Source organism: Nicotiana sylvestris, chromosome 9 (assembly GCF_000393655.2).
Source record: "Nicotiana sylvestris chromosome 9, ASM39365v2, whole genome shotgun sequence".
Lineage (NCBI taxonomy): Eukaryota > Viridiplantae > Streptophyta > Magnoliopsida > Solanales > Solanaceae > Nicotiana > Nicotiana sylvestris.
Window position 1 is genome coordinate 45,217,870 of NC_091065.1, and position 72,089 is coordinate 45,289,958.

At 39.3% G+C, this 72,089-nt stretch overlaps 1 long non-coding RNA gene across 9 annotated transcripts; it reads right to left on the reverse strand.

Moving 5' to 3' along the window:
• Nucleotides 1–19,476: 19,476 nt before the first annotated feature.
• LOC104242101 (uncharacterized) lies at nucleotides 19,477–60,219 on the reverse strand. Of its 9 annotated transcripts, none has more exons than XR_714899.2 (6): nucleotides 57,289–60,114; nucleotides 40,292–40,346; nucleotides 39,469–39,625; nucleotides 26,959–27,026; nucleotides 25,841–25,899; nucleotides 19,477–19,652 (listed from the first exon to the last, which is right to left on the reverse strand). It is a non-coding gene; the product is annotated as an uncharacterized lncRNA (long non-coding RNA). The 9 variants fall into 9 exon arrangements; XR_714896.2 differs by lacking the exon at nucleotides 19,477–19,652 and adding an exon at nucleotides 60,127–60,219 and having other exon boundaries at nucleotides 25,651–25,899; nucleotides 57,289–59,840; XR_011402262.1 differs by lacking the exon at nucleotides 19,477–19,652 and having other exon boundaries at nucleotides 25,651–25,899; nucleotides 57,289–57,391; nucleotides 59,757–60,114.
• Between the last annotated feature and the right edge of the window lie 11,870 nt (nucleotides 60,220–72,089).

The following is a 72,089-nucleotide window of genomic DNA, read 5'->3' on the forward strand; positions in this document are numbered from 1 at the left end:
TGTCTATCAGGACCTGCAACACGACATGCAGCGTCCACAAATAAAAGGACGTCAGTACGAATAAAGTACTGAGTATGTAAGGCAGGGAACAATAAAGACGATCAGTAATGTAAGCAAGGATAGAGAATATACAACCTGTAACATCTTAGTACCTCTGAGGGCTACTGACATGAAATGCATGATACATATGTATAAATACATAAACCTTTAAAACATTCGCCTCTGTGGGCATCATCATCATCATATCGTACCCGGCCATAATAGGCTCGGTAAAAAAACGTACCCGGCCATCATAAGGCTCGGTAGAATTGTACCCGGCTACGTGGAGCTCGGTAAAACCCAACTGATTAGTGGTTGCACAATATGTGTCGTACCCGGCCAACTATAGCGTGGCTCGGTAGAGTAAAATAGATACATATATATAATGCATGCTCGACTCATGGAATCACATTCTAAACCTTTCGGAGTGACGTAAGGTCGGTATCCTCTGTACACGTTATTAGGACTAACTCTTCACTATGAACCTTATAAGAATCAGGAAGTACCAACAACATTGATAACATAAGAATAAGAGAAGCAACATTAACATCAATCGTTCCATAAGAGGGAAAACAATGTAAGTACTGCTAGCTTCTAAGAGTAGAGTATCTTGGAAGCTCGTTCATTACATTATGTACAATCGGAGTCGTGCAAAAGAAGAAAAGGGATAGCCTCACATACCTTGTATATACTGCCCCAATCTCAAGCTATGCAATTGTCAAAACTCCTTAGTCTACAATAAGAGAAACGATACTATCGTTATCATTTAAGCGTCATAACTATTATGTATCGACCACAACCTATTTTACGATGAAACGGACAGCACCTCCCCTATATATATGACCTCACACCATTCAAAACAGTCACCAAACATCCCAAACAACATCAATAATAAACATATTGAGCCTCCCAAAATAGTCCACACACAGCCTAATCACTCCATACATACGACGACCACCGTAGTCGTGTCAAACAACCTGGAAATGTTACGAATAACTATCAGCCCATAACCCTACATATATATGGTGTTTCTCCACACCCTTCCTCCTCCAAAACTCCACAAGATAGTAGTAAAATACGCAGCCCAACAACAACGCAAAACAGTCCACAAAACAATAACATTACTACCAAGCCTTTCGATATATATCTCACAAGTTCTAGCTTCAATGGCTTAGCCGCAACTTGGATAATCTTAAATACATATAGAGTAAGAGGTTCCTTACCTTTATACAGAAATAACAACTCCAATTTGACCTTAAATTTCCATGAAATATCCCTCCAATGCTGCCACAACAACAAAAAAGCGAAACTAGCGATCAATTAGTGTTTTTCGGCACTAGAATCACTTTAGAAGGCTTGAAATCACCTAGGATTGATATTAAGAACATGAGGTAGTATTTACAGAACATAAACCCTTTAAAACAACCTCCCACACGAGCTGGAATGACACAAAAATGAGCAACAACAAGAAGAACAAGAGACTTACTAGCGCCACGGAATTCCCGACACTTGATTTGTGTTGTTTGCCCTTTTTTGGGTCTTGAATCTTGAGAGAACCTTGAGAGGATGTTACTAGGGTTCTAAGGTCTGAAAATAGTGAGAAGCAATGACTTTAAACTGGTTGGAGGCATCCTATATAGGTCCAAATATCTTAAACCGCCTTAGTGGGCCCCATAGAGAGGTGCTTGGCGCAGTCTCGCGAAAACACGAATATCTCTCTACTACGAGATCGTATCGATGAACGGTTTAATTAGTTGGAAACTAGACTCATAGATATTTAATTTGGTTGGTATATCACCCCGTAATTCCTTGTAAATTAGGAGAAAAGATTAGAAACATTTGACCTAATGTTTAAGTAAAATTATGAACCTAAGTTGCGACAACTTTTGTCGACTTTTGTTTCATAACTCGTTTGACTTCAAGACTTATGATACGGATATTATATGGTTAAAATACCTTAATAAATGAACTCTTGAGTGTATTAAGCACCGCTAGATTACCTAAAAATATGAGTTACAACATCCTTGATTCATTTAACTTCTAATACTTGTTAATCACCCTTATACACTCTTGTATCACTTAAGACCAATATGATTGACTTCTTATCATCTCAAAGATAATTATTTCTTGGATTTATGTTAACTAATATATGGCATGAACTAACACATGTGGATATGGGTTGTAACATTCGTCCTCGAATGTAAGGGTTTATGGGGAGTTTAAATCATCGTGGATTCCAATGGAAATTTCCGATCAATTTTCCCCTATAAAATGGTCACTAGCAAAACTTGCAAGTAATTAAGCCCAACATATGGCTTCACAAGGCTACACAAAGCATTATGCGTATTTACATTATCTACATATCACCATTTTGTATTAAGGAGGAGTATTCTCAAATTATTGCTTACCTCATAGAGCCGTTTCACCTTCCAATGTATCCTGTCTTCCACCAGCATCCTTGTTATCTTCATTCTGGAATAAGTAAGGGTATTTAGACTTCATCTCCTCTTCTGCTTCCCATGTCATTTCTTCCATATTTTTGTTCCTCCACAATACTTTGACGGAAGCTACATCTTTTGTTCTCAGCTTGCGGACTTGCCGATCTAATATCGCCACTGGCACTTCTTCATATGATAGGTCCTCTGTAACTTGTACATCTTTGATAGGGATGACTCGAGAAGGGTCTCCAATACATTTTCTCAACATAGATACATGGAATACCGGGTGGACAAATTCCAATTCGGATGGCAATTCTAACTCATAAGCAACCTGTCCAATTCGTCGAAGAATTTTATACGGCCCGATATACCTTGGACTCAGCTTACCTTTCTTCCCAAAACGCATAATACCCTTCATTGGTGAGATCCTCAGGAAAACCCAATCACCAACCTCAAACTCTAGATCACGACGTCGGACATCAGAATAAGATTTTTGCCTGCTTTGTGCCGTCCTCAATCGCTCCTGTATCACTTTCACCTTCTCAATAGCTTGGTGAATCAAATCTGGCCCATATAATTCTGTTTCACCGACTTCGAACCATCCAACTGGTGATCTACATCTCCTCCCGTATAGTGCCTCATATGGGGCCATTTTAATACTGGAATGGTAGCTATTGTTATAGGCGAATTCTATGAGTGGAAGATGATCATCCCAATTCCCCTTAAAATCTAGAACACATGCTCGTAGCATATCTTCCAGTGTCTGAATGGTACGTTCAGCCTGTCCGTCAGTCTGCGGATGAAATGCAGTGCTGAGATTTACTTGTGTGCCTAAACCCTTCTGGAAAGACCTCCAAAAGTTAGCCGTAAATTGAGCTCCTCGGTCTGATATAATAGATATGGGCACACCATGAAGCCTAACAATCTCCTTGATATACAACTTCGCATAATCTTCAGCCGTGTAAGTTGTCTTCACTGGCAGAAAATGGGCACATTTTGTAAGTCGATCAATTATCACCCAGATGGAGTCAAACTTATGATAAGAGCGAGGTAATCCAATAATGAAGTCCATATTAATCACCTCCCACTTCCAGGTCGGAATCTCTATATTTTGAAGCAATCCACCGGGTTTCTGATGTTCTATCTTTACTTGTTGACAATTGGGACACTGGGCTACAAATTCTGCAATAGACTTCTTCATATTATCCCACCAATATTGCTCCTTGACATCATGATACATCTTTGTCGAGCCGGGATGGATGGAATATCGGGATTGATGAATCTCATTCATAATCTTCTCTCGCAACCCTGCCACATTAGGCACACACAATCGGCTCTGGTATCTCAGTGCCCCGTCTTTTCCGATCCCAAAAGCCATACTTTTACACTGTTGAATGCTTTCTCTTAATCGTACTAAGATAGGATCTTCATATTGTCGTGCTTTTACCTCGGCTACCAAAGATGATTCTGATGTATTCTGTACAGTAACACCTCCGTCATCAGAGTCTAACAATCTGATTCTCATATTGGCTAGCTGATGAAGCTCTTTAATCAACCCCCATCTACCTGCCTCAATATGTACTAAGCTTCCCATTGATTTACGGCTGAGAGCGTCTGCCACAACATTGGCTTTACCGGGATGATACAATATCTCGACGTCGTAGTCTTTCAATAATTCAAGCCACCTACGCTGCCTCAAATTCAACTCTTTCTGCTTGAAGATGTATTGTAAACTCTTGTGATCTGTGTAGATGTCAACATGGACGCCGTATAAGTAGTGCCGCCATATCTTCAAAGCATATATTACTGCAGCCAATTCCAAATCATGGGTTGGATAATTCTTTTCATGCTTCTTCAATTGTCTTGATGCATAAGCAATCACATTCCCACGCTGCATCAATACGCACCCCAAACCTATACCTGAGGCATCACAATATACCACATAACCTTCTGTTCCTTCAGGAAGAGTGAGCACTGGTGCAGATGTCAATCGATTCTTCAACTCCTGAAAACTACGTTCACAAGTGTCAGACCACTGGAATTTGGTAGCTTTTTGTGTTAACTTAGTCAATGGTGATGATATAGAGGAAAATCCTTCTACAAACCGCCTATAATATCCTGCTAGCCCTAGGAAGCTGCGGACTTCTGATGGTGTTGTAGGTCTCGGCCAATTCTTTACTGCATCGATCTTCTGAGTGTCGACACTAATACCCTCATCAGATATCACATGGCCAAGGAATGCTACTGAGTTCAGCCAGAATTCACATTTGGAGAGCTTAGCATATAACTTACGATCCTGAAGCGTCTGTAATACTATCCGCAAGTGGCCCGCATGTTCCGCCTCCGAACGAGAATACACTAGAATGTCATCAATGAATACAATCACGAACACATCAAGATAGGGCCTGAATATAGTATTCATGAGATCCATAAAAGCTGTTGGGGCATTTGTTAGCCCGAACGACATCACCAAGAACTCAAAGTGCCCATATCTTGTCCGGAAGGCCGTCTTTGGAATATCCTTCTCCCTAACCCTCACCTGATGATACCCTGAACGTAAATCAATCTTGGAGAAATACTTGGCACCCTGGAGTTGGTCAAACAGGTCATCAATTCTTGGAAGTGGATACTTGTTCTTTATAGTAGACTTATTCAACTGTCGATAGTCGATACACATCCGTAACGACCCGTCTTTCTTCCGCACGAATAGGACTGGTGCACCCCAAGGTGAAGTGCTAGGCCTAATAAAGCCCTTATCCAGCAAGTCCTTCAACTGCACCTTCAACTCTCGCAACTCTGCCGGGGCCATTCTGTATGGAGGAATAGAGATCGGTTGAGTGTCAGGCAACACATCAATGCTAAACTCAATCTCCCTTTCAGGAGGAAGGCCTGGGAGTTCATCTGGGAAAACATCTGGGAATTCGTTGACCACAGGGATTGATTGTAAAGTAGGCGGTTTCGCCTCCGCATCCCTAACGCGAACGAGATGATAAATGTAACCTTTTGAGATCATTTTCCTTGCCTTAAGATAGGAAATAAACCTACCTTTCGGTGTAGCAATGTTCCCTTTCCATTCAATGACGGGTTCACCCGGAAATTGGAACCTAACCATCTTCGTACGACAGTCAACATTTGCATAGCATGAGGCCAACCAGTCCATTCCCATTATCACATCAAAATCAACCATTTCTAACTCAAATAAATTTGCCGAGGTTTGACGACTACAAATCATCACAGTGCAACCTCTATATACCCTTCTAGCAATCACAGAATCTCCTATCGGAGTAGATACCGCAAGGGGTTTACTTATCAATTCAGGTTCAATGCCAAACTTATTAGCCACAAAGGGTGTAACATATGATAATGTAGATCCCGGATCAATCAGCGCATATACATCATAAGAAAACACAGATATAATACCTGTAACAACATCTGGAGACGACTCGAGATCCTGTCGACCTACTAGAGCATAGGTTCGATTTTGAGCACCACTCGAACTCGGCACTGCACCTCTACCCCTACCACGACCTGTCGACTGCTGAAAACCCCGTGCTGGAGGTCGAACTGATGAGGAAGAACCAGACACAGATCCAGTCGGCTGAGCCATACCATCACCTCCTCTATTAGGACAATCCCGCATCATATGGCCAGGCTGCCCGCACGAATAGCATGCATCAGAACCTCGACGACACAGTCCAAAGTGGGCCTTGCCGCACTGATCACAATGTGGTGTTGGGGGTCTCATCTGACTAGTATCCCTGTGATGTTGCGAGCCAGATGCCCGCGAACTCTGACCTGGACCAGAATAGGATCGATCATATCGAGGCCTCTGAAACTGTGGAGGAGCACTAGCTACAGGTGGCGCCGAACTCCTCGAAAACTGTGGCCTGATGCGGCCTCTGAAGTCATCAGAATACCCTGCAAATCTCGCCCTCTTATGCTGGCCCCTATCCTGCTCCCTAACTGCCCTCTGCTGGCGCTTACGATCCTCTAGGGTCTGGGCATAAGCTTGAATACGGGAAATATCCATGCCCTCCACCAAGGAGGCTGTCGTACACTCATTTATCAGATGTGGTCCCAACCCATTCACGAACATATGCACCCTATCACTCATCTCGGCCACCATATGGGGAGCATACCTTGCCAAAGAATCAAACTGCATATTGTACTCTCGCACACTCATATTACCTTGTCTAAGGTTCAAGAACTTATCAGCTCTAGCTCGTCGTATCTCAACTGGCAAGTAGTGACGAAGAAAGGCCTCAGAAAATTCCTTCCACACAGCTGGAGGAGGGTTCGGACCCCTGGATCTCTCCCAACTATCATACCAGAGAACCGCTAAATCCCGTAGCCGATAAGAAGCCAACTCTACTGCCTCTGTATCACTAACATGCATAACCCGAAGTGTACGATGAACTTGGTCAATAAAAGTCTGTGGGTCCTCCTTGGGGTCTGATCCGGTAAACACTGGAGGGTCTAAATTAATAAAATCACGAACTCTTGTACTAACTGGTTTCTCAGCAGCACCTGTATTCTGCCTCTGAGCCTGAGCAGCTACCAAGCTAGTCAATAACTGCAAAGCACTCCGCATATCCTGGTCTGGAGTGCCAGACGGAGGAACTGGAGGCGCTGGGTGCCTTCTAATATCCTCTGGAGGAGATGGAGTAGATGAGGTATGAGAGGGCATCTCACTCTGAGCCTCACTTTGTCCTGCTCTGACTTGGGGCACCTGACTGGTACCCTCTCCCGCTGCTGTATCAAGCCGTCTACTAATCGTTTGCTTCCTAGTCGAAGGCATCACTGAAAAAAACAAGGTGAATATTAGAGACAAACACTTACGACTCAACTCTACGCACGATCTAGATTCAGGAAGAAGGTAACAACCCTAGATGTCATGTAGCCTCCTGATTATAAATGTGGCGCGCTACACATCCATAATCAAGAATCTACTAGACACGGCTCATAGACAACCCCTAGGACAGACTTGCTCTGATACCAAGTTTGTCACGACCCAAACTGGAGGGCCATGACTAGCACCCGACCACACTTGCCGAGCACCAACGTACATTTCATCTAACCTTCATTATTATCTTTTAGGGCTGACGAGATCAATATAAATGGTAGACCTGGATCATGGACAACCAGCAATAAAATATGACGTCATGAACATACATAGCAGGGGATGACCAGACAATCAAGAAACTACATATAAGGTATGAGCTACCACGCTACTATGAAAGACTATACAACAAAAACTAGCCGATAAGGCATACCAAACTATACATGAGTCGACACCTGTCTATGAGCCTCTAAAGGAACATAAGTGCTGCAACATAGCCGGAACAGGGCCCCGACATACCCATAATGTCTATAACAAAAATGCATACCAAGACCAAGGCAAGTCCGGAGAAGGGATCTCGCCAATCACCGCTGAACTGGACAGCCTACTGTGGTGGGGGAGCTGCACCTGCCTGTCTATCAGGACCTGCAGCACGACATGCAGCGTCCACAAATAAAAGGACGTCAGTACGAATAAAGTACTGAGTATGTAAGGCAGGGAACCATAAATACGATCAGTAATGTAAGCAAGGATAGAGAATATACAACCTGTAACATCTTAGTACCTCTGAGGGCTACTGACATGAAATGCATGATACATATGTATAAATACATAAACCTTTAAAACATTCGCCTCTGTGGGCATCATCATCATCATATCGTACCCGGCCATAATAGGCCCGGTAAAAAAATGTACCCAGCCATCATAAGGCTCGGTAGAATCGTACCCGGCCACGTGGAGCTCGGTAAAACCCAACTGATCAATGGTTGCACAATAGGTGTCGTACCCGGCCAACTATAGCGTGGCTCGGTAGAGTAAAATAGATACATATATATAATGCATGCTCGACTCATGGAATCACATTCTAAACCTTTCGGAGTGACGTAAGGTCGGTATCCTCTGTACACGTTATTAGGACTAACTCTTCACTATGAACCTTATAAGAATCAGGAAGTACCAACAACATTGATAACATAAGAATAAGAGAAGCAACATTAACATCAATCGTTCCATAAGAGGGAAAACAATGTAAGTACTGCTAGCTTCTAAGAGTAGAGTATCTTGGAAGCTCGTTCATTACATTATGTACAATCAGAGTCGTGCAAAAGAAGGAAAGGGATAGCCTCACATACCTTGTATATACTGCCCCAATCTCAAGCTATGCAATTGTCAAAACTCCTTAGTCTACAATAAGAGAAACGATACTATCGTTATCATTTAAGCGTCATAACTATTATGTATCGACCACAACCTATTTTACGATGAAACGGACAACACCTCCCCTATATATATGACCTCACACCATTCAAAACAGTCACCAAACAGCCCAAACAACATCAATAATAAACATATTGAGCCTCCCAAAATAGTCCACACACAGCCTAATCACTCCATACATACGACGACCACCGTAGTCGTGTCAAACAACCTGGAAATGTTACGAATAACTATCAGCCCATAACCCTACATATATATGGTGTTTCTCCACACCCTTCCTCCTCCAAAACTCCACAAGATAGTAGTAAAATACGCAGCCCAACAGCAACACAAAACAGTCCACAAAACAATAACATTACTACCAAGCCTTTCGATATATATTTCACAAGTTCTAGCTTCAATGGCTTAGCCGCAACTTGGATAATCTTAAATACATATAGAGTAAGAGGTTCCTTACCTTTATACAGAAATAACAACTCCAATTTGACCTTAAATTTCCATGAAATATCCCTCCAATGCTGCCACAACAACAAAAAAGCGAAACTAGCGATCAATTAGTGTTTTTCGGCACTAGAATCACTTTAGAAGGCTTGAAATCACCTAGGATTGATATTAAGAACATGAGGTAGTATTTAACAGAACATAAACCCTTTAAAACAACCTCCCACATGAGCTGGAACGACACAAAAATGAGCAACAACAAGAAGAACAAGAGACTTACTAGCGCCACGGAATTCCCGACACTTGATTTGTGTTGTTTGCCCTTTTTTGGGTCTTGAATCTTGAGAGAACCTTGAGAGGATGTTACTAGGGTTATAAGGTCTGAAAATAGTGAGAAGAAATGACTTAAAACTGGTTGGAGGCATCCTATATAGGTCCAAATATCTTAAACCGCCTTAGTGGGCCCCATAGAGAGGTGCTTGGCGCAGTCTCGTAAAAACGTGAATATCTCTCTACTACGAGATTGTATCGATGAACTGTTTAATGAGTTGGAAACTAGACTCATAGATCTTTAATTTGGTTGGTAGATCACCCCGTAATTCCTTGTGAATTAGGATAAAAGATTAGAAACATTTGACCTAATGTTTAAGTAAAATTATGAACCTAAGTTGCGACAACTTTTGTCGACTTTTGTTTCATAACTCGTTTGACTTCAAGACTTATGATACGGATATTATATGGTTAAAATACCTTAATAAATGAACTCTGGAGTGTATTAAGCACCGCTAGATTACCTGAAAATACGAGTTACAACATCCTTGATTCATTTAACTTCTAATACTTATTAATCACCCTTATACACTCTTGTATCACTTAAGACCTGTAGGATTGACTTCTTATCATCTCAAAGATAATTCCTTCTTGGATTTATGTTAACTAATATATGGCATGAACTAACACATGTGGATATGGGTTGTAACAGTAAGCTTCGCATTCGTGAGGGTCCAGGCCGCGTTCGCGAAGGCTTGTGAGGGGATTGCACTGCGTTCGCGAGTGAGTATACGCGATCGCGAAGGAGGTTTTGGGTCTGATGGGTCCGAGGTCAGTTATTAATCGCGTTTGCGAAGGTCAAGGCGGAGGAAGCATCGTGTTCACGTAAGGTAAAAGTTGGTCAACGTAAATTTGTGCTACGCGAACGTGAGAGGTTGACCACATTCGCGAAGAAGGAAAGTCAGGCCTGAGCAGAATGTTTTAAGTCGTCTTGTCCGTGCTTTTGGGTCTATTTTCACCCATAGCTGCTCGTTTTGAAGATTTTTGAAGGATATTAACGAGCGATACAGGGGAAATCGATTGGAGGTAAGAATTTCGAACATAAAACTCGATTATATTGTGAAACCCACTTAGAAAATCATGGAATTTAAGCTAAAAATGGAAGAACTAGGGCTTGGAATTTTGGAATTCTAATTGGGGATTTGGAAGACCATTTGGGGTCGGATTTGAGAACTTTTGGTATGTATGAACTCGTGGGGAGATAAGGAACCCGTTGATGTAAAATTTTCTGAGTTTCGAGAAGTGGGCCCTGGGATCGGGTTTTGCTAATTTCGAGATTTTTGGTATTTTTCGATTGTTTTCGCTTGGGCTTCGTTCCCTTGGCATATTGTGACGTATTCGTTCTGATTTTGGATAGATTCAACGCGCGTGGAGGCTGATTTGAGGGGAAAAGGCATCGCAAGCTAGAGATTTAGCCGGTTCGAGGTAAGTAATGATTGTAAATGCTGTTCTGAGGGTTTGAAATCCCAGATTACACATCGTTATGTTACTTTGAGGTGACTTACACGCTAGATGCCGAGCATGGGGTAGAGCACCGCTGGGGATTGTGACCTAGTCCATCCCAAACGACTATTTTAATGCCTATTTGATAGTTAACTGTTTGATGTTATTATACTTTAGGCTGTATGCCATGTTTGGGGCCTTGTGCCGACTTGTTGAGACCCTTAGGGGTATTTTCACTATTTTCCTCACTCTATTTATTTTGAAAGCATATCCTCAGTCATGTTTTACCTATTTGTTGTGTAAATCTGGTTTATCACTTTATTTCTTAAAAATATAAAAACTGTTTGGGCTGAGTTCTCTGTGTTACTGATGGTCCAAGTGATTGTGAGGTTAATGACTAAGAGAGGCCGAGGGCCTGGTTGTGAGGATTATATATTTATGGATCGGGCTACATGCCGCAACAATATATATATATATATATATATATATATATATATATGTACATGGACCGGGCTGCACGCCACAGCGATACTTATATGGATCGGGTTACACGCCGCAGCGATATATATATTGGATCGGGCTGCGCGCCGCAGCGATATAGTGCTTGGGCTGTAGGAGCCCCCCGGAGTCTGCACACCCCCAATGAGCGCCGTTGACGAGATATATGGATCGGGCTGCACGCCGCAGTGATATATAGATCGGGCTGCACGTCGCAGCGGTTACTATATGGTACCCTATTGAGTGTGAGTGCTGACTGGTAAGAGTTGAGTCACGAGTGACTGAGAGGCTAGCCTAAGGGGCGATAGATATATACATGCACATGAGTGATACTTGCCTGAAGGGCCTGTTTATGAACTTATTGATTTTTCACTCCTCTTAAGAAGGAGTTTCTATCGAATATGTTGATTTATTGACTGTTTTCACTCATCTTTATATTAAGCCTCCGTCGAAGTGTTGAACAAATGTTTTAAAAACAACTTTCATTTAAGCTGGGGTTTATGAGATGTTCAGAATTTGATCACTAATTTGACATCGGTTATTTCCACTAAAATTTTCAAGTTATGAGGTGTTTATGATTACTGTTTTGCCCGAGGGGCTATTTTACGAACTATGTGTTGCCCGAGAGGCCGATTATGGTTTTCATCTCTTTTATTATAAACAGTATTGAACCCCTACTGAAACTGTCGGAAAGTATTTCCAAATGGTTTTTACCAAAAGGCTGGATTTAAATGAGACGATCGACTCGTATTTTGATTTGGAAGCCCGTTATGCTTATTGAGTTTATCATAAATTTGGATTCATTGTTTCATACTGCTCAGTCTTTATTTACTCTTATTACTTACTGGGTTGGAGTACTCACATTACTCCCTGCACCTCGTGTGCAAATTCAGGTATTTCGGAACCCGATAACGGGTGTTGATTGCTCAAATGCGGAGTCATCGAAGTTAGCAAGGTGGCTGCAGGACGTTCGCAGCACTGCTTTCTTCCTCTCATTTTCATTATTGTACTTAGTACACTTTTGACTATTTTTGTTGTATTCAGACATTGGTAGATGCTCATGACTAGGGACACCCTGATGTCGGGCTTGTATGTTATTTCCACACTATTCATTCAAACTTATGTTATGTGATATTATTTAATTAAAGGCTTAAAAATGACTCATAATGATTAAAGGGTTAATATGGGTATTGTGTCAACCGGCCTTGTCTACACGAGAGGCGTCATCACGACCAGGCCGGTTGGGGTCGTGACATCTATACAACCAAAATTAATAAAGTTAGCACAATAATCAAGTTATTTGAGCCAATCAAAACTTAGAGCCACTTTAAATGATCAAAAAATTATAAAAGCTAAATATGAAATGACCAAAAAGAGACTTTGTCGGAAGCTGGCAAGACAACTGCCAGCTGCTTCTAAGGCTCTTGTATATATTAGAAATATAAGATGCCTTAACTCCGTTTTAAGTCCATTATTTTTAGTATATTCAGACCTTATAACCCTAAAAACACTCTCTCAAGGTTCTCTCATGATCCAAGACCCAAACAAAGGGCAAACAACACAAATCAAGTATCGGGAATCTCGTGGCGCTAGTAAGTTTCTTGTTCTTCTTGTTGTTGATGATTTTTGTGTTGTTCCAGCTCATGCAGGAGGTTTTTTTTAAAGTGATTTATGTCCTGTAAATTACTCCCTCAACTTTTTAATATCAACCCTTGGTTATTTCAAGTCTCCTAAAGTGATTCTAGTGCCAAATGTGGCAGCATTGGAAGGTTATTTCATGGGGAATTAAGGTCAAATTAGAGTTGTTCAATTTGTTTACAAGTAAACTTACTCTACATGTATTTAAGATTATCCAAGTTGCGGCTAAGTCGATGAAGCTAGAACTTGTGAGTTATTGGATTGTGGAATATTTTGGGAGGCTCAATAATTTTTATTATTGATATTGTTTGGTGATTTTTTTAACTTGTGGGGAGTCATATAAATAGGGAGGTGTTGTCCGTTACATCGTAAAATAGGTTGTGGTCGATACATAATAGTTGCGATACATAAACGATAACTATAATGTCATTTCTCTAAATGTAGACTAAGGAATCATGAAATGTGCATAGCTTGAGGTTGAGAAGTATATACAAGGTGTGTGAGGCTATTTCTTTCCTTCTTTTGCACGACTCCGATTGTACATAATGTAATGAACGAGCTTCCAAAGATACTCCACTCTTAGAAGCTAACAGTACTGACATTGTTTCCCTTCTTATGGAACAATTGATGTTGATGTTGCTTGTTTTATTATTAGGTTATCAATGTTGTTGGTACTTCCTGATTCTTATAAGATTCATGATAAAGAGTTAGTATAATAATGTGTACGGAGGATACCAACCTTACTTCACTCTGAAAGGTTCAGAATATGATTCCAATGAGTCCAACATGCATTATATATATGTATCTATTTTACTTTACCGAGCTACGCTATAGTCAGCCGGGTACGACACCTATTATTCAACTACTGATCAGTTGGGTTTTACCAAGCTCCACGTGGTCGGGTACTATTCTACCAAGCTTTATGATGGCTAGGTACGTCTTTACCGAGCCTATTACGGCTGTGTACGATATGATAATGATGATGCCCACCGAGGCATATGTTTTAAAAGTTTATATATATATATATATATATATATATGTATGTATATGTATATGTATCATGCATTTCATGTAAATAGCCCTTAGAGGTACCCAGATGTTACTGGTTGTATATTCTCTATCCCTGTTTATATTATTGTTCTTATTTATACTTTCCTGCCTTACATACTCACTACTTTATTCGTATTGATGTCCTTTTTATCTTTGAATGCTGCATGTCATGCTGCAGGTCCTGATAGACAAGTAGATGAAGCTCCCCCGCCACAGTAGGCTACCCAGTACAGCGGTTATTGGCGAGATCCCTTCTCTGAACTTGCCGTGGTCTTGATATGAATTTTTGTTATAGACATTATGTGTATGTCGGGGACCTATTTCGGCAATGTTGCGGAACTTATGTTTCTTTAGAGGCTTATACGTAGGTGTCGACTCATGTATAGTTTGAATTGCCTTATCGACTGATTTTTGTTGTTGTATAGTCTCTCATGGCAGCTTGTCAACTCGTACCTTATATATAGCTTCATGACAGCCTTGTCGGCCCATATTATATATGTTCATGCCATTATCTATCATTGTTGGTTGTTTAGGATTCATATCTACCATTTATATTAATCTCATTGGCCATTATGGATAATAAGAAAGGTTAGATAAAATGTGCATTGGTGCTTGGCAGGTATGGCCCAGGGGCCAGTCATGTCCCTCCAGTTTGGGTCATGACAGGTTTCTGAAAGATATACTTGAGCGGATCGAGCTTGGATATCAGATTTAAGGTTTTTCATCTTTTTCACGATTGAAAACAATATTCAACTAGTGGTTTCCCTGTCGATTATAAAAGAGAGACGCCACCTAATATTTAAAGGTATACTAGGGTATCTATTTAATTACTAAGATCATTTCTCTATTAGTTTGCTAACCAGTGAGATGTTGGGTAAGGGCTCTTGTTCTTCTAAGAGGAAGGTGTTAGGCACCCCTTAAATCTACCTGATATAGATCCATAGGACTTAGACTAGGTTTAAGGGATTAGTTGTCTATACTCTGCTTAATTACTGCTAAAAGTAGGGTATGTGGTGTATCTAGTTTAGAACTTATTACTTAAAAAATGTACATGTGATTAGAAAAAGGGGGTATAGATTTATAAAAGTGTTTTAGGCAAATGTTTACCTTTACATGATTGAAAGAGTATATCTATGATGTTTGTGTTTGTAAAATCTTGTGAGATATGGCTAAGTTATAAAACATTTTGCCTTCAAATGAATATGGCTATTTATATAACTCTAGTAAAGTAAGGATATTATAAAGAAGTGAGTCTAAATATACCTTGGTTTTTTAAATCTCATATTTTAGCTTTGAAGAAATCGTTAGAAGCCCTTTGACTATGCAACATCATTTGTTCAATTTTGTAGAAAAGATCAATTTTAGAAGACCAATTTTCGGATTCCGTTTCTTGTTTTGAAAGAGAAGACTGTCGTCCTTTGCTAAAGCCATTTTGGTTTCAAAAGACATTGTAAAAAAATGTTAGTAAAGATTAAGAGATAAATAATATAAATGGTTAACGAATTAGGATTATCTACTACAAAGTCTAATGCTTCTTTTAAACCTATATTTTTAAGGCTTGACTAGATTGTTAATATACTCAAAGATACAAAGTAAAGCATTCAATCAAATATGGTAAGTCTTATATACATGTGGAAAATAAGGATAGTAAACCTAAATAAAGCAGTAGAGAAGAATGAGTGGACTCTGGTTTGGCCTGAAGGAAAGCAGGACCAACAGGTAGTGTGGACGGACAACAACAACTTTAGATTCCAATATGTGCAGGTACATGACTTGGGCATGAGTTCTTTGTGAACCCGGCATGCCCAATTGTAACACATGTTCAAGAAATAAAAATAAGTTCATTATATATGCTACTCAATGTACATAATTACGCATGAACAAGACTAATATAGGCCCAAGATAAATTATAACAATCAATAGCAATCCAAAATATGAAAACTAGTGTGGAGTCACAGATGGTAAAGTAATTTACAATGAAAGCCTTTGTTTTTCATTAAACACTAAACCTAAAGGATTAACAAATGTCAATAGATTAGAGGCTAAGGGTAGAATTCAGGCCGAGGTACTCTTTAGATCCCTGACATTTCAAAGTTCCCCAGGGTCTTTAGGCCCAGGGCAGTGCTTGTGTCAGGGAGAGTAGCTCAACCAAGAACTAAACTCTACTCTGAAATACCCCTAACTACTCACACTTACTCTTCCCTACAGGTTTAGGTGCTAATGAGACACTCAATGTAGATCCCCATACCACAGTGATACCATACCACAAAAGTATATACATTTCTCATAACAGTTATACAGAATACCATAGGATCATAAGGAAACCAATTCACATTGTGGTAGCCACAATTCAAACCTAAGCATATGATCATAATATGTTTGACATACTCAAAGAAATTAACTTCAGGCGTACACAAGAAAAAGGCACTACCAGATTATTTTAGAAACCCAAACGACTTGATCATATGTCTTAAGAGTAGAGGAGGCAGATAGTTCAAAATTCAAACTCATCACATTCCCTGTTAATGAATACATCCTCTTAACAACCTTCAATTAGATTAGTCAAGGATTTGTTTAAACTAAGTCTTAACTTCTAGAATACATACAAGTTAACATCTTCAATTATAACTAAGAGATACATGTTAACAACTTCAATTGAAACTTTCTAAAGAGTATTAATAGAGATACAAGTTAACAGTTATGTTTCACTCAAAAGCAAATGACATGGTTACTTCTTTCTAAAAGCTTTTAGCTTCATGCTCATAACAATATCATTATAGAATAAAACATACTACTATACTTAAACAGTAACAATAGAAGATTCACCTTAGGTTCATAAGTTAGGCCTAGTACATTTAAGTGAGCTTAGTGAAGTTTTGGGATAGGGAAAGGCATGTACATGGTCACGAAGGACAAGCAGAACTATTGAAGAACAAGATGAGTGCAAGGTATCCAAAAAAGAGCACCCATGGGGAATATTTAGCAGGAGTTATACCATGATAAAGTGTTAACATGATCAAACTAACAGTATCACTTCATGAATTTCAGGAAAGGGAAGTGATAAAATTACATTTGGGATTTTTTATGCAAATCAACTGTGGGATTTCAGGTATAGTGAAACTTAATTTCAGTACTTTAGCACAACAGGTGAAACATCATAACATAAGCATATCTTAACCAAACCTCATAATTTAAGTTAAGTGTATGACAACTATCGGAATACACACAAGGGTAGTACAAGAATCTAATTAGCTTAGGACATGCTTATATAATGTGATCATACAACCATAAGGTTTAACAAAGAATCAATGACCCTCCAAAGGTTAATAAAATTACAGAGGCACATCAAAAAGAAGAAATTGGTTTAAAGGTCATGAGTTGGTGTATCTAAATTAAGATGACAGTCTTGTTTTTACCACTAAACAAGTTCACATTTCATTTGAGTCTCTATTATAAGGTGAATAACTACAAATGCAAATAAAATCCAAGACATGTCAGTATAGTAGTTATTCTAATTGAACATCAGGGAGGTCTGAAGCTAACTATCAGGATCATTTGAGAGTTCTTAGGCTGTCTTCAAAGTTAATCAGTAGATATATGTCATTAGATGTTCATTAGGTTTAATTGATCAAGACATAGTTCTAAACTGAACACCTTAAAGAACCTATGATTCCAAAATCCTTCCATCAGCCATATATCACTAACAAACACATAAAAACAGTCAGCTATAGTACATTATCAATAACATCATTTAGTAAAATATAATAGAACAAATCATGCTTACAAATTCAAAGAAGAGTAGAGATGAGGTTTTACTGACCTCCTTTAGGGCATCAAACCAAACAAAGAATTTGTTTTAGTCATTTAGAATCTAAGGAATCCAACTTTCAATCAGTAGGTAAGCTCAGAACTGGAAAGGGAGAGGAAATCAAAAATTGAGTAAGAACTCAGACTTCAATAGAGAATTTTTAAATGGTACGATATTGTGTATTGATTTTCTTCAGATGTTAGGTATTGTTGGGTGAGAACCATTAAGGTTCAATGCTTGGGGTTCTAGTATATTCAAATAGATGAGTGAAAAGTGACGAAAAATTGATGATGTGAGCAAATCAAGTAAAAATCAAAAAGAATATAGGCGAAAACAAAGACGAAATTTACCTGAATGATGAGAGGTTGGCTATTGAAGATAAAGACCCATCAGATAAATTCTATAACATAGAGGTCACTGCGTTTGACCTCTGGTAATGGATCCTCATGATGAAACTTCTGCAAAGCTCCATGTAGCCCCGATTTGAAAGGCCATAGAGAGAATTAGAAGAGTTTAAGTTTCACATTTTGGTATGTGATTTCATAATTTGGGTTTTTGAAATTCCATCGGTGAAATGGAAAGAAAACAACATGCTTCATAGCCCAGGTACAAAACGAGTGATTCTGTAAGTTTGATTTGAAAGAACAAGGAATAAATCGGGTTAATGGTGTTTTGAGCTTATGGTTTCAGATATGAGCGTTTCAAATCTAGTGATTGAATGAGGAGCATAGCAGCAACATTCATGGATAGAGAGGCAGAAGAGATGATTTATAATGAAATCTTATGACCTTGCATGAATTTGTGCAATGTTTGGTGATAGATATGCTTAGGCGAATTAGAGAAGAGAGAGTGAAAGGGGGAAGAGGGCCGCTGTGTCACAAGAAAATTATTAGGGTTTCTGTGGTTTAGGAGGCCGTCTCTAGGGATAAGCTTAGGGGAAGGGATCTGGGCCGTTGATCTTTTAGATCAACGGTCCTAATAATTTGGGGTTTAAACGTTTTAGTGAGGAATTTTAGGGGCAGTTGGATTCTTGTGATCCGAGGGCTATGATTAAATCTGCTGGGTGGTTTAAGTTAGAGAAAATGAAGACAAAATCGTGGGCCGTTGATTTAAGGAATGGACGACTTAGATCAGTTGTGTTTGTTGTGTGAGTGATTGAGATGTGTGATATGGCATTATCTAATTGGCTTAAAGGGAGTGACATTGATTGCCAAGGTGGATTGGGGGGTTGTTTGGACTGGGTCAATTTCGAATTGGGCTTGGTTATTGGGCTGAGATTGATTTAAATGGTGGTCACTTTGTGTTTAATTAAGAGATTGCAATTATAGCCTTTAGTCTTTTAACCCTTTTGAAATTACTTTTATCACGACCCAAAAATCCCTACAAAGGAGTCGTGATGACACCTAGTCTTTAAACTAGGTAAGCCTAACATTAGCTAAAATAACATTGATATTTACTAACTTTAAATTAAATTACTCTGAACAAATTACAATTTTCAAAATCAGTGGTACAAGTCATAAGCCTTTCTAAGAGTAGTTATACAAAATAAATACATCATTGTTCCGTAAAAAGGAACATATGGAAATAAGTACAATTGAAGGTGACTCCGAGACCTGCAAACGCTACAGTAGGTTTACCTTGAGTCTCCACTGCAACGACCGCATAGCTACAATCGATCGAATACTTGGATCTGTACAAAAAAATATACAGAAGTGCAGTATGAGCACACCACATCAGTGCCTAGTAAGTATCAAGACTAACATTGATGGAGTACCGACGAGGAACAGTCCAAACACCTACTTGTCAAATAAATTGAACAGGATATGATAATAACTATCAATATAAAGATAACAAAGTAATATCAACAACATGGAGAGAACAAACTACAATCAGTAGAAACAATAAAGGAAAACACGGATGGAAACGAAAGATAACCAAGTAAATTAACATCAACCTAGCTGGAACACAGACAAATAAAAATGTACTCAAATAAGGAAGGCAATGTCTGCTCAATAAATCATATCATTTCTGATGCACAATTCCAGCCATCTCAAACTCGATGTCTCATATCATAACCTCAATTACCAAACTTTTAGCACACCCGGCACCTTGTGCCCACGTATTTCTATCTCACTTTGCACAACAACGTTCTCATGTTACTTAGTACATATGGTCCATAACCAATACAATTAAGATGTTCAAGGAGTCTCATTTACATAACATAAAGTAGAGTACAACTTCCAAACCAATTAGGAACTCATCAAGAAAAGATGAAGTTATTTTTAGAAATCATTTAAATAAGAAAGTACCATTTTCAATTAAAATACAACATCGAATGAATTATTACCTTTAACATGGGATTTAATAAATTACAACTTAGTAGAAATTCCTTTTAAGTGAAATACAATCTCAGACGGTTTTAGGGAATTTAATTGAGAAACTAATTAAATTAATAATGTAACAATTATTGAAATTTGAAGTATTGAAATATATGTAGATAAATACGGCGATGTATTGGAAACACTATGGGTTCCAACACAATGGATCACAACAGTAAAGGAATCTAAACAGTTAAAATACTTGAATTTATAACAACAAATAAACACAGCAAATAGAAAGTGTACGGCATCACCCTTCATGCTTTAACCCTCAATCCTCATCATGCAATCAATCATAGAAATGTGCACGACATCACCTTTCGTGCTTTATCACTCTTCCTCACCATATGAATAATATAAATATGCACGACATCACCCTTCATGCTTTATCTCTCTTCCTTACCATATGCATCAATATAAATATAAATGTGCACGGCATCACCCTTCGTGCTTTATCACTCTTCCTCACCATATGAATAATATAAATGTGCACGACATCACCATTCGTGCTTTATCTCTCTTCCTCACCATATGCATCAATATAAATATAAATGTGCATGACATCACCCTTCGTCCTTTATCACTCTTCCTCACCATATGCATCAATATAATGTAAATGTGCATGGCATCACCCTTAGTGCTTTATCACTCTTTCCTTACCCAAACTGTAGAAACAATAACATTCCAGCAAGGGAATCAACGATAGAAATAAATACATCCCGACAAGGAAATTAATGATAGAAACAAATACACCCCGACAAGGGAATCAACTATAACCAATCTCGTTCCGATAGTTATTTTCACAAAATAAATCCCAACTTGAGTCCATACTCAACAATGGTCAAATACCAAGAAAATACCATAATTCTTGTCCAACATGAATAATCATCAATTTAAGCATAAATGGTACATAATAAGAATCACAACAATCACAATGTAAGACCCACATAAAAACCAAGAAGCGCAATAACCTTAATAAAACAACAAGACATAATAAGCACGTGATAACTACACCGACAACAACAACAATTTGGACACATAGCATATATACACGGGGTCATAGAGGAATTCACAATTAAGAGATAACAAAACAATAAGGAGAACAATCACTTCAATTAAGTCAAATAAGGGGCAAGTAACAAGTAAGAGTTAGAGGATAACTAACAACATCGTATGGAGCATATAGAGGTAAGTTAAGCAATTAGGAAGCTCAATCATAACAGAATACTTACCACATAATGAACATAAGGACCTAAGAACCCTAAAGGCAAATTTTCCCACAAATAAGTCCAAGCACACACTCGTTACCTCGCGTGCACGGACTACAAATAGCATAGAAGACTCAACTCCTAAGGGGAAGTCCCCCCACAAGGTTAGGCAAGATACTTACCTCAATCTGGCCAATTCAATACTCAATTTAGCTTTTGCTTTATCAATTCATCAATCCCCGGCTCAATCTTTAGCCACAAACAACTTGAATACATCAAACAATGAAAGAGAAAATATTTCCAATGAACAAAATTATGATTCTTATACAATTTGCAAAAAGTCAACAAAAGTCAACTCCCCGGGCCTTCGCCTCGGAACCCGACAAAATTTACAAAAACCGAACACCAATTCCGCTACGAGTTCACCCATAAAAAAATTATCTAATTCCGATACCATTTGATCATTCAAATCATCATTTTACATTTTTGAAAGATTTCACAATTTCTCCCAAATTTTCCTTTAGATTCTCATGAATTTAATGTTAAATCTAAGATATAATCACAAAATATAGTTGTAAATTGATTAGAGACACTTACCCAATGATTTGGAGAAGTTTAGGTCTTTGGAAAATCGCCTATGGAGGTTTAGGGTTTGAGAAAATTGAAAAATAGGTGAAAATCCCGTAAAAAATCTCACTTAATAGGCCTCAGATGTCGCATTTGCGACCCATTCCGAATCCTCGCAAATTGCGACCAAGGCAGGGATGGCAGAAGTCGCATTTGCGACAAAAAGTTTGCATTTGCGAACTGGGCATCACAATTATGAAAAAGTTCGCATTTGCGACCACACCAGAAACCAACAATTTTTCCCGACACGAAAATGAGCATAACTTCCTCATACGATGTCCAAATTTGATGATTCTTTTTCCTATGGCTCCGTAATTTTGCTCGGGATGTAATGATTCAGTAAAAACTGAATTTAGATCTCATTTTCTCAATGTGGTATCATTTTTTCTTGAAGAAACGACGATAAAGCATCCAAAAACAAGCGCAACATAGCCTAAACCTATCCGAAACTCACCCAAGCCCTTGGGGCTCCAAACCAAACATGCACGCAAGTCTAGAAATATCATACGGACTTGCTCGTGTGATTAAATCATCAAAATAACATAAAAAATTATGAATTTGACCTCAAAACTCATGATTTTCTAACTTTTCAACCAGACGTCCAAATCATGTCAAATCAATTCCGATTCGCATCAAATTTCACAGATAGGTCTTAAATATCATAAAAAACTTGTAACGGGATCCAAAACCAAAATAAGGGCTCGATACCAACGAGTTCAAACATTAATTCATTTCTTTATTTCCTTTAAAAATCAGCACAATAGTTTTCTTCAAAAATTATTTTCTACGGCTAGGGACCTCGGAATTCAATTTCGGACATACGCCCAAGTCTCATATTTTACCGCGGACCTCCCGAGATTGTCAAAACACAGATACAGGTACATTTACCAAAAATATTGACCAAAGTCAACTAAAAACCAAATTTTATCTTTGGAAATTGCTATATTTTTCATATTTTCACATAAAAACTTTCTAGTTTCATGCCCGGACTGTGCACGCAAGTCAATACACATAATATCAACCTGCTCGTGACCTCAAACTATAGAACCTAACGCAATTGCTTGTAACGACCAGTCGGGTCGTTACATCTTTAAATAAACATAATTATTTTTAATAAAATGTATAAATTATAATTATCAAATATACTACTAGTTATTGCAATTAATTATTTGTAAAATACCATGTCTTCTAAATTACGAAATTGATTTCGAATTATTAAATAGTAATATAATTAATTAGAAATTAAGAAATAATTATTAAATTAATTATAAAGCCTATATGATGTATATAAAAGTTATTTAATAATCTTAAAATTGTAAGCATGAAATATTTTGTAATTATTAATTTCAAAACTACTAATACTTCATTCTTTTTTTGTACAATAGGTACTATTGATTAAAAATATTTTCAAAACATTTATTTCAAATTGTTTAGTACAAATAAATAACTTTTAAAAGGGAGGGTCGAAATTGACCGTCAACATGTGGTATACACAGACAAGTAGTGTCTTAATTTCTGAGTGATCAAGTCAAAACGCAACATGTTCACTCCAACAAGGTGTATCTGGCTTCATATGGCGTGAATTTCTTTCTCAGGTAGTAAATAGATTGCTCATTCATACTCGTCTCATCATGTTGAACCAATACACATCCGATTGCAGTATCCAAGACGGACAAGTATAGTAGCAGCGGGTTCCCAGCTTCAGGAGGAACCACCACTGGTGGACTAGACAAATACTCATTAATTCTATCGAAAGCTTTTTGACATTTCTCTGTCCACTTCGTAGCGGCATCTTTCTTCAATAACTTGAAACTGTTGACTGGGCTATGAACCTGCTGATGTAATTTAATCTTCCGAGGAAGCTCATCACGTCTTTCTTGCTTTTGGGAGGAAGCAAGTACTGAATGGCCTTGATCTTTGAGGGGTCCAATTCTAGCCCCTTTATCCTGATGATGAAACCTAACAGTTTTCCTACGGGAACTCCAAATGCACACTTTGCAGGGTTCAACTTCAAGTTGTACCTTCGCAGCTGTTCGAAGAACTTCCTCAAATAATTCAAATGATCCACACTTTTTTCATGATCTGATGATGATATCGTCCACATATACTTCAATCTCCTCGTGGATTATGTCATGAAAAAGAGTCGTCATGGCCCTCATGTAGGTGGCACCCTATAGCAATAAACTCCCCATGGTGTGGTGAATGCTGTCTTCTCAACTTCTTCTTCCTGAATTAGGATCTGGTGTTATCCAACGAAACAATCCACAAATGATTGCAACTCATGTTTTACACAGTTTTCAATAAGGATATGGATATCTGGAAGAAGGAAGTCATCCTTGGGACTAGATTTGTTGATATCTACGTAGTACACGCATATCCTAATCTTCCCATACTTCTTTGGCACCGGTAGGATGTTCACCAACCAGGTAGGGTAATTAGTGAGCCTTACTACATTTGCTTCTATCTACTTGGTGACTTTTTCTTTGATCCTTAGACTCAAATATGGTTTGAATTTCCTGGTTTCTGCTTGAATGGTGGGTTGGTAGGATTGGTAGGCAATCAGTGTGAATATCGATACTTAATCTAACCATGTCATCATACGACCAAGCAAATACATCTATGTATTTTCGGAGGAGCTTCACCATTTCTTCCTTCGGTTTTGCCTTTAGGTGGATGCTGATTCAGGTCTCTTTTACATTTTCTTCAATTCCGAGATTGATTACCTCCATCTTGTCGAGGTTGAGGTTTTTCTGAGTTTCTAACCGTCTGATCTCTTGCGGTATGTTCTCGTGCATCATACTCTTGTCGTACTCTTCGAAGTCTAGATTGTTTTGCTTGAGGGTTTCGTTACATGTCATAATCGCGGTATGCATTTGTTTTGTTAATTTGATTGTTGAAATGAAAAATTGAATATAAATAAAGACAGAGATAAATTTGTAATGATTTTTAGGAAAATAATTATTTTATTTCATCAAAAGGAACTCTTAGTGTTTAAAGAGGCGTTTTAACAAAAAATCACAGGCATGGTGCAAGCCTCACTTAACCATGTATTTTTTAAAATTACTACAATTTCACACTACCAAGACTCCCGGCGAACTAGAGATGGACTGGCTGTCCAGTTCTCTAAGGTCTCTCCTTGTTCAGCATCCTGAATGGTCGGTGTCTTGATATCAGCTTAGCCGCAACATTCTTCGATCATTGACACAAAAAATATTCCCATTCCACTGATGATATCCTTTTCTTGTGATGAGCTATGACCCTAGCTCGAACATGCTCTAGTATGACAACCTTCTTCCCAGGGTTACCATTATATATTCTTCTAGTTGCAGGTTGGTATCCCAAACCGGCGGTACCCTTCTGCCCCGTTGTCACGACCTAAAATCCCAACCCATCATGATGGCGCCTAACACACTAGCTAGGCCAGTCAAACTTAACAATAAAGAACCAAAGTAGTAGAATTTAAAGAAATAGCATATGTCTGAAACCTCAATATAATGAATTAGTTCTAATACAGGATAAATCCCCTAGAAACTAGTAAATACAGAGCCATGAGCTCTAATACAAAAATACAAGTCTGAAATGACCTAATATAATACTGTATGAAATGAAGATAATAGTGCATAAGAGATGAGACACAAAGACTGCGGGCGAGAATGCAAATCTACCTTGTCTCTCGAAACTCAGCTCAACAAGCAACTCCGCTAATGATGACTGGTCCCGACACCTGGATATGTAGAATTAAGTGTAGAGTGTAGTATGAGTACAACCGAATGAAGGCAGTGACGAGCTCAAAAATAGTATTCAAAATTCCAATGACAAATAACAGTAGCAACTCAGAATATATAAAGGGAAACAATGGAAAGCAATTAGCTAAAGGATATTATGTTCAGCTTGTTCAAATTTCAAAAATTTAGACATTCTTTCAAGTATAACAGTTAGAAACCAACACAGATAAAACATTTCATTTACAGTTAGCATAAGGAAGGTACATCTTTATGCCTACATGTCAAGTATACATATAAAATCAACAATATCATAGAGGATCCTTCATAATATTTACACTTAGCATTGCACGAGTGCCTAACATAACTGCCCATCATCTAGCACGTATATAAAATATTGTGCCTGTCCTCACTGTTGGTATGTCAGACTCCGGAGGGGCGGATCCTGCCGAAGCGCTAATCATAATCATTTATCCCAATAGTGAGGCCTGGTGCACGTGTTGCCCCAAAACAATAACACTTAGCCCAATATGGACTTGGCGTATCTGTCACCTCAAAATCAAGACCAAACCGGCCCTATAGACCAAACTCAATCATTTGTCATTCAAGTCTCAGTTAAACACATCTCACAGTACTCAGATTATCAATGTTACATATAAGAGACATCAATAATATGTGAGGAATCAAATAAGAAATACTGAGACAGTGATATCATACACAGATATAACATCATGACTGAGAACATGCATACAATAAGGCAAATAGCTCCGAAATGGCAAGAATAGCCATATCAAGTCTCAAACAAGTAGCACATAGCTTAGACATGATTTCTAACATGAATCATAGTTCAAATAATCAAACAAGTGAGGAACACACAGGGTATAATAAGGTATGATACCAAAACAATCCCGGTAATAGCGTAAGGGCCTGCCCAAACAATGAACACATCATTGCAGGTACACACGCTCATCGTCTAGCACGTACGACATCCCAATATCTTTCATATAACGTAGTTTCAAGGGTTAAATACCCTCAAATCCAAGTTTAGATATGTTACTTACCTCAAAGCGGGCAAATAAATACTCCAAAAAATCCTTGCCTCGCGAATCCTTCTTAGAGAGACTCGAATCTAGCCAAAGAAACTTAATACCATCAATAATAGCTATAGGAAACAATTCCAAAAGATAAAGCTAAGGTGTTAATCAAATATGCAAAGTCAACCCAAAAAGTCAACCCTGAGCTCACACCTTGGAACCCGACAGACTTCACAAATTCCGAACACCCAATCAATTACAATTCCAACTATACCAAAATCACCCATTTTTAACCACAAATCGACCCTCAAATCATCACATCTCTCTCTCCAATAACATAGTCCAATAATCCCCAAATCCCATATAAGATTCATGAAAAATAAGTGTAATAATTAATAAGTAATCAAATATCTAACAACAAAAGTGATTAATTTTCACTTACCTCCTCAATTATGGTGAGAAGTGCTCCAAAAATTGCCCTTATCCGAGTTTCAAATATCCCAAAATAAGAAAAACAAAGAAGCCCTTCGATTTATAATTTCTGCCCAGAGATACCGCATCTACGGTCCAAGAGGTCGCACCTGCGATGCCGTACATTCACACAAACCATCTCAGGTGCGAAATATCAATAAACTCCTACCATGTGCACCTGCGGTTCAAAATTCGCACCCGCGGGACCCCTTCGACGGTCAAAATCTTGCTCCTTCGCACTCGCACCTGCAAATCCATTCCGCTTCTGCGACTCCAGTCCATCCGGTACATTTTTGCTTCTGTAGAACATTTCTCGTAGATGCAGGATCGCAGATGCAGAAAATTCATCGCATCTGTGGCCTTCCCAGCTCCGGCCAAAATGTGCTTCTGCGACCACTGGGCCGCTTCTGCGGCCTCGCACCTACACTAGGCCTGGAGCCATCAGCATTACCTCTAAGTGTAAACATGTTCCGTCAACCATCCGAATCACTCGCGAGGGCCCCGGGACATCAGCCAAACTTACCAGAAGGTCCTTAAACATGATACGAACTTACTTGAACCCCCAAATATTATCAAACAACACCAAAAATTGTGAACCACATATCAATTCAAGCCTAATGAACTAATGAACTTCCAGCTTCTAAAACCAAAGTCGAAACATATCAAATCAACTCTGATTGACCTCAAATTTCACACAAGTCATAAATGACGCAACAGACCTATTCTAACTTCTGGAACCAAAATTCAAATATGATATTAATAAAGTCAACTCTCTGTCAAACCTCTCCACCTTCCAAACCTTCAACTTTCCATCTTTTGCCAAAAAGCATCAGACCAACCTACATACCTACTAATCAACATCCAGACATACACCTAAGTCCAAAATCACCATACAAAACTATCGAAACCATCAAAACTCTCTTCTGGAGTCGTCTACACAAATGTCAAACTCCAGTCAACTCTTACATCTTAGACCTCCAACCTTGGGACAAAGTGTCCCAATTCATCCCGAAACATCCCCAAAATCAAACCAACTACCCTAACAAGTCACAAAACCACAAATGAACATAGAAAGATCAATAAATATGGGAACATGGCTACAATACACCAAATGACCGGCCGGATTGTTACACTCGTGGATTGAATTGGCTTAGTTATCCCATATGATCGGGCTCCCAGCCCGGACCCTGGTCTCTACCTATACTCCATCATTTCTCTAATTGCCATTTTTTACCCACGTGGTGACTGCATGTTGTGATCCTGATCATTCTTCCCTATTTCTATTTCCTGCATGATCTCGGCTGCATGGAAAACTACCCCATCCAACCCTTCTATAAAAGTAACTGCATGTTCTAAGTAAGTTGATTAACTTCAATTCCCATGTATCATAATCTTTTACAATCCCATTCAAATTTCATGCACTAATGGAGAGTGGAAAGAACTGCCCCTACCATGTATATCTAGGTCCCTGTTAGTAGCAAATTGTATGAAGATGAAATATCCATCACTTGGAACAATATAGGGCACTCAATTGGTCCAATTTGCAAAGCTAGGTAGATTTCTCTGATTACATCTTTCTGTGACACATCAAATCCATCATCCTCATGTGGCTTTCTTTTACTTCCCTTAAATGGATGCTTAATTCTTGTGGAGTGGAGAACATGCAAATTTTACTCCAAATCCCCCATCGACAAGTACTCGAGATATATCTTTGTCTCCATACTTGAATGTAATGTGTAGAGCCTTGTTGTGATCCATTCCCTCCATAGAAAGTTCATCTCTTCGAAAGGAAATCTTATTTGCTGCCACCATCTTCCCAATGGTTACTGCTAGTGCCTGACTGGTGGTATTGCCTGGCATGGTCACCCCACTTAGAATGTTTACTAGAGCGTCCTTGTGACTGTAAGAACTCATCAATATGTCCATAATTGATATGTGGATGGTGGGTGTTTCTTAGCTGCTCTTCTATAGAGTACTCTTTAATTGGCATCTTTCTCTAGAACTCTACGGCCTCTGTGTCAGTTATGTTTCTCCTCTGATTTTGTTTTGTAACGTAGATCGCAAACATACTTCCATTCACTCCTAAATGAAGAGGGGGATAGGGGTATTGTGTTGGATGATTTGGAGCACTCTGGGAGTCGTCATGACTTTGGTTTTTTCATATCAAAATAGGTGAGGTCAAGGTGGCTATGCATAAGATGTGCATGGAAAGAGTGACTAGGCCAGATGAAATTCCGATAGAATTTTGGAAGAACGTGCGTAGAGCTGGCTTGGAATGACTCACAAGATTGTTTAACAACATATTTAGGACGGCGGAAATGTTTTAGGAATGGAGGTAGAGTATGATGATTCCGGTGTATATTAACAAGGGATATATCAAAAATTGTAACAACTATAGGGGTATTAAGATACTGATCCACATTATGAAAGTTGGGGAGAGAGTGGTTGAAGTGAGGGTGAGGAAGTGCGTGTCTATTTCCAAAAACCAGTTCGGATCCGGTACATTCTACTACCGAAGCCATTTACCTTGTAAGGACGTTGGTGGAGCAGTATAGGGAGAGAAAGAGAAACTAACATATGATGTTCATTGATATTGAGAAATCATACGACAAAGTTTAGAGGGAGATCCTATGAAGGTGTTTGGAGGCTAGGGGTATTCCGGTGGCTTACACTAGGGTGATTAAGCACATGTATGATGAAGACAATACACGAGTGAGGATAGTGGTGGTTGGGGGGGGGTCAGAGCATTTTTCAGTTGTGATGGGGTTGCTCCAAGGGTCGACTCTTAGCCTATTGTTATTTGCCTGAGCGTTGGACACACTAATGCACCGCATTTAAGGGGAGGTACCTTGGTGTATGTTATTTCCGGTTGATATTATTTTGATTGACGAGATGCGAGGCAGAGTTAACGTATGGCTAGAGGTTTGGAGACAGACCTAGAAGTCTAAAGGTTTCAAGTTAAGTAAGAGCAAGACTGGGTATGATATACAAAATATACATGACTCGTCTACAAGCCTCTAAAGATAACTAAACTATACCATGGTCGAGATGGGGCCTCGACCTACCCATCATACCTGTATATATAAAAAATGGACTCCAAGTTCTAGACCTGATAACTCCGAGGAAGTGGAGCTTACTAACTAAGATGATGTCTGACTCTATCTACTGGGACGGTCTACCTAGCTGTCTATCAGGACCTGCATGCATGAAATGCAGTGTCCCTAGTAAAAGGGATGTTAGTATGAAATAATGTACCGAGTATGTAAGGCAACAGAATAATTGAAAGCTGAAACTAAACTAATAATATAATAACTAAAAGTAACTAGGAGTTAAAGATAATCTGAAGATATGCTCACCTGCTGATACTGACTCAACTCTCTCAATACAATAAGTAAAATGGTTTTCCGGCATTATAAGGCTCGGTATCTGTAACTGCTCTGCCGTAGTAGGCTCTCTCATTGGCGCTCGGCCATACTAGGCTTTGTATCTCGGCCATTCTGGGCTTGCTCATAGGCACTCGGCCACAGTAGTCTCTGTATATAACTCACCATCTGATCCGAGGTTGCCCAGTAGGGGCATGCCTATTAATTATAGCTCGATGGTGGTGAAAATACTGTAATACAGTATATATATATATACACTATCTGCCCTCTTGGCTGAAAGAAGACAAAACTAAATTGAGTATGAAGTCCCGATAAGAGAGAATGCTATAACTTATGAGACTAGGAAAATGTTCATACATTCAGAAATATGAACTTCTTTTATGTCTCGTTGTCAAACATATGTAGTTATTGGATCACGTCAAAATGAAGGAAAGGTTTAGCCTTAACATACCTTAATTCTGTTGAGTTCTTAATACCTTCCAAGCGATTCTTCAAAAAACTCAACTCAATCTACCATAGCATAAGGTGATTCAAAGCCAATGCTGAGTAAAGAATAAGTTCACAACTTAAACTAGTAGCTCGTTTACGTAAATTTGGGCAGCACCTCCATTGTAACAAGGCCATCCTCCAATACCATATAACACAAACACCAAGAAAAAAACAAAAAATAACATGTATGCATCATTTTCCAACCTTATCTCCATCACAATATATCACAAAACAGCCCACACACCCTAATCACTTCATACATATAACGAGAACAAAAGTAGTGCCAAAAAACCTAAAAATGTAACGATGAATGACCAGCCCACCATTGCATCATTATGTGGTGTTTCTCACTCACCTTTTATCCTTCAAAACTCCATAAAACATCAGCGAAATAGACAACCCAAAAGCAACACGAAACAACCCACAAAATAGTCCACTACAAGTTGAATAACTCGAACTCACGACTTCCGATCACTATCCCGTGAGTTCTAACTACTAGGAAATGAAGATGTTATATTAACTATGAAGTACTTTCCAAAACACAAACTACAAAGTAAAAGAGAGGCGATATAGCGATACTTACGTCGTAGGGATCGTTCTATTGTTATCGCTTCATGATTTCGTACCCAAGATGTTAATATTCTTGGAAACCATTGTGGATAGTTTGATAATAAGTTTAGGGGTCTTATTCTGGTTGTGGTATGTGGAAAAATAAAGAAAGAGACGACATAAGTCCAATATATATATATATCCATTTTTGAAAAGTCAAAGAGGTGCTAGCTTGGCACCCTATTATTGGCTCTTTTTCAGGCGCTTATATCTTTTTATCTGGATGTCGTATGAACAAAAAGTTAAGAGCATTAGAAACTACATTGCAAGAACTTAAATTTGGTATATAATATGTCCCAAAAAGATCTCATATAACACACGAAATGTATTGTTCAAAAATCTTTAGTGACAAACCTACTTGTCACCTATGCAGTATGTGCAGTCTCACGAACCTGCAAATATCTCTCTACTCCTATGTTGTATCAAAGAACGCTTTAATGCGTTAGAAAATAGACTCGTATATTTTCAATTTAGTAGGTAGATAATCCCCTATTTGCAATTACATTGGGAGAAAAGCTCAGTTATATTTGACCTAAGTTTTATCATATTTATGAATGCAACTTGTGATGATATTTGCCAACTTTTGTTCCACAATTCGCTTTACTTCATAACATAACACACGACTGTCATAAGACAAAAATAACTCATACCATAATCTCCTTATCATTTTGCGCACCCTAATCTCACCCCAAAAGCAAATGTTATAACATTCCCAACTTGTCGACTTTCGACGAAACTTATTTTCGTTAATTGGTTTAGCTTCTAAGCCTTCCAACCCTCTCGGTACTTGCAGTCCATGATCTTAAATATTTGTAACCTCAAAGATAACATGATTAATTTACTTTATGTACTTTCAAGGATGATCTCATTTCTGAGCTTACATCAATTATCTTACGATGTACTTTTGCGTACGAAAACATAGGGTGTAACATCGTTCCCCCATTTGAAACATTCTTCTTCGAATGTTGAGTGATGTGCTTATCTCTTATGAATAATTTTATATTGTCCTTTCCATTTAGGCAACTATTTTGTGAATAAAGCCAAAGGCCAGGGCGTTCCCCACATTAGGCCTCTTTCTCACACCACGACCTGTGGTCAGAATTCTTCTAATGTCGTAACTATCGCTACCTTCTTTCATGTAGCATGTACGACTTTGTACTTGTATGTGCGTCTACGCAACTCTTATATCCTTTTTCCTCCAGCTTTTATCCTATCTCTAGGCTTCACTTTATGAACATATACAGAATTATAACAAGCTGTCCCTCTAGGAATCTATGTACTTTGTCAAACTTACGACTATTGCTATATCTTTTTTCATAGCCTCAGTTATCTATCCTTATGGCTTTACTGCATCTAGTAGGTCATAATATACAATAACACTTACTTCAGTTTATTATTACCGAGGTCTGCTAACCAACTCCAGGTTACTCTCTCAGTGCTTATCATATAAGTATAAATCTAACTCCTTTAATGCTTCCTTATTACTATTCATCTAAAAAATGACATCTTAATCTCCTCTCCTACTTTGGAACTTTTATCCAACTATTGTTGAGTCACATTAATGTTGATCTATAATCTACCATTGATAACTTGAAACTTCTTATGTAATACCATGTCACTCGGTTCCACACCTCATCGGGGAACATCTAAAGTTATTTGCTTGATCCACTTAGAGACAATACTCTACTTCAATAACTGTATTTCATAGCATCCCAACGTGATTCACCTTATGGGGATATTTTAATCCTATACAGTTCATGAAATCCCTTTTCTATGAATCATTAACCAATCAAAGGCCTAAACGCCATCCTCTTATCTATCACAATAACACCCTTATTCTACCACTAGGGAAACATTCCATCTCGTATAAATTCTCCTAGTCATAAAATCCTCTATGTTAACTCATGTTATACTGAGCTTTTTATAACTTATGGAAACCATCAGCTCTCTTATTGTGATGGGTTTAATCCCAAGGACTTACCTATTCTCGTCACCTTCTCACTCACCATTTCTTATCCTTACTCATGTCTACCTAAAACCTTGTCGCTTTACCATACTTTAGCTTTACATATAGCTATTTATACTACTCACAACCTTCCTTTAACTTGCTAGAACCATAGATTTTCTTATGTTATTCTGGAACCTGAAGCGAGACATCATATCATCTCTAACTCTTCTTTACTCTCTAAACTAGAACTCTCTGTATCTGGAAACCACAGGCGGGAAAATATGCCACTAACGATGCCACTATCATTTCTTGATACTATATCATGACACTTCTAGCCCTCTATCTGAAGTCTGGACTATTCACAACCTTCTACACTTGAGTATCTCGTACCTTCTTTACCTTTACCTTTATTGCTTTGAATCTTCTGTTACTTTCATTACCTCCCTTCCACATGGGTGGAATTCACATCCACAACTTGAAGCTCTACTATAATACTTGCACCTCTGGTGCATAAACAATTCGGTGGGAGCTCCATACTGACTTCTTATGAGGCTAGTACTCTTGTAACTGTTTTTATTGTAGAGCCGTTATAGAATATGGCTATTGTGCTATCTCTTTTGTACCTATGATATTTAGAGTGATTCTACAATGTTCTAAATCACGATTTCTATACTCATCGGGGTCTAATAATCAGACTCTTAATTCACTTAACTGATGTAACTTTTTAGTTTCCTCTTCTATCCCAGCCTTTAAGTAGGCTTACTTTATCTTCTGATCTGCAGCTCAGGGTATTAGTTATTACATTATCCCCTTGTGGACGCTATGGAACATCCATGATATCACCTTCTAGCAATTCAAGCTTTTGTCTGTGATGTGGACTCAATTCTTTATTTTAACATATGCTGGAGTCTCTTATAGCTGTATCATTGTCAACATATATGCTTCATGGATAACACTCTGAAATCTTATCTATGTTCATAATGTATCTAACTTTGGGTCATAGATCAAATAATTCCTTTCGTGCCTTTTTAGCTTTTGTTAAAAGTAAGAAATTACCTTTCTTGGTCGTTCTGCAAACTTGGTGCATGAGTACTTGGCTTATCTTAGTGCCCACATATATTGGAATTTTATGCAACTCATATGATCTCAAATATTACTTGGGCTTTTACTTCCCGTTCCTTAGTTACGACAGGTGCCACTTTGTTATGGAGTGCATAAAATGTCGTAGTGAGACTGTTGTTAGAAGATAATTTCTTCTTTAGGTCACTATGCTTAGTTTGAAGCCTACTTCCTTATTTTCTCAGCTAGTCTTTCGTTGTAGAACTTAGGGAAGACTCTCTGACTCTTGTAAAACTATGAGCTTATCCCATCATATACCTCACGGAATTTTTGATGTTTTTACTCACCCATAAATATTCTATGTTACATACCTTCGTGCCTTGTTCTCATAAGGTTACTTCTGAACTCAAATTTTTTTATCTCCCCCGTGGCACTCTCTTTTATTTTCATAACACTTTTATGGAAACTATAACTACCTCAACTCTTATCTGAGTATTTCTCAAGGATTACAATGTCATATCTATGAGACTGAATTCCCTAGGCTGGGGTTCACTAGGTTTATCTTGCACGACCTGCTAATTTATCTGTATCCTCTTGTCTAGCCATAACTAGGCTCTTCCTGAATCAACTACTAACTACTCGTTGGTCCATTCTCATATCTATATCTCGCGTTATCTCTCTTGGGTTGTTTCCTTTGTCTTAACTTACCTCTCGTACTAGCTCCTTATCTATCAAGTATTCATTCACACTTTGTTATCAAGAACATCCTGGGAGGGTGTAAGGCCCCATAAAATTCTTCCTAAAAACCGGGATATCGTGATGCCAAGTTAGGATTATGTGTTAGAGATTCATGTAATTCTTTGCGGCTTTCTGGATTGAACTGTGCATTAAAAAGTTAAAGGAAAATATTCACAAAAGAATGCATTTCTGCGATCCATTATGCAGCCGCATAATCACTCTGCGGACCGCATATTGGTCACAGAGTGAGGCAGAAAACTTGGACAATTTTGAGGCCAGTTATGCGGCCAATTATGCGATCGCATAATCGCTTTGCGGGACGCGTATTGATCGCATAATCGTCTTGGAATTTTGCGAAGGGAAGTTCTGCGGTGCATTAAGCAATCGTAGAATAGGTATGCGGACTACATACTGGTCGCAGACCTGGGCATAAACTTCAAGCCCCTAAGGGCTACTTTTGCGGTCACTTTGCGGGCCGCATAATATAATCCGTATCGGGGCCCTAGATTCCTAATTTTTAAACCCGATCACTTGTCGTTATAACTTATGCAATGTCTCATTTTAAGCCTATTTCGTGGTACTTTTAGAGTTGTCTAAGAGAGAGGAAGTGTCTTTCATCATTGAATTTGCGAACATTCTGGAATATTGTAGGAACTAAGGAAAAGCTCAATTAAGGTATGTATGGCTAAACCCTCTTCTTCTTAGAATCAAACCCCTGGTGTACGTGTAATTGGTGTAAGTCCCTGAATTGGTCATACTAGAATAGTTGCCCAAAAGTGTTGTGTTGAAAGATTTATGTTCAATGATTGTTCTAAATGTTTATCATGTCGTCATGATATTTGAGAATGTGTTTAAATGTGTAATATATGTGTTGTGAAAGGTCAAGAGTTCATGTCAAAAGTCAAATAAAGTTTGCTATGCTATTTGTACGAAAAGCCTTTGTATGATAAAAATTTCCATGCCTTCCCCATGTTTATGTGGTGCTTTACATGGTAAGCCTTATTGATGTGGATGAAAATGTTATTTGAATATATATAAAAAGGGAAACTTGAATTGTATGATATGGCCAAGTGCCAATAAGAATTTAATAAATGAGGCCACTCATGCCATGTAATGAAAGATGGGAAGGACATATGAATTGAGATGAACGATTGAATGGTTGATGTGTCAACTGAGATGGCCTAGCCGATCGGGCCATAATCGGACACCATGCCGCACACATGGTGGTAATTGTGCTGGACTGATTGATTGAAATTGCGGAAATGGTTGATGTCTCAAATGAGATGACCTAGCTGGTCGAGTTAAGATCGGACTCCATGTAAGAACATGGTGGTATTGTGGATTGTGGCAAGTGGCACGTGGTACTGAGATTATCAAACTTAAATAAGTTGGAAACTTAACTAGAAATTGTGTGATCCTTACTTGATGTTTTCATAAGTGTTTGAAGCTCTTATTGTATATTATGACTGCATTCCTTCTTTTCATTATTCATTCTATTAAGATTGGTGTTTTGTATTACATAATAGTACTATTCGACAGTACTAACGTCCCTTTTGCCAGGGGCGCTACATTTTTTAATGGATATAGGTGGTTCCGTAGTAGACAGTGTTGATTGCAGCTAGTGGCACGTCCTCTTTCTAGCTAACTTGGTGAGCCCCCACATTATTTCGGGGACCTATATCTTTTGTATCTTATGTTCACCTTCTCACCATATTTTGAGGTATAACCTAGGCCTTGTTGCTGACACTTTTGTAGAACTTTCTTTATATCTACGTAGAGGCTCTGTAGACATTTTTGTGGGTTGTGTATGGGTGTTGGGAAGGTCAATGAATTATGTTATGCTTTGGATTTCTGTTCTTTTTATCGTAAGTGAGTTGGATAAGAAGTGTCAACAAGCTTGCTCGGCCGGGTTCACTCGGTTGAGCGCCGGTCACGCTCTCCGAGCTTGGGGCGTGATAGAGGGAATCCTTACTGGCTCTCCCAACATCATGCTTGAATAATGTTGTGGAATCATTACTGCCTCTCCCGACATCGTGCTTGAATAATGTTCTGGAGTCGTAACATATCTATAGGATCTGAATAAATTTAATCTCACTCCTTTCGCCTTTTTACCGCATTCTTCCTTTACTATTCCATAGTTACTTGAACTATATAACTCCGACTTACTACCATATCATACCGTCTTCTCCCTTTTAGGGGAGTACTAGCATTTAATGCTATGAAGATTTACCTATATATGGTTTACCTCTTCATCTTTGGTATGTTTTCTCATCTTCACTGACTCTTACTCACCTTACCGTAACCCTTCTATACCAAGGATAAATGAATTTCTTACGTGCGAGTCACCCAGTGTAACTGGCACACTTAGTCCCTTAAGCATAACTCTGCTCACATTGCTTGCTTTAGGGAAGAGTTTTCTTGAATGACCTTTAAAGGTTATTCTTCCATTGTCCATTCTATTTTTGTCAGAACATAGTCTCTGAAGATCTCACAATGTCGACTATCATCAAATACTCTTATCCCTAATTCATGTTCGATTTATCTTGTTTACTAACCTATGCTGATTTCAGTTACTTGGGGTGGGGGTCTAACTTAGTCTTCTCGTAATTATGTTGGAGTCAACAACTCATTTTCTTGAAATAAGGATATGACTTCATGGCTTATACTCTTTTATTGTCTCAAGGTTTGTCACCTCTTGTATTTTCCTTCACTTGACCATAGACTCTGTCTTCCTACTATATTTTCATTTACCATTATCACTCATTTATCATACTTTACGTATAATGCTTCATTTACTTTCTTCTTATTCTCCTGCTAATATTTTTGTCTATCACATTATTATGAAAATCACAACAAAACATTGTTTCACTTTTTTAGCTCACCTAGCTTATTCCACCATTATGGATTACTCTAACCCAAGATGGATCCTAATATTCCATCTTCTCTTAAACTATATATGTTAGCTCCCATAGGACACAAATGAGATGAGTATGGCCAATTGTACGTACCTTTATTTCCGTTGAAGGTAACTTAAAGCCTTATATTTCTCTACCTGAATTGAAAATTTGGATAATCTTCATTAATTGGGTGCCTCGTACCATTCTTTACCTTGCTTTTGTTATCTGTTGAAACTTATACTTTTACATTCTAATACTCCCATGGCCTGCTATTCGCAGGGTATATTAGACATTCCCGTCTTAGGGTATTAAGTAGGAAATCCTCACATCTAGTATGCACGACCTAATAGGGCCTCAAACTGGGCCACATTGTCAAGAATTCTCTCTCTACTAGTGCCCTTACCTGTTGCTATATTAACCCTCTAGCTAGTTGTAATTTTTCAAATTACAAGCATCTCTATAATTAGCAAACAAAAGTCTTGGCTCTAACTCTTATGACTCGGCTTTATAGCACGATGTAGATTTGAAAAAAGGATAACATACTCCTAAATGCGTTGTGGCTTCTTGTTTATATAATGTGGTGCATAACACATCTATAAACAAGGCTCTACTAGACACGACTTGTAGACTCTATAGGATAGAACTGCTCTAATAACAAGTTTGTCATGCCCCAAACCCGAAGAGGCGTGGCCGACACCTGGTTCCATGCTCGGCCAGAGCGTACCACTCTATAACTATAAACTCTAAAGGGGTAATCCTCAACTTAGGCTGATGAAGCCATATTCTGAATTGTCTGAAAATAATGCCTCTCTCACCTGTGGAGTAAACATACCCAAAGGCTGATACATATAATTGTGTAGGCCGACAAGATGCCATGAACATCTACTGATATACAAAATATAAAGGACTCATCTACAAGCCTCTAGAGATAACTGAACTATACCATGGTTTGGACAGGGCCTCGAACTACCCATCAAATCTGTATATATAAAATGGACTCCAAGGTCTAGACCTGGTAACTCCGAGGAAGTGGAGCTTACCAACCAAGCTGATGTCTAACTCTGTCTACTGCAAAGGTCTATCAAGCTGTCTATCAGGACCTGCAGGCATGAAATGCAGCATCCCCAGCAAAAGGGACGTCAGTACGAAATAATGTACCGAGTATGTAAGGCAACAGAATAACTGAAAGCTGAAACTAAAATAATAATATAATAACTAAAAGTAACTGGGAGTCAAAGATAATCTGAAGATATGCTTACCTACTGATACTGACTCAACTCTCACAATACAGTAAGTAAAATAGCTGTCCGGCCTCATAAGGCTCGGTATGTGTAACTGCTCTGCCGTAGTAGGCTTGCTAATAGGCACTCAGCCATACTAGGCTATCTATCTCGGCCATTCTAGGCTCGCTGATAGGCGCTCGACCATAGTAGACTCGGTATATAATTCCCCATCTGATCAGAGGTTGCCGAATAGGGGCCTACCCATTTGTTATAGCTCGATGGTGGTGAAAATACTGTAATACTCTCTCTCTCTCTATCTATATATATATATATATACACATACATACACTATCTGCTCTCTTGGCTGAAAGAAGACAAAACTAAACTGAATATGAAGTCTTGATAAGGGAGAATGTTGTAACTTATGAGACTAGGAAAATGTACATAAATTCAGGAATATGAACTTCTTTTTATGTCTCGTTATCAAACACATGTAGTTATTGGGTCATGCCAAAATGGAGGAAAGGTTTAGCCTTAACATACCTTAACTCTGTTGAGTCTTTAATACCTTCCAATTCTTCAAACAACTCAGCTCAATCTACCACAACATAAGGAGATTCAAAATCAGTGCTGAGTATAGGCTAATTTCATAACTTAAACTAGTAGCTCGTTTACATAAATTTGGGCAGCACCTCCCCTGTAACAAGGCCCTCCTCTAATACCATATACCAACAACACCAAGAACAAAAAAATAACAACATGTATGCAGCATTTTCCAACCTTATATCCATCCCAATATATCACAAAATAGCCCACACACCCTAATCACTCCATACATAAAACGATAACAAAAGTAGTGTCAAACAACCTAAAAATGTAATGATGAATGACAAGCCCACCATTCTGTCATTATTTGGTGTTTCTCCACATCTTTTATCCTCCAAAACTCCACAAAACATCAGCAAAATAGACAGCCCAAAAGCAACACGAGACAGCCCACAAAACAGTCCACTACTAGTTAAATAACTCAAACTCACGGCTTCCGATCACTGTCCCATGAGTTATAACTATTAGGAAAGTAATTTATCAATATTCCTTGATACTTAATATTTAAATACAGAAAGTAGACAGTTTCTTAACTATGAAGTATGTTTACCACGAAAATTGTAATAATAATTAGATTTGATTTTGTGGTTCTAAAAATACGTGATATGTTTTAATTCTAGTTGTTAGACAATTAATTCTAAGTGAAAGACTTGGAAACTAGATAATAGCTTGAAAACAATGTAATAATCAAACTGAATGACTAAAAACTGGGGCCTCGAGCTGGCGTATACAGGGCTTCGAGGTCGAGTCGGATACTCGACTAAGGGCAGTCGGTGGAGGATTAACAGTTATAATAGATTTGATGGCGACTCTTTACGATCAATGATGAGCAATAAATGAAGAACAACAAATAGAACACAATAAAGGTAAACACTAAATATAAGTAGTGAAATCAAGGGGATATGTTAAGTTAGAGAGCAGAGAGAATGTTCTTGTGTATTCAATATTGTGTATCAGATGTGTCCACAAAATGACAAGAAGCCCCTTTATATATAGGGGAGAGGGAATCCCAACATAGAACAAATGCATTTATTACAAAGATATTGGACTGGTACAGCCATTTAATGCCATGATACAAGTTTGGGCCAGCTTAATAGACTTTGTCAGCCCTAGTCACATGCCTTAGGAACCTCACATCGATCCACTGTAGCCGCTGATTTACACTGCATCGAAGCCGATCGTTGTTTACGCTACCTCTATCACTGAGAACCCTCGGGGTCGGAGCCCTGACTGAACTTCAAGCCTTCTAGGGGCAGTCTCTATAAGGCACCTTGATGATCGTAACATTGAACTGCTGATATTTACCGTATACAGATAGTCACCGTGTTTCCTAGAATAAAATGATAGGAAACAGTTTTGAACTCCTACTCCTTAGGAACAATCATCATGACATCGGCTTATCAGAGCATTAAATGCCATAACTCAAAAAGCCGCGCACATGTCGCTGTCAACACGACTATTGAGAAGTCCATGAACCGCTATTGGTTCATCTTTTCCGCTGCCCCATATGTCTTCTATAAATACCTCTATCGTTTAATGATTCACACTTTTATAACATCTTCAAGCTTTCAGAGCCAAGGCCATCCCCTTTCACGTTCTTCCTTCTTCCGTTCTTGGTTTCTTACTTACTTTCTCAGAAAGGCCTTTCCATCACCATGGCTAGAACCTCTAAAATAGTGCCTCGAAAAGAGGATACCGCATTTTCGTCTCGAACATCCAACGGCAAACCCAAAGTGACACCCACTATTGTACAGTGTACCCCTACCGAGTTTGATACTGTGAATGATTTTTCTATCGAGACACCCTTATCTATGTCGGGCCGATGCGAACATGTGTCCTGGTATATCGGCGTCCTGACTAATATACAAAAAGTGAGGGACGACTGTCGATGGGAGAGGACAATGCTGGTTGAGATTCCTAGCTCTAAAGAGAGCATAATAGATCATAAGGCTGGCTTTCTTCATGTATATACATACCCATTCACTTTGGGCCCCGTCGATTCTTCAGATCCTTCTTCTCCGGCGATAGATCCGGTTATTCTCGACTTCTTCCATAAGTATAAAGTGACGCTTGGCCAAATTTATCCATCTTTCAGGATGATAGTCTATATGCTACGATATTTTTCCAGTAAGGTCGTGGTCATGACTTTCACCCTTGACCACTTGATTAGACTATATAGCCCTTATCTCTTTCGAGGTCTGATCAAGCTTCACCCTCGATCCACGATGCCGTTTTTCTCGAGCATTGATGAGAACAAGTATCGAGGATGGATGAGTAGGTTTGTTCAAGTGAGGACCTCAGACATCATCCCGGCCAAAAGGATGCCATTCCTGGAAGAGTGGAATATGAAGCGTAAGTACTTCTCCTTCGAACATGCTTTAATGTCTTCTTACCTTCTTCTCAAAAAATGATCTCCCCTTCGTTTATGCAGCTACCATTTGGTATCCTGAAGTGTTCCAGGACCTATCGTGATGGATTAGGCAATTGGATACTTCGTTCCCTTATCTTGAGTGGTCTTGGCCCGACATGGCTAAAACGCGGTGGCCGGCCAAGAATCACGGTAAGCCTCTGTTGTTGCCTGTACCATGTTTCAATTATCACTTTCCCATGGATAAGCTTTGATTATTATGCTTGCGTAGGTCTTGGTGATGGAATGCTGATGAGACCGCCTCCCAACAGCGAGGAAGGGGCCCCGAAGCCCAAAAAGGGCAAGAAGAGGAAGAAAAAGGCAGCTGCTAAATCTCTTGTGTCAAAGAAGCCCAAATAATGCAGGCCTCGAGCTGCTGTCAAGGTCTCGACTTCTGCTTTTGGAGCAAGTCCCAGTACTGGGGATGAAGACGACGATGATGATGAGTACTATTTGGTATAAAGGACGAGGTCGGGCACGGATGCCCTGCAGGTGGCTGGGCTGAGTGCCTCTGAATCGGGAGCGGTCGAGGAGGGAATGGATATGGTCCTCGAGTTCCCAAACGGACGCGGTACAGTACCTATCGAGGAACCCGTTGTTGATGACCCTGAAGGGCCTGGGCCCGGAGCTTCTCAAGGACAGGATTTCCCTTTAGAGATATCGATATCCTGGGTGGCCTTAATTCGGATCCTCGATTCTCGCCCAAGGAATTCAAGGATGCGCAGGACCCAAGTATCACCAATGTGGGGGGTCCTCATGAGGGAGGAGATGTGCTTGTAAACTTCTTCGATGGTGTTAGCGAGGACATTGATCTCGATGCTCCCAATGCTATCGAGGAAGCGGAGAAGCTCCAGCAGCAGGTGATTCCCTTTTTATGTATACTTTTGATGTCTCAAATATTTTTCCTCGTTTTATGACTCTTCTATTTTTTTGTAGGATAAGAAGATGTACAATCATGCCTTCTCTAGGCTCCAAGACGAGCTTTCATGCCGTGGAAAGGAGCTCGAGAAGCTTACCTCGGGACTGAAGGAGTCAGAGGCCTCCTCTGCCCAAACGGTGGAGGAGTTAAGCGAGCTTCGAGAAAATTTGGAAGGAGTGCTCTGAGAAAGGGCTGGCCTCATTGAGCAGGTAATTCGGTATTCCTTAACTCGTTCATCATCCTCACAATTCGGTGCTTACCGACTTATCTTTTCCTTTGTAGATTGGGTAGAAGGATGCTCTTGCGGTGTGACTTTGGGAAGAAGTTGCTGCTACGAATGCGGATATCCTTGAGCTAAGAAGGCAAAATAAGGTCATGACTTCGGAGTTGACATCGGCCCAAAGACTTCTTCGAAATGCTCGGGAAGAGGCTGCTTCACTATCCGCGGCCAAGTCCAAGGCCGAAGAGAATGCCGCTACATACCTGAAAGATGTCACTACTGCGACTAAACTAGCTAGAGAGATATCAGAGAAGGCCGAGCAAAAACTGGCTCGGACCATCGCTTACGCTCATGCAAAGGCAATGAGGAAGACCCTAGACAAAGTCAGCGCTAAAAGTGTCGATCTCTCGGCTGAGATCGAGGAGGCGCAAGATTTTGAGGAAGAATTGGCATTCTCGGCCACTTCAGATGAGGATCCCGGAGATGGTTCAGAGTGCAGTGGTGGTGAAAAGTTGACCTACGTTGTCTTTGTTTATCTTTTTTCTTTTTGTGTATGTATTTCCCGGGGAAAAAGGTCTTGTAAAGATTCCCCCTATAAACATATTTTGGCAATTTAAGAAAATATTTCTACTTCCAGTCTTGAATTCGTTATTTTTCAACGATCACGCAGAGTTTAGCCTTTGAATTTTGATGTCCACTCTTAGGAGTCCATATTTGGGGCAATCGGGACCCTCGAGATCGGGCACCATCTCGAGATTAGGTCGATAGCTTTTTGGAATCGATGCTTATAATAAAAAAAATCTTTGGGGCCTCAACATCTCCCGGGCGCTGTGTGATAGAATCGTTTATGCGACACAGTCGTGAAGCGGCCGTGGTGGTCCCACCGGTACATTTCCCAAAAAAGTGGCACAGACATGGTCAGAACTAATTGGTATTCAGGATAGTCGAACAGTCGCTGCTTACCCCTATATATGCATTTGCTTGTTTCTTAACTGAGGATTCCGCTAATCTGAGTAACTATTTCTCTTATAGAACTCTTATTCTTTGTGCTAGATGTCTTATCATTTCAACTAAAAGGTTTCACCCAAGTCTTCATCCTCCTCTTCTTATTTTACCGTAGCCATGGATACTACATTAAAATCCGTTCATCAAAGAGAGGAGAGTTCTGCCTCCATTTCGTGCTCGATCGGTAGTACACTGCCGATATCTGGTGAGCTGACCTCGAGGTTGTTTGTCTTGAGGAGAGACTTTACATTGGAGAGACCGCCCAATGTTCAAGGCCATCGGGGGAATGAATTGAGGTTCATCTCCTCAATAGGGGTGGAACATCTCGAGATGGTTAGGAAGGACTGTGGATGGGGAGAAGAAGTGGTACTGCAGGTACCTTCCCTGGAGGATAGAGTTATGGCTCATGTCGAGGGTTTTTTGAATGTATGTACATATCCCTTTACTTTGGGCCCTCTCAAAAAGGTTGTTCTTGAATTTTGTAGAAGATACCAGGTTACTTTGGTACAGATTCACCCGTCGTTCTGGAGGATAGTGCTAATGATAAGATATTTTGTAGTTAAGGTCAGACTCGAGTTCACCCTCAGCCATCTTATTAGGTTTTATCGTCCTTTGCATTATCGAGGCTTGATTGCTCTGCAACATCAATCCACCCGCCCTTTATTGCCAGCAATGAAGAAGATTGGGATAGTGGGTGGATGAGCCATTTTGTCCGAGTACGGATTGGCGATATTATCCCTGTAGTGTTTCTTCCATTTCCTGAGTAATGGAACCTTACATGTAAGTGGTATACACGTGTTCTTATTGCTTCTATCCATGGCAGAGGTGGACCCTCTAAAGATGCTTTCCTTTTCTCTTTTGCAGCGATCCCGTGAATGCCACACGAGGTTTCTGACCTGGCTGATTAGTCTCGGAAACTGACAACTTGCTTGACTTACGACGAGCGTAAGTGGCTAGATCTGGCCAAAGGTATATGGAAGGCGAAAAATCATGGTACATGGAATGTGGCTTGCTTTATTTGAAAGGTACTTTCTTTTACGCATGCTAACCCCGTCACCACAGGTATTGGAGATTTTTCCGAGATGAGGTCGTGCCCTCTTGGGGAGGAGGAAGAATCATCGACTTTTGGGTCGAGGACTGATAACAAATGAAAGGAGCCCTCGAAGAACGAGGGTGCTTGTAGCGAGGCAGGCCCTGCTCAAAGGCTTAAAGGAATTGTATCTATTGAGCCCGCGACATCCGAGGCTTCTCTCCTTGGAAAGGTGGTTCCTCCCTTGCCACCGTCTTCATTTCCTGCCAAAGGTACTTCGGGGGATACATGTGTTTAGCCTTCATCCTCGCCCCTCATCGAAGGTATTTCGAGGGATGCTCGAGACCAGGGACCACCTAAATCAAGCGGGGTCTTGAGCGACCATGTCCCTATCGAGACCAGTTCAACTGGGGCTAGTAAGACTGGGCCAGTGGATGCTCGCTCAACCTTTGAGGAGGCTCACGTCTTTGTTCGGTGGTGAGTTTGGTTTGACTTCGTAGATTTTTGTCATTTTTGTTTTCTCATTGAGCTTCTTTTTCATAGGCCTTTGATAAGCTCAAGTCCGAGTTGCTTTGCTGTGAAGCTCGATTGAGGAAAACCTTGGATGGGGAAAATCCCTCAGGCTTCTTTGTGACAAAAGGGGGAAAGAACTGAGGCACCTTCAGTACGAGGCGAATCCGAGCTTGAACTATGAAAGCCACCTTGAGAAATAGGTAACCTTCGCTCCAAGGGAATGCATGCTTCTTTTCCTTTCCTCAGAGATTAACATTTTGATACTTCAGTAGCAGGGCAAGGCGAAAGATCTGGAATGCATTTGCGGAAAGGTTGGCCAGGCCAAGCATGAGTGTGACGAGCTAAGGGCTCAGACGGACACCCAAATTGCGGCCAAGGAGGATTCTTTGGCCAAGGCTTCCACCCTCGAAATGCAACTTCGGAATGCTCGTGCAAATAGCTCGGTCCGGGCGAGCATGATTGCGAGGCTTGTGTCAAACTTCTAAAGATGAAGGCTGATGTTGTAGATGCTCGGGCTGAAGTCGAAGAGATCCGAACCAAGGCTGATAAGAAAGTGGCCATCTTTTTGCAAGACGCTGTCGATGCTCGAGCTGAGCTGAGAGGGGCTATCGACCGAGAGAGTAGGAGCAAGGAGTATGTTAAGTGTAAATCTCGGAGGGAAACCTCGAGGAGATCCATACCAGGGGATTTGATTTCTCAGAAGAGATAAAACAGGTAAAGGCAAACGAATATGATGGTAAGTTCCTTTTGTCCGATGCCGAAGATAGCGAGAAAGAAACCGACGGGCCATAGTCCCCAAGGGGGACATAGATTAGGCTTTTCTTTTCTAATTTTATGTATAGTGCTTTTAATGAGCATTGCAAATGGAGCCTTGTATTTTTTCGCATATACATATAAAAGGAAACTTTACGGTTTCATTTTTCCTGCACTTCCCTTTGCTTTGATGTTTGATAGTCATTGGCCAGATGAACTGGTCTCCAAGTTAATGAACCCTTACGTTTATAGTACGGCCCCAGGGCTCGTTAGGCTGAACCGTAGGCTCTTACACGTTTGGTCGGTACGACCTTTTAGTGTAAGCTGGCATTTAAGCTCTTATGCTTTTGTTCTTAGGCATATTCAGTTAACTGTTTTGGGTTTAGTCTCCGAGTCGGGGTTCGACTCGAACTCATTGACCCTTAAGTTTTTGAATTTAAAGCTGGCCCGTAGGTTCTTATGCATCAGGTCGGTACGACCTCTCATATGGGTTGGCGGTAGTGGCTCTATCGCATTAGGTCGATGTGACCTTTTATATGGGCTGGTGGCAGTGGCTCTTACACGTAGGGTCGGTACGACCTCTTAATATGGGCTGGCGACAATGGCTCTTATGCGTAGGGGCGTAGGGCCGGTATGACCTCTTAATATGGGCTATCGACAGTGGCTCTTATGCGTAGGGTTGGTATGACCTCTTTAGGATTTGTTTTCCCTCGTCAAAGATTTTGACTTTTTTATGTTCGCCCAACTCTTCGACGGCATGCTTAGATCCTTGATTGTGAGTCGTTATGTAGCGATGAACGAGCACCTCGGGAGGTTTTGCTCGGTGGCTGAATGTTTTGAAGCCTATATTTTGGAGATGACACGGTCGAAGCTCTTTTGCCTATGTCGAGGGTAGCCTGTTTAGCCGGTTCTTTTCGCAGTATCTTCGAAGTATTTGAAGGCGTGTGATTTTATAGTGATGGTCGGGCATCCCCGAGTCACGTTAGTTTGGCTGGTACAACCTTGTGACCGTAGTCATTATGTTTGGCTAGAGCCTTTCAGTCCCCGAGTGAAGTAGTTTTAGCGTCTATATCGAGGGTATGCATTTTTAGGGGTCTTACAAGTTCGAATATATAGCCTTATAATTCCTTTTGTAAGGTCTTATAATTTTTACATGCCTATGAGGCCTTACAGTTTTGGTTACTGGGTACAAGTATGGTTCATGCCTTGCTTGAGGTCTTATAGTTTTGGTGTTTCCTTATAGAGGTCTCACGGGGTCGAGGTTGTCTGTATGAGGTCTTATGGCCTCGGCAAAGGGAAAGTTTTGTTGGCACTGGAGCCATTTTTGTAGACTTGACGTTGCCTCATTGAGGGCATACGAGTTTAACGCTTCCGACCCGGTGGTCATACAGTTTCGAGTGTTTGATGCCAGTCCCTGAGTGTTCGGGGCGTTCTTGGCTTCTGGAGCCATTTTTGTAACCTTGACATTGCCTCATTGAGGGCTTACTAGTTTGAAGCTTCCGACCTGGTGGTCATGCGACTTCGAGTTTTTGATGTCAGTCCCCGAGTGTTCGGGACGCTTTTGGCTCTGGAGCAATTTTTATAAAAAATACTGAACACCTTCGAAATGCTTTGATGGAGGGGAAATCATTCTTTGATTTACCTGGTACAGGTATACACATTTTTGCTGTCAAGGGCTCGGTTATTCTATAAGGACACGGTTCCTTCAACTATTTTGCCCGGTACATCATTTTTCTATCGAGACCCTATTTATCACATCTTGGCTTCTCTTAGGAGGTGACCTTCCGTGGGGATGTCCCCCAGTAGTTGAGGTTCATTGAAGAGAAGCCATGAATACTTGTTGAGTCTTCCTTAGGTAGCATATGGATGTTTCCTCATTAAAAACCTTGCCGATAAAACCCTTTTCGGGATAAAAACCCGGTCGAAGGAAAAGAGTGGAACATATGCTTTGAAACCTTAAGGTCTTCAAGCCGGATAGCGCTTCGAGTGTCCTGGTCGGACACCTACATGAAGGTTAGTGCAAGATGTAAATGAAAAAGAGGAATGGCCATACCTTAGTGGCGAAAATGCTTTGAGCCTCGATATGCTCCCAACATTTGCTTAGGGGATGCGGTACGGTCCTTTGTTCATTTTATTTTGGTGTAGCCGAGGATTGCCTTGTGAGTGCTATTTTACTATTTGCTTATCCTTTGAATCCTTCGATATCGAAGGCATTGATGTCGGTGCCACATAGTGCACCACGAACATCTCCTTGGCTGCATGTTGTTCCCCAGATATGGTTTTTATTATGTCTTTCATATGAAATTTCATCATTTGATGCAGGGTTGATGGTATTTCTCTCGTACAGTGTATCCATGGCCTCCCGATTAAAGCGTTGTACCTCATGTCTCCTTCGATGACATGAAAGTTGGAATTTTGCGTTGTTCCAGCCATGTTGATCGGGAGGGTGATTTCCCTTTTGGTTGTCTCCCTCGCCATATTGAATCCATTGAGGACTCGAGAGGCGTGCACGATCTGGTCGAGCATTTCGAGCTGCTCCACGACCCTTGACTAGATAATGTTGGCCGAGCTACTTGGATCCACAAGTACACATTTAATTTGCAATGTATTCACAAGAAAAGAGATTACCAATGCGTCATTATGAGTTTGAGACAAGGTCTCGATGTCTTTGTTGCTGAAGGTGAGAGCGTCCTCGGGTATGTAACCTCGAGTTCACTTTTTCCTGGTGATGGATATCTTTGTTCTCCTGACCATGGGTTTTTGTGGATAATCGATGCCTCCTAAGATCATGTGGATGACATGTTGTGGCTCATCTGTTTCATCCTTCTTGGTGGCCTCTCTTTCCCGGAACTGATTTTTGGCTAGATCGCTAAGGAATTCTCGGAGGTGACCTTTGTTGAGCAGTCGGGCTACTTATTCCCGGAGTTGTCGGTAGTCCTCGGTCCTATGACCATATGTGCCGTGAAATTCACACACTAAGTTATGGTTCATTTGCTACGGATCCGATTGTATAGGCCTTGGCCACCTAGTGTCTTTGATTTTACTGATGGCAAACACGATATCTGAAATATCGATATTGAAGTTGTATTCCGACAAGCGGGGTGCCTCCGTCGGCCTTGTGTGTCTATCGAACCCAGCTAGTGGAGCTGATGATGGATTAATAGTGGAGTACCCGAGTCGGATACTCGGCTAAGGGCAGTTAGTGGAGGATTAACAGTTATGATGGATTTGATGGCGGCTCTTTACGATCAATTATGAGCAATAAATGAAGAACAACAAACAAAACACAATAAAGGTAAACACTAAAATAAGTAGTGAAATCAAGGGGATATGTTAAGTTAGAGAGAATAGAGAATGTTCTTGTGTATTCAATATTGTGTATCATATGTGTCCACAAAATGACAAGGAGCCCCTATATATATGGGGGGGGGGGATCCCAGCATAGTACAAATGCATTTATTACAAAGATGTGGGGTTGGTACAACTATTTAATGCAATGATATGGGTTTGGACCAGCCTAATAGACTTTGCTAGCCCTAGTCACGTGCCTTAGGAACCTCACATCGATCCACCGTAGCCACTGATTTACACTGCCTCGAAGACGATCGTTGTTTATGCTACCTCGAAGTCAATAGCTGAGAACCCTCGAGGGCGATCACTGGGAACCCTCAGGGTCGGAGCCTTGAGCTGAGCCTCGAGCCTTCCGGGGGAAGTCTCTATGAGGCGCCTTGATGATCGTAAAATCGAACCGCTGATTTTTACCGTATACAAAGTACCTTCCAAAACTCACACTAAAAAGAAAAAGAGAGGCGATATATCGATACTTATGTCGTAGGGATTGTTCTAGTGTTATCACTTCTTGATTTGTACTTGGGATGTTAATATTCTTGGAAACCCTTGTGGAGAGCTTGGGGATAAGCTTTGGGGTATTATTCTGGTCGTGGTATGTGGAAAAATGAAGAAAGAGACGACATAATATATATATATATATATATATCCATTTTTGAAAAGTCAAAGAGGTGCTAGCTTGGCACCCTATTATTAGCTTTTCTTCAGGCACTTATATCTTATTATCCAGATGTCGTATGAACTAACGGTTAAGAGCATTAGAAACTAAATTCCAAGACCTTCAATTTGGTATATAATATGTCCCAAAAGACCTCATTTAACATGCGAAATATATTGCTCAAAAAGCTTTAGTGACACACCTACTTGTCACCCATGCAGTCTCACAAAACTGCAAATATCTCTCTACTCCTATGTTGTATCGATGAACAGTTTAATGTATTAGAAAATAGACTCGTAGATCTTCAATTTGATAGGTAGATAATACCCTAATTCCAAGTATATTGGGAGAAAATCGCAGCTACATTTAACCTAGTTTTCAGCATATTTATGAATGTAACTTGTGATGATCCTTGCCAACTTTTGTTCCACATCTCGCTTGACTTCAAAACATAGCACATGACTATCATAAGACAAAAATAACTCATAACATAACCTCCTTATCATTTTTATTACCCTAGTCTCACCCCAAAAGTACATGTTAAAATATTCCCAACTTGTCGACTTTCTACGAAACTTATTTTCGTCAATTGGTTTAGCTTCTTAGCCTTCCAACCCTCTTGGTACTTGCAGTCCATGATCTTAAATATTTGTAACCTCAAATTAACATGATTAACTTACTTTATGTACTTTCAAGGATGTTCTCATTTCTTAGCTTACATCAATTGGCTTACGATGTACTTTTGCATATGAAAACATGAGGTGTGACACCTTGGGTCTATTATTCAAGGAAATGGGGAGATTGATGAGGATTTTACTCATCATATTTGAGCGGGGTGGATTAAATGGAGACTTGCATCCGGTATTTTATGTGATAAGAATGTGTCACCTAAACTGAAGGGTAATTTTTACAGAGTGGTTGTTAGACCTGCCATGTTGTATGAAGCAGAGTGTTGGCCACTCAAGAACTCTCATGTTCAGAAAATGAAGGGAGCGGAAATGAGTATATTGAGATAGATGTGAGGACATACCATGATTGATATAGGGACAAGGTATAAGTAGCCTCGGTAGAGGACAAAATGCGAGAAGTGAGACTTAGGTGATTTGGGCATGTGAAGAGGAGAAACACAGATGCTCTAGTGAGAATGTGCAAGAGGTTGGCCTTGGTTGGTCTGAAGAGGGGTAGAGGTAGGAAAAAGAAGTACTTGGGAGAGGTTATTAGGTAGGACTTGGAGTTGGTTCAGCTCACTGAGTAAATGACTCTCGATAGAAAGGTGCGAAGGTCGAGAATTAGGGTAGAAGGTTATTAGGTTGTGGAGTCTGTGTATTCCCCATACCGGTAGTAGTAGTTAGTCAGCTTTGTGTTTCAGTTATTGATAGCCTTGATTACTATATGTTTTCTTATTATATTGCTGTTGATAATGCTTGTTCTCTTATTAACTTCTTGTTTTATATTACCTTCATGTTGGTATTGCTTGTTGTTACTACTTTCTTTTACTTTCCTTGAGATGTGGGTCTATCATAGACCCTCTACCCTCAAGGTAGGGGTAAGATCTGCGTACACACTACCCTCCCCAGACCCATTCGAGGGATTATACTAGGTTTTTTATTGGTGTTATTGTTGTTCGGATTTCCTCAGTTTGCTTCCTCTAGAGTGTAGCACCTTTCTAATAGTATGGATGGGTGTTATATGCTGGGATATAAGTGGGTTGAATTGGAGGATGAGTGTTTGTGGGGTAGGGATTGGCTCGACAAGGATGAATTGGTTGATAATAGGGGTGAATTTCTGTCACTTCTTCTTTCTTCTTCTTTCCACTACCGATGGATCGGACTGTATAACGTTGCTAGCAGCCTGTGGCATGACCATTGACTATATCTTCCATGACTTAATACCTTCTTCTAGGAAATCTCCCATTTTGACCTGTTCGGGGAACTTTTGGCACATCATTCCCTTAATCTTCTCGAAGTAGATTCCTTGTTGAGCACAAATGAAATACTTGGTCATCTTGTTTCCACCCAACGAGGGTTATGCTTTTGTTTATTCTAACCTCCAACAACGAGCACACTCTTGAAACGACTCGGAGGGTTTCTTCGGTATGTTCCCCAAAGTGAATTTGTTGGGGGTGATCTCAATATTGAATCTGAAGATAAATCTCCGGCCATGTCTTGCCATTCTCTCCAGTTTTTGGGGTCATGCCTAGTGTACCAAGTGAGCTCTTCCCCAGTCAGAATTCTTATGAACAGTTTCATGCTTAACTTCTCATTACTTCCCACTCCTACTAATTTGTCACAGTATGCCCTCAAGTGAGTAGGGGATCACCTATTCCATCAAAGATATCAAACTTCGGAGGCGTGTACCCGGGTGGCATATCAACATCAGGGTGTATGCATAGGTTTTCATAATTCAAGCTCTCACTCCCTCAAGCAACTTGCAGGTTCTTCATCTGCTTCCTTAGTACCCATAGTTATTTTGACATTGAACCATCCTATTTAGACTTTGCACTCTATCTATTTCAGCATACTAGTCTATCTCATAAGGCATTCTGACTGTAAGGGCACGGTAAAAGTATGTTTAGATGTGGTATATATGGGTGAAACATATCGCTTATGGGTGGCAGTGTGTGCTGCAGGTATATATTGTATGTTAGTGTTGGTAAAACTGACATTTTCACAAGGAGGGTTTTGAATCAATTTGGCGATGGTTGGTGGATTTTGTGGAGTTGAAACATAGTTGGGAACATAAGGTGTATATACGAGAGGGTTTGGTTGGTTTGCAGGAGTAATTGGTGGTATAGAGTAGGATATGGCGGTGTTTGTAGTGATAGTAGTTGGGGTATTAGTAGGTTGTCGGGTCAATGGAGGAAAGTGGTCGATGATTGAATCAAATGATGGAAAATAAGGTGATTATGGAAGCATCGTCATGGTCAGATGTGCCAACTCCCGGATTTGTTGTACCGTTTCCCTTAATGACTCCATCTCTTGTTCCATTCGGGCAATATGCTCATCATTCTGAGTTTCATCCCTCCCCCTGATCCTCCTAGGTTGCCTGCTACCACTAGATCATTTTTGGTCGGGTTTTCTATAGGTTATACGGTGGCTCGACCAATTCATATTTTAACACAAATCAACCTCTAGTTAGAGGATAGATAAAATAATGCGATAAAGCAAGAAAGCAAATAAAAGTAGAAGTTAGTTTAGGAATTGCATAGATATAATCACATAGACCAGTTAGTTCACATATTCAAATAAGTGCATTTCCTAAAATATTTAAGGACCTCTCTTTGCTGGAGGTAGGCTAATATCACGAGCATTTGAGAAACAAATAGATTTGACATATTTGGATCCAGAGAAAGCATAATTTTTATTGATGGAGTTTGCTGATTACAAGTGGGTTACAAGGGATGCATTACTGATACAAAGACGGAGGGGATATTGCTAATGGCTACAATATGGTATTCCAGGGTTTACAAAGGTTGCATAGGCGTATAGAATCTCCCTTGGGGAATTAAAAGTACAAGAATAAAATCAACCAACAACTTAGTAATCGTCCCCGGAGTCTCCTCCCAAGCTCTCTTCCTCTGGATCTTCTTTAGGATCTTCTTCAACCTCCTCCTCATCCTCATCATGGTTGTAATCTGGCTCTTCTTCTGGATCCTCCTCTAGTTCTGTCTCGGACTCAATATGTATATTTTATACTATTTGGTTATCATCATTTGGAAATGGAAGCGTGTGATCAACTGATCTCGGGACTACCTATTGATGCATGACAGCAGTTACAAGATATTGAGGCAAGATCTCGTGGTATATCTGTAAGGTTGTTGCTGAGTCTTTTAATCTAGCTAATCCTTCCCTATTGGGCTTGGCCAATTAATCTCTTTCATTGATCCACACAAAATACTCGGGCGTGCGCCATGAGTTCTGCCCCATTCCCATTGTGATTAGGTCATTCCACTTGTTCTGGAGCCTTCTTACCCTTGGGATTGGAATCTTCCCATTATAGTAATCCTCATACAAAGTTGTCCTTTTCCAATGAGGCACATCTTGAATCAAATAAAACTGCCTTAGAACCCTTAGCGGTGCATACAACTGAATCCCTTCAGGCCAACCAGCTCGATGAAGTATTTCCTTGGGCTTCTCATAATCGCTCTACCACTCAATCTAGAAAGTTTTCAGTTGATGAATTCTCCGATTAGGTGTTTAAAAAGCTCCCGCCACTCTTCTTGGCTATGTGGTGTATCCTAATGCCTCATCCTATCATTGAGACTGCGAATCATGTTACTAATGCCGACAATGTAGTCAATGTCTGGCTCCCTTTGGAAGAAATGCTTTGTAACCCATATCTGTAGCAGCAAGTTACAACCTTTAAAGAAATCATACCTTCTCAAACATGATGATAGTGCCCTGAACATTTTTGCCAGTATCAAAGGAACAATAGTGACCCAAAGATTTTCTCAGAATGTAGCCAAAACCAGGGGAAGTATGTTGATATTGATCTACCACTTCCTTTGTGGGAAGACCAGAAGTCCCAACAGTGCTAAAGAAAAGGTTAGGGGCGGAAGGCTATCCCATGCTTATTGGTCACACTGAAATTTCTCAAGATGCTAATTATAGCTCTCGCGATGCCAAATTTGTCAAAAAACTGGTCCAGACTCACTCATCCGTCCTCGACACTTCTCAGTTTCTTGTTGCTCCTTCCATTCAGTGCATTGAGGAACCTGTGGTTTGGCATGATGACTGACAATATAGGCTTCCGTCCGGCGAATGGTAACTTAGTGAAACTGGTAACTTCCTCAATTGTTGGTGTCAACTCACAATCAACAAACATAAAGACTGTCCTAGCTGGGTCCCAGAACTCTATTAACAACCTGGTGAGTACCCTATTAGCTTGAATGTTCATTAGTGCAGTCAATGATCCTAGATGCGTCCTAATTTTGTTTCCATGATCTCGTAAGATATTCCTCCACCACTGCTTCAATTTGTGAGGTGCTCCCATGACCATGCTGATGTTTGGGATGTTGTGGCTGATTTCCATCTAAAAAGGGTAAGGGTTTGGTAAGTATTTTGCTCTAAATCCTTGGTATCTTATCTGGATTTATTTGTCATTCCACAGAAGACATGTCATTTGGTTCATGAACTGTAGAAATTATGGTGGATTTCCTAATTGTGAGTTGATACCGATGATCCACCCACCTAAGGTTTACACAGCATGACCGATAATTGCTAGGAATAGAGTGTTTCCTAAATTTTGGAGTTGGACTAGATAACTGCGACACGATATGTCAGTTGGATTGACAAGGCCGTTCTCTAAAATTAGAGATTTCTGAAATAAGGTTCGGAGATGTGAATATACAACCCTCTCGTGACATTGTGTGTGATTGTGTACGGCCAAGACTTGATAAGAAAAAATGTGATGATAGTGTACAAAGCAATAACCAGTAATTATGAATCTGTGATAAGATCAAGATAAACAGATAAACACATATTAGCAGGTTATAAAGTCATGTAAAGTGTTTGCAAGTAGGATAAAACAAGTAAACACATATTTTCATGTTAAACACAATTAAAACACAATATAACAAACATCCCAAAGTTCAAGTCTGGCCTAAGTCCGCTAAGGTCAGAACCTAAGTGTAAGTCCCAACAGAGTTACCATATTGTTGCACCCTATTTTGTGCAGGTCAAAATAAAATACAACTAATGGTTCTTCTGAAGTTGATAAAAAGAGTCGACACCTAATATTTAAGGTATATTAGGGTACCTATATGTCTGTGAAAATTATTATCCTAATGGTCAGCTAACCGGTAAGATTTGGGTAAGGGTACTATTATTTTAAGGGAAAAGGGTTAGACATCCCTTAAAATCTACCTAAGATAGATCCTTAAACTTAGGCTAGGATTGGGGAAAAGAAATGTCTATATTCTAGTTGATTATTGGTTGAAATTTCTAAGTGAGACTTCAAAACTTTTAAGTTTTGCTTGAAAGCTCACTTTTTGAGAAAAGGTTGTCTATATTATTTAGGAATATACATATACACATAATAACAAATAATAATAGCTATCGATTAAAATGAGAGGAAGGAAACCTGGACTCTTAAGATTGGGCTGGCAAGCAAGCCAGGCCTAGTTTGACTATAGTAGCGGCAGACTCTAACAAGCGGGAAAGTAGCCCAGTTCTGGATCTTGGGCCTGAGTTCCAGGTAAAACTCATCAGGCCCAATCGAACATGCATATAAAAGAGGAAAGATAATAATTAGTGCACATAAATATAGGGTGAAATAAGATAAAAACATAACATGTAATAATAACAAAAGAGCTGAGGAATGCAGCAAAGTTATTTTTATTTGTGCTAACCCTATGACAGATTAATTGAAGTTAGTGACCAAAGGCTTAGGGTAAACTATATTTATAAATGAAGTTCCCTTATTGACCTAACATTTCAGGTTTTAGTTGGTCTTATGGACCCCAGCATTGGTTGTGCCTGGGAGGGGTACCTTAACCACAAACCAAGCTCACACCCAAATACCCTTGATAATCAACTCCTACTCTTCCTCAAAGGTTTGGATAAAAACAAAGTGTCAACTTAGTAGTTTCACATAGCCAACAACAACTATCACTAGAGTACAAGGCATAAGCAGCTCAGAACCAACACAACATTGACTTTAAGACCCTTTATTAGAACACTGAGTTTAAAGATAAATCATTGCAGGTAGACCTTTAGGGTTCTAATGATATCTAAGACCCCGAGGTTGATCATTACATGTACACGATACTTAAGAGGATCGCTACTAAGTTTTAGTCAAACAGAAGTTGTAAAACATAAATGGCTGATTACATGCTACCAATAGATATGCTCCATTTACAATTTTAATATCAGGGATGTCATGTTAAGCAGTCTAACGTATTAGTAGTTGTCAAAGGTGAACATGATACTTATTCTATTATCCTCCCTAAAATTCACTACTTCAAAACCTTATCTAAGGATGTTCAGATTACTTAGAACAAGTTACAAAATACTGTGACAACTTTCAGAGTAGTTTTAACAAGTATGCACATATCTGAAATTTTATTCATTAAACACTCATGCTAATAACTTCACTCAGACTTCCCAAAGAGTACATCAATTAACCAGATCAGTAGATACATCAATATAAATGGGAAAACTAGTTTAGTGTTTGTTTATACCTAATGGACATGGTATCTAGTTGTGATAATACATAGTCTATCAGGTTTACAAATTACCAGAAACACACAACACTCAAATTCATGAGAGAGTACTTCTATATCAGTGATGTCATACAATCATGAGATAACAAATAATGACACTTATTATTAATTGGTAAGGCTAAAGCAAGAAGATCACAACATGTTTTCATTTTAGATATGGGGACAAGTTTACTAAAAAAGTATGCCAACAAATTTAGTACATGATTTTTATATATGTAGGTTTTCATGATAGGCACTTATAAATCATTCTATCAGAATAACATAGTATCTTGATCAAGTCTAGAGTTATTTAGGTAAGCTGATTAACGTAGGAGCATGCGCAGAATCATCAATAAGGATAAGTGAATAGTCTAGAATACATCTCATGATCTTAAGGATTGAGGTAAACATAATGGTGCTGGCATAAGGGTCTTAGCTAGTTAACACAGTTATTTAAGCATAAAGTTTTCTCAAGATAAGGCATGTAAAGGTTCATAAACATAACTTGACTAACAAAGACAATATGATAGACGTAAGCACAAGTATATAAGTCAATAAGTGTCATTCGATCAATACAACAATACAGGTTTCATGTAGTTACTACCACTGAGTTCAGACAGTTATGAGATGGCAAATAGTGACCCTCATTACATGGTTGACCCCAACAAGTTGCATCCAGATATGTGAGCAGACAAACTAATATACCGACAAGGTTCATCATATGATTTTATTTATTTCAAATCATAATAAACACACACATGAATTATTTTATCACAGTATTATAAGCAAGCTGTCAATTAGAGTAAAACAGATCACCATGAGAGTATGAACATTGGTGAGATTCATTTCATTAAACTAATACAATGCTAACACAATATCACAAACATAATGATTAAGATAACATAATGCAGCAGGTATTAACATGACACCAAGAGAGGTTCAAAAGCTCGATTCACTCAACTTAGTTAATATGATGGTATACATATGGAAATTATTTAATTTGCAGGTATAGATCACACATAATATCATTAACACAAGGTTTGATTCGCTAATCATACAGGCTTAACGGATTTATCCATACAAATAAAAACATGAAAGAAACATTTTAACTAGCTATGTCATGAGAGACAAAGTTCAATAACCATCACAGATTGAATAACAACACAAGACAACATGACTATCAGGAGATGCCACTAATCTCAAAAGAATATGATGACATGAATAGAAGGACATAAAGAAAGAACCACATAATATCATGAATAGCAGGTGATTAACATAGAAGTATCACGAACACAAAACTACATAACAAATTTAAGAAATAAAAGGGAGAGGGTCAGTGTACACTAACCTTCTTTGAAGCAGCAAACCAACTAAGGAGTGTTTAGCGACCATTTAAGAATCCAAACTTACAACCAACCCACAACAGTTTGAACTTGAGCATGAATGAAAGGAAAGAAAAATTAGATAAATGCTTTTAGGCACTTAAACTTAGCAGAAATCTCTTAAATTTTAATGCTCTTCTTTGTATTTTCAGTGAATTCTTTGGTGTGTTCCGGTGTGTTTGGTGAGAACATTTAATGTTCTATTTATAGTGGCATCTAAGCCATTAGGGTTCCGCTCAAATTCAAGAGATAATGGATGATTACGATTGACAGATAAAGATAGCAAAAAGGGAGAAAAAAAAAGAAAACATAGGGGAAAACAGGGTGGAGTTTTACCTTGGCACAAAGATGGAGGGGGTCGACCGTTGAGGAGAGACGAACCATCGTTCAAAGCCCCCATGTCAGTAGATCACTGTGGACCGTTGATGACATTAATCAACAGTCCAGATCACTTTATGTTTCTTGTGTGTGTGCTGGAAATGAGCGACGTGGCGCGTTGTGATTGGCTTAAAGGAGGTGGCATGGATTGCGAACTTGGACAGAGGTGGGGGGTTCTGGATCGGGTCAAGGTGCATCGAACCTATGTTTTTGGTCCAATTAGATGGGTAAGGATTGAACTCATAGCCACATTGAGTTTAATTATGATTGTAGCCTATTTGAGTTTTTAAGCCCTTTTGTAATTAAATTAATTAGACTTAATTAATCCTAATTAAATATAATAAAATTTTATTATCAAATATATTATTAGTTAATTACAATAACCAATTGGTCATCAAAATTAGTTGTAATACTTCATTTGTTAAATTGTAAACACTAATTTCGGCTAATCAAAGTAATAAAGGTAGTACAAATTTGAGACTAAATTATTAAATTAATTATAATACTTGTTTATTAAAATCTGAAAGTTTTTTTAATTAATTAAGGAATAAAAACTAGTATAATCTTCAAGTATTTATGACTAAATTATTTTTAATTATACAATTAATACTACTAACTACGATTATAATTATTATATCATTTATATTTTGAGAAAATAGTTAATATTAAATTGAAAACACTTCACTACATCTATTGTTGATTAATAAATGTAAATAATTTTATTTTAACACCTTCTTCTTCACAAATAATCCTGGCGCACCCCAAGGAGAAATACTTGGCATGGTTAACTCCTTATTTAGTAACTCTTGCAACCGTTCCTTCAATTCCTTCAACTCTGTTAGAGCCATGCGACATAGTGCAATAGATTTGGTCTGAGTACCTGGTGCCAAATCGATAACAAAATCAATATTCTTATTGGGTGTGCATGCCTAGTAGGTCTATTGGGAACACATCTAGTAACTTTCTCACTATGGGGACTGAATCAACCGTAATATTATATACACTGGCATCTCTAACAAAGGCTAGGTATGCCAAATATCCCTTCTCAGCTATCCGTTGAGTCTTCAGAAAAGAAACTACTCCACTAGGAATATGACCTAAGAAACCTCTCCATTCCAATCTTGGCAATCCTGGCATAGCCAATGTCATGGTCTTAGTGTCACAATCAAGAATAGCATGGTACGGTGATAGCCAATCCATACCTAAAATCACATCAAAAAGCCCACCATACTAAGATACAAAAGATCAACCCTAGTCTCATAGTCCCTAATAGTAACCACACAAGAATGGTAGATATGATCTGCCACAATAGAATCTTCATCAGGTGTAGACACATAAATATGAGTATCTAAAGAATCGCGAGACATATCCAAATATGATGCAAAGTAGGATGAAGCATATGAATAAATAGAACCCGGATTGAATAATTCTGAAGAATCTCTATAGCAGAATGTAACAATACCTGTAATGACTGAATCTGATGTGACTGCCTGAGTTCTAGCCAGGAAAGCATAATAATGGGCATGGCTTCCCCCTCTAGGAAGACCTCCACCCGCCTATCCCCCACCTCTAGGTGGTTGCACAAGTGGTGTAGTATCTGGAGCGAGACTCATAGCATGGGTACCCTGTTGAGGTACAATCATCCGAAGTATGGGACAATATCTCTGCATGTGACCTAAATCACCACACTCATAACAAGCTCTTTACGGATATGGTCGTTGGAACTAAGTCTGCCCTGGACGTCTGGAATAACAACTATAAGAATTTCATGCGAGAGGTGAACTAAAGGATGACTGTCCGGTACGAGTGCTCTGAAATCCCTAACTAACTAGAGCACAATGTAAAAGTTGAAGTTCTGACTAAACTGGTTAGCTGAAATGACCTTAACCATGATGACCCTTGACCCTAGAGTAGACACCACTAAATCCTCCAAAACTATGAAACTTCTTAGCCTCCCTATCCTTCCTCTCCTACCTATGGATACGCTCTAGTGTCTTAGCAATCTGCACAACCTTATGAAAGGTAGTCTCCGTCTCCATCGCTCATGTTATCCCAAACCTATGGTTGTAGGTGAGCCCCTCAACAAATCTATGAACCCTCTCCCTCTTAGTAGAAACTTGAAGAGCTGCATAGCATGATAAATCTATAAACCTCATAGCATACTGGGTCACAATCATACACTTTTGGCGCAAATGCTTAAACTCAATGTGCAACTCATCCATGCAAGTCTGTGGGATAAGATCATCCAAGAAAATAACTAACAACTGAGACCATGTGAGTGGTGATGCGCCAGCTGGCCTACTTGACCCATAAGTCTACAACCATTTGTAAACCGATCCCAACAATTTAAAGGTGGTAAAGTCGACCCCGTTTGACGCCACTAAAACACAGTACGCATAATATGATGACACTAATCAAATAAGCCCTGTGCATCCTCAATAGGCTCTTCATTTAAATAGGGAGGGAAAAGTCTCTGATACCTTTTCATTCTCTTCTACTCCTCAGCAAACAAGGCTGGCCCTAACTCGGGTTAAACTACAATAACTGGCTACACCGGTAGAAAACCTAGAGTCTGATAATCATGAGCCAACTCCTGTGATGTATGTGCAGTGGGATTTTGGGCTCCTCCGCTAGCTTATGAAGTACCTGGTACAACTAGAATAAATCCTACCTGAGTCAAGCTCTCAAACATACTTATAATAAAGTCCTGGTGGAGCAATGGATCCATCAGGTGCCTGAGTTGGTCCCTCCTGCTCAACATGATCGGGAACCTGCTCCTCAGCTAGAGCCACCAGTGGCTCCTTAACTGCTGCTCTAGTAAGACCTCTAGTTGCAGCGAATGCCTACCTCAGCCTCTACCTCGGCCAAAGCCTCTTGCGGCTCTAACAAGGGCACTGGTGCCTGCTCAACTACACTCGTAGAATGTTCACCATCTGTGAGAGAATAAATGGTAAAAGTTCAAACTCTAAAGTAAATGAATTCGCACAATAAAAAATAAAATAAAGAGAAATTTTGTAATAATTCGGTAGCCTCTAGAAGATTAGTGCAGGAATCTCCGTACTAATCTGCAAGAATCTACCAGACTTACTCATGACTCGTAGAATCTATGAACCTAGAGATCTGGCACAAACTTTTCACTACCCAAAAATCCCACCAAAGGTCGTGATAGCACCTAACCTCAAAGACTAGGTTAGCCAATCACACAATAATATAAAAACATCGAAACAAGATATAATAAGTCCGAGTTAACATAAACATCGGAATAAAGCTCCAGCAAAAGTCAATACAGTGGTATATAAGACAAACTCCCAAAATTAAGTAGTATAGAGTCATGAGCTCTAAATCAAATAATGAATATGTCTCAATAGTACAATACTGTTTGAATGAAAAAAACATCATAACATAAGGGGAGGGGACTCCAAGGGTCTACGGCGCCCATGCAGCACTACTTTGAATCATAAGCAAATGTACTCACTTCCTAGGTCCCCTGCTGCAAACACCTGGATCTGCTAAAAAATGTGTCGAAGCATATTATGAGTACGAGACAACATGTACTCAGTAAGTATCAAGACTAATCTTAGTGAAGTAGTGACAAAGTTCATGTCATATGATTCTCACTAATCAAGAACTTGTGCAATATAAAAATTTACTTGAAACAAGAATATAGCCAAGATGCATTATCATCAACTCAACAAAACAAGAGTTATCAACTCAAATCAGGTAAATTAGTCTTGCCAATAGAATCATCAATCAACAACAGAGGCATAGGGTAGCATGCTAAAATTCAAAATAAAAGAATATAAAGTTTATAACAAGGACTAAAGAATTCACTTTCATGACCAAGTTTCTACCCTTACACTCAACTCAACATCATCTGCCTCCACAATAGAATCAATCAACATCAGTCAAAATACCATAATTTGTGTATATGTGGTATGTGGTGATTTTTTACCATTTATTGTAGTGTCTTTTCTTTAGCTTCTGTATCCTTTAATTATAAGATGAGGTAATTTATCATACGCATTGCTAGTATTTCAGGCATGATATATCTTGAAGAGAATTGAAATTAAATAAAGCGGTATTGAGCAAAAAAGAGTTGAAGAAGTGTAATTGCATTCAGTGATCTTGCATATGCGAAATAATGAATGCATTTGTGGACTCGTATTTGTGAGAAAGTGTCCAAAGCTACGGAATTGCTAATGTTCCTCTGTGATTGCACATGCGCATATACGTCCGCATTTGCGGAGTCGCTTCTGCACACGGAGCCTACATATGTGGATTCACTTGTACGTAGTGTCCACATCTACAAAGTAGCAAATTTCCCAACAAACGTCGCACATGTAAGCAAAAGTTTGCATCTGCGGAATCGCATGATGGTAGACTATAATTTCGTCTTTTAGTCGCTTTATTGCACTCTAATTTACTTCACTTTAATTGAGTTTGAGTTTTAATTGCTAGTATTTTGCACTAGTTGCATATTTTATGCCTTGTAGGAGTGATTCCGAGTGATGTATATGTTACATAATGAATTTGAGTAATTTGGAGATTTGAAGTCTGAGAAAAAGCCCAAGGGATGTCCACGACTGGACTTCAAAATTAGAGCAAAACAAATTCACTCTGAGAAATGTCGCAGCCGCGGCACGTGGCGCGCCGTGGCTGCCCACTTTCTGCTGCTGTCAATTTTGTCAACTATCTAGATTTCCCCACTAATGCCCCGCATGGTGCGTCGCCCCTTGCGGCATGCATGTGCAATTTTTACAGATTCGGAATCCTATTTCATGCAGGAAAAATTATTTTCGTCTGGGCCCGACCCTATTTAGTATAAATACATGTAAAAATATTATTTTGTGGACTTTTGACACATGTTAGACCTAAGAAATCCAAGGAAGAGGTGAAGAAGCAAAAGCACAATAATTTCATCATTCAATCCTCACTCAAGACAAGAGTTTGGATCGTTTTATGTTTTCCTTTGATTTAAATAATGTTATGATGAATTGCTGCATATCTATGGAGTAGTTCTCTTTAGGGTTTGATGGATTTGGTGTCTTGATACTTGTTTGTGGATATTAATTCTAGCTTTATGTATTGAAATCATTTCAGATGTTTTAATCACTGCATCTATATTCACTTGTTAATGTAACTGAGAGAGCCATAACTTGTGATATCTTTGCATTATATTTTGTTGCTTTAATTCATTAATTCTTATTAGTAATCGGAAGAGTCTAGTTGAATTGTTGATTAAACCTTGTTAGGAGGATAATCGAGAGAGGTTCTTCTAAAGACCAATCCACTACGAATTATTGCATATCTTCACGTGCTTAAAATTGGTTCATCTTGTGAAGTTTAGACTTAATCGAGAGTCCGGTTTCTACTAAACAATTGAATTAATAAACAAGTGATTTTGAGAGACTCACTTGAACATTAGAAATGAATTATCTAGAGTTAAATCCCAAACATTTATCATGTACCTATCCTATCAACCATATCTTCTCCCACTTTATACCTTCCTTTGCTTACTATTTGTGTTGATTTTCATTAGTCAATAGTTTAGACTCTTAGTTAATTTTAGTTTAAATCACATAATTCTCAATTGTTGATCATCTTACATAGCAACTAAGCTATAAACTACGATAATACTGTTTAACTCCAATCCTTGTGGATACGATATTATAAATTACTAGATTCGACTAGCGAGCATATTCCAGTGTGTTTTTTGCACTCGTCAAATTTTGCAAAATATAAAAAAAGATATAATAAGTCTGAATTAACATAAACAACAGAATAAAGCTCCAAATAAATAATATAAAACAGGTTAGATTGCACCTTTTTCTATTTCTTTTGCAACCACATTAAAAGCCTAACCTATTTGTTTGAATTGACCATCAATTTGAACCATTTCACCTCTCATGAGCACTTGAATTTATTATGAACTTTGTAAAAATTGAATTGGTAGGGCGGTTGGTTTGTCTTTTGAGTGGAACTGTCGAAATAAGAAAAAATATGCACTGTTTTGAAGGAGTAAGAGCTACTTGAAGTGAAAAAGAAAGACATAAAATAGTTATATTGTTATTCAAAATCTTCATTGATAAGTGGTAATTCTTGATGTAATTGTGCTTAAATAATTTGGAAGTTGATGTATATAGACGTGAAGGTGGAGTTTTTGTTTGACATAAGTGTGGGGTTTTAAATGTTAAAGTATATGTATTAAAGTACTTAGGGAGGTGTATTAACTCTTATATATAAATATATCCTACCCGTCCCGCAGCCTTCATTACAACCAATTGAAGTCCTACTTGATCCTTGACTGAATGAGCTCAATTAGTAGAGTAGTAAACTACGGGCAAGCCTATGGTTCATTTTTTGTGGCATATGAATATTGTTTTTGAAAATGAGTGATTTCTTTATATCATGACTTCCTAATTGTTCTTGAACATTTATTGTGTGTGGAACTACTCTCTTTTGTTATGTGAGGGCACTTGATTCATGAAGGAAAGGTAATGTCATTAACTTCTATGTTAGAGTAAGTGAGTGAGTTGTGAATAATGTGTGGTAATTGTAAGTCAAATCTTTAGGTGAAGATGTTACACTATTGTGCTTAGTCTATTTTATATATTCTTGGTGTAATGAGTTACTAGAGTTGTTTAAAAAGGTCGTATCTTTATGAAGTGTGGTTTGATTGCTCGAGGACGAGCAATGGTTTAAGTGTGAGGTGTTGATGGTAGGCTATAATCTCGTATTTTAGTCGCTTATTGCACTCTAATTTACTATACTTTAATTGAGTTTGAGCTTTAATTACTAGTGTTTTGCACAAATTGAGTGTTTTATGCCTTGTAGGAGTGATTCCGCGCGATGCATATGTTATGAAATGAATTTGAGTAATTTGGAGCTTTGAAGTCTGAGTAAAAGACCAAGGGATTACGCTGGGATCATGTTCGGGGGTCGAAAACCACGGCTGGACTTCAAAAACGGAGAAAAACAAATTCACTCTAAGGAATGTCCACACGCGCAGTGCGTGGGCGGCACATGGCGTACTGCGGCTGCCCCTTTTCAGTTGCTGTCAATTTTGTCAACTCTCTCGATTTCCCTACTAATGCCCTGCATGGTGCGTCGCCCAATGCGGCGCGCCTGTGCAACTTTTATAGAGCTAGAATCTTATTTCGTGCAGGAAAATGTGTTTCATCTAGCTCCCACCTAATTAGTATAAATACATGTAAAAATATTATTTTGAGGACTTTTGACACATCTTAGACCTAAGTAAGCCAAGGAGTAGGTGGAAAAGCAAAAGCACAAGGATTTCATCATTCAATCATCACTCAAGACAAGAGTTTGGATCATTTTATGTTTTTCTTTGATTTAAACATTGTTATGATGAATTGCTGCACATGTATGAAGAAGTGCACTTTAAGGTTTGATGGATTTGGTGTCTTGATACTTGTTTGTGGATATTAATTCTAGTTTTATGTATTGAAATCGTTTTGGATGTTTTAATCGTTGCATCTCTATTCACTTGTTAATGTAATCGAGAGAGGCATAACTTGTGATACCTTTGCATTATATTTTGTTGGTTGAATTCATTATTCTTCTTAGTAATCGGAAGAGGCTAGTTGAATTGTTGATTAAACCTAGTTAGGATGATAATCTAGAGAGGTTCTCCTAAAGACCAATCCACTACGAATTATTTCATATCTTTACGTGCTTAAAATTGGTTCATCTTGTGAGGTTGAGACTTAATCGGGAGAGGAGTTTCTACTAAAAAATTGAATTAATAACCAAGTGAATTCAAGAAACTTGCTTGAACATTAGAAGTGAATTATCTAGAGTTAAATCCCAAACATTTATCTTGCACATATCCTATCAACCCTATCTTCTCTCAATTGATATCTTACTTTCCCTATTATTTGTGTTGATTGTCATCAGTCAATAATTTAGACTCTTAGTTAATTTTAGTTTAAATCACATAATTCTCAATTGTCCACCATCTTGAATAGCAGCTAAGCTATAAACTACGATAATACTGTTTAATTCTCATCCCTGTGGATATGATATTATAAATTATTATATTCGACTAGTGAGCATATTCTAGTGTGTGATTTACGTTCGTCAAAATTTGAAATTTTTTTAAACAAAGATATAATAAGTCTGCATTAACATAAACAATAGAATATAGCTCCAACAAAATAATATAAAGAAGTGCAATCATGCTAACCAGTAAAGCTCCAACGTTGTCCATGTTAACTCGGACTTATCAAAATAGGTTAGATTGGTGCTTATGCTTTCCTAAGTCGAGGGTTTATTGGAAACAACCTCTCTATCCTTACAAGGTAGGGGTAAGGTCTGCGTATTCACTACCCTCCCAGACCCCACGGTGTGCGATATTACTGGGTATGTTGTTGTTGTTGTTGTTCTAGGTTAGTACACATTTCCACATTTAGATATAAATATTTTCTCAAAACTCCTTTTCAAGGTTGGCTTAGCATAATAAGAGATAATGTGACGACCCGTCCGGTTGTTTTAAGAATTATGCCCCGATCCCCTATTTACTGCTTTCCCCAAGTTTATTTCTGCTATTTTGATTTGTCGGGATGTTCGGTTTTGAGTTTCGGAGAGTTTGGGACACTTAGTCCCTAAACGAGAGCTTAAGTGTTAGAAAGTTGACCGTAGTTGGAACAGTGTGAAGACGGGCTCGAAGTGGAAATCCGATGGTGCTATTAGCTCCGTTGGGTGTTTTCAGGATTAGGGACGTGTTCGGATTGTGTTTTGGAGGTCCGTAACTAATTTAGGATTAAAATGCCGAAAGTTGAATTTTTGAAGTTTCCAGTTCGATAGTGAGATTTTGATCCGAGGGTCAAAATAGAATTCCGAAAGTTGGAATAGCTCCGTATTGTTTAATGTGACGTGTGTGCCAATTTCAGGTCATTCAGACGGGGTTTGATAGACTTTTTGATCTAAAGCATATTTTTAGCGTTTTTGGAATTCTTAGGCTTGAATCCGATGAAAAATAGGTGTTTTGATGTTGTTTTGAGCATTCCGAAGGTTTTAAAAAGTTTTAATGATGTTTTAGGATTGGTTGGCAGGGTTGGTTGAGGTACCGGGGGACTCGGGTATGTTTCGGATGCTCAACAAACCATTTTTGGACTTGGATAGATTGCAGATTTTCTGATGTTATGTTGCAGAGGAAACATTCATCGCATTCATGAGAGGGTCTCACATTCGCTTAGAGCATCTGGATGAAGAGCTGAATCATGCTTCGCATTCGCGATGAGTTCCCGCGTTCGCGAAGGTATGGACTCGTTGGTCTTCGCGTTCGCGACATGGTCCTCATGTTCGCGTAGGGTCTGCCAGTGTGAGCTACGTGTTTGCGAGCGGAACTCGCTTTTGAGAAAGAGAAATTTGGCCAGTATATTTCTTTGTGCATCGCGTTCGCGAAGAAGAACACATGTAGGCAGAATATAAAATTTCAAGGACGAGGGTTAGCCATTTTTGTGAAAACTAAAGCTTGGGAGCTCAGATTTAAGCGAGGTTTTGAGGTATTTTTAGAGATATCGATTGGGTAATGATTCTTAACTCTTTTTTGCTTGTAATCCATTAATCCAAACATGAATTCATCATTTAATTTCGGATTGGAGATGAAAATTGGGGAAAAGTTGGAAGAAAGTTCTTAGACCTAGAATTCGACTTTTGATTGGGAATTTTACCTTAGATTTGGTTAATTTTGGTATGCATGAACTCGGGAGAGTGTGAGGTTTCTAAAAATATAAATTTTACCTAATTTTCGAGATGTGGGCCCGAGGGGCATTTTGGTCATTTTACCTAACTTCGCGCATTAGCGTAGAATTTCTTTGTAGAATCAGTTAAGGGTTATTTACTTTATGCAATTGAATTGAATAGATTTAGGCCATTTGGAGTCGAGTACTTGTGGCAAGAGCGTGGTTTTGGGTTGATTTTGAGCCGGTTCGAGGTAAGTGGCTTGTCTAACCTTGTGTGGGGGACCTTCCCCTTAGGATTAAGTATATTTGATATTTGAAATGCCTTGTACGTGAGGTGACGAGTGCGTACTTGAGCTAATTGTTGAAAATCCGGGTTTCTTTAAGCAATTTCAATTGTGTCCCTTTTCCTATTTCATTTTACTTGCATTAAGCCTGTTGTTAGATTAGAAAAAGCATGTCTAATTAACTTAACTATTTATTTGCTTAAATTGCCTTAATTGAATTATGTGAAGCATGTTAGAATAGAATTACCTATTTACTTGATACATAATTGAGCTTAATTGAGTATTTATGATTTGAACTGAGGTGCGAGATACCGAGAGATCCCTGACACGTATATTGAGGATACCAAGAGATTCTCGGGATACCAAGAGATCCCTAGAACATATTGAGGATACCGAGAGATCCTCGGGGTACAAAGAGATCCCTAGCATATATTGAGGATACCGATAGATCCTCGGGATACCAAGAGATTCCTGGCATATATTGAGGGTACTAAAAGATCCTCGGGATACTGAGAGATCCCCTGGTTATTTCCTTGTGATTTTTTTTGCCTCTGTTGCAGTTATTGAATTCCTTGTTTTCCTGTATTAGATTATTATCGTAAGTTTTCAACTGTACTACTTATTTTACTGTCATGTCTTATATTCTTTATTTTATCTCAGTAGGGCCCTGACCTTCCTCGTCACAACCCGACCGAGGTTAGGCTTAGCACTTACTGAGTACCACAGTGGTGTACTCATTCCCCTTATGCGCATGTTTTTCACGTGCATATCTAGGTACTGCGACTCAATCCTATTACCCTCGAGGCGAGGCGACTGCTCTAGCGACTTCGAGGTATATCTGCTGCGTCCGCAGACTCAGGAGTCCCTTTCTATTCTAGCTTTTAAACATTTGCCCTTCTGTATTTCTTTTCCTAGTTAAATATTCTGGAGTTAGAGTACTGTGTTGTTATCCTTAGCTTGTGATTCATTGGTTTTTGGGTCTTGGAGATATGTATTAGTTTCTGAGAGTTAAATATTGTGTATGCCGAGCGACACTTTTAAACACTGTTTTATCACTATTCATTATGTTTTAATTTGTTTTTATTCCGCACTTTGGTTATCTTCCGCAATTTAGGCTTACCTAGTCATAGAGGACTAGGTGCCTTCACGATAGTTCACGGAGAGCAAACTGGGGTCGTGATAAGTTTGTATCAGAGCTCTAGGTTCATAGGAGTCATGGATCACAAGCCAGTTTATTAAAGTCTCGCTGATCGGTACGGAGACGTCTGTACTTATCTATGAGAGGCTATGTAACTATTAGGAAAATTCCACTTTATTAGATTTCCTTGTCGTGCGATATTTTGACATCACAATTCTAAACTTCTGTCTTCTATTCTCTCACAGATGGTGAGGACACGTGCTACCCGAGATGATCAGGCACCTGCGCCCCCTACTGTAGTCGTCAGAGGTCGGGGCCGGGGTAGAGGCCGAGGACGCGCACGTGGTGTAGCCAGAGCACCTATGCGAGGTACCACCAGCAGTTCCAGCCGGAGTCTAGACACCTAGCACGCCAACTGCTACTACTACTCCAGCCCTTCAGGAGAATCTAGCACAGTTCATGAGCATGTACACCACTCTGGCTCAGGCAGGGTTGTTTCCCCTTGCTGCAGCTACATCTAAGGCCGGGGGAGGAGCACGAACTCCTGCCACTCGCACTCCTGAGCAGCGAGTGCATGTTGAGAAGGTCCTTGAGATTATTCCTGTACCACCTGCAGTGCCAGTTCAGCTTGAGGGCAGGGCAGCAGCTTTCGAGGAGGAGCAACTGAGGCTTGAGAGGTTCAAGAGGTACAAGCCTCTTGTATTCAACGGTCTAGCATCGGAGGATGCTCTAGGATTTCTAGATGAGAGTTACCGCATTCTCCATACCATGGGCATATCCGGATCGAGTGGG